The sequence below is a fragment of the Salvelinus fontinalis genome, unplaced genomic scaffold (assembly GCF_029448725.1).
Source record: "Salvelinus fontinalis isolate EN_2023a unplaced genomic scaffold, ASM2944872v1 scaffold_0424, whole genome shotgun sequence".
Lineage (NCBI taxonomy): Eukaryota > Metazoa > Chordata > Actinopteri > Salmoniformes > Salmonidae > Salvelinus > Salvelinus fontinalis.
This window is the reverse complement of record NW_026600633.1, coordinates 90,188-161,492: the sequence shown is the minus strand read 5'-3', so window position 1 is coordinate 161,492 and position 71,305 is coordinate 90,188. Positions and strand designations below refer to the sequence as shown.

Genomic DNA, 71,305 nt, shown 5'->3' with positions numbered 1-71,305 from the left:
GGGAAAAACACGCAACGAACACTATTACAAAACGAAACAGCACACGATCGTGAAGCTAGACATAAGTGAAAACACCAGCTACAAACGTACAACATAGACAACTACCCACAAAAGCCTACTGCATATGGCTGCCTTAAATATGGCACCCAATCAGAGACAATGAATGACAGCTGTCTCTGATAGAGAACCAATCTAGGCAGCCATAGACATAACTAGACAACTACACTCTAATCTGCCCCATACACATACAACACCCCTAGACACTACAAAACACATACATTCCCCATGTCACACCCTGACCTAACTAAAAAACATAAAGAAAACAAAGAATACTAAGGCCAGGGCGTGACAGTACCCCCCCCCCCCCAAAGGTGCGGACTCCGACCGCACAACCTGAAATAGAAAGGGGAGGGTCCGGGGTGGGCCCCATCATGGTGGCGGCTCGGGTGCGGGACGTGGCCCCCACTCCACCATTGTCAATACCCGCTTTGGTAGCCTCCTCCAAATGGCCACCCTCCAAATGAACCCTACCGGACTAAGGGGCAGCACCGGACTGAGGGGCAGCACCTGGCTGGCTCTGGCGGATCCTGGCTGGCTGGCTCTGGCGGATCCTGGTTGGCTGGCTCTGGCGGATCCTGGCTGGATGACGGCTCTGGCTGGTCATGGCTCGCTGACGGCTCTGGCTGGTCATGGCTCGCTGACGGCTCTGGCTGGTCATGGCTCGCTGACGGCTCTGGCTGGTCATGGCTCGCTGACGGCTCTGGCTGGTCATGGCTCGCTGACGGCTCTGGCTGGTCATGGCTCGCTGACGGCTCTGGCTGGTCATGGCTCGCTGACGGCTCTGGCTGGTCATGGCTCGCTGACGGCTCTGGCTGGTCATGGCTGGCTGACGGCTCTGGCTGGTCATGGCTGGCGGAAGGCTCTGGCTGGTCATGGCTGGCGGAAGGCTCTGGCTGCTCCTGTCTGGCGGAAGGCTCTGGCTGATCCTGTCTGGCGGAAGGCTCTGGCTGATCCTGTCTGGCGGAAGGCTCTGGCTGCTCCTGTCTGGCGGAAGGCTCTGGCTGCTCCTGTCTGGCGGAAGGCTCTGGCTGCTCCTGTCTGGCGGAAGGCTCTGGCTGCTCCTGTCTGGCGGAAGGCTCTGGCTGCTCCTGTCTGGCGGAAGGCTCTGGCTGCTCCTGTCTGGTGGAAGGCTATAGCGGCTCCTGTCTGGCGGAAGGCTCTAGCGGCTCCTGTCTGGCGGACGGCTCTGAAGGCTCATGGCAGACGGGCGGCTTTGCAGGCTCATGGCATACGGGCATCTTTGAAGGCTCAGTACAGACGGGCAGTTCATGCGGCGCTTGGCAGACGGACAGTTCAGACGGCGTTGGGCAGACGGGCAGTTCAGGCGCCGTTGGGCAGACAGGCAGTTCCGGCGCCGTTTGGAAGATGGGCAGTTCAGGCGCCGTTGGGCAGACGGGCAGTTCAGGCACCGTTGGGCAGATGGGCAGTTCAGGCGCCGTTGGGCAGACGGCAGACTCTGGCCGGCTGAGACGCACTGTAGGCCTGGTGCGTGGTACCGGAACGGGAGGTACTGGGCTAAAGACACGCACCTTCAGGCTAGTGCGGGGAGCAGCAACAGGGCACACTGGACTCTCAAGGTGTACTATAGGCCTGGTGCGTGGTACCGGCACTGGTGGTACCGGGTTGAGGGCACGCACATCAGGGCGAGTACGGGGAGAAGAAACAGTGCGTACAGGGCTCTGGAGACGCACAGGAGGCTTGATGCGTGGTGCCGGAACTGGAGGCACTGGGCTGGATACACGCACCACAGGGAGAGTGCGTGGAGGAGGAACAGGGCTCTGGAGACACACTGGAAGCCTGGTGCGTGGTGTAGGCACTGGTGGTACTGGGCTGGAGCGGGGAGATGGCGCCGGAAATACCGGACCGTGCAGGCGTACTGGCTCCCTTGAGCACTGAGCCTGCCCAACCTTACCTGGTTGTATACTCCCCGTCGCCCGACCAGTGCGGGGAGGTGGAATAACCCGCACCGGGCTATGTAGGCGAACCGGGGACACCATGCCTAAGGCTGGTGCCATATAAGCCGGCCCGAGGAGACGCACTGGTGGCCAGATGCGTTGGGCCGGCTTCATGACATCCGGCTCAACGCTCAATCTAGCCCGGCCGATACGTGGAGCTGGAATGTACCGAACCGGGCTATGCACGAGTACAGGAGACACCATGCGCTCTACTGCGTAACACGGTGTCTGCCCGTACTCTCGCTCTCCACGGTAAGTACAGGGAGTAGGCGCAGGTCTCCTACTTGACTTCGCCACTCTCCCTTTTATCCCCCCCCAAGAAATGTTTGGGGTTTACTCACAGGCTTCCTACCGCGTCGTCGTGCTGCCTCCATTCGCCGGTATCCCTCCTTGCACTGCGCCACAGAATCCCAGGCGGGCTCCGGCATTCGCCCTGGGTCGATCGCCCACCTGTCGATCTCCTCCCACGTAGTGTAGCCCAGATCCTTCTCCTGCTTCCGAGCTAGCTCCTCATATCGCCGCCTCTCTGCTTTCGCTGCCTCCAGCTCAGCTTTGGGGCGGCGATATTCTCCTGGTTGAGCCCAAGGTCCCTTACCATCCAATTCGTCCTCCCATGTCCAGAAATCCTGTGTAGGTGGGTCCTGTTGCTGTTTCACACGCCGCTTGATCCGATTCTGGTGGGTAGTTCTGTCACGATCGTCTATGGGTGAGAGAGAGGACCAAGGCGCAGCGTGTGCAAAATACATCTTTTATTTTAGAGAAGGGAAAAACACGCAACGAACACTATTACAAAACGAAACAAAACAACAAACGATCGTGAAGCTAGACGTAAGTGCAAATACCAGCTACAAACGTACAACATAGACAACTACCCACAAAAGCCTATGGCTGCCTTAAATATGGCTCCCAATCAGAGACAATGAATGACAGCTGTCTCTGATTGAGAACCATTCCAGGCAGCCATAGACATAACTAGACAACCTTACTCTACTCTGCCCCATACACATACAACACCCCTAGACACTACAAAACACATACATTCCCCATGTCACACCCTGACCTAACTAAAAAACATAAAGAAAACAAAGAATACTAAGGCCAGGGCGTGACAGTTTGTTTATAATAACATTGTTTACATGTTCCAAAATATACATGTGGGGCCTGTCTTTGCATCCGTAGCTCCATGTATGGATTTGAGAGTGGTTACATTTGTCTAGCTACATTCCTCAGCTGTTTACCAAAACTAGTGGTGGGAAGTACATGTAGTTGTTTTTAACACAAACATTAGCTTTACAGGACATCCCACTTTACATATTTTACACTGTCTACACATTTCTTTGTAAGTCTATTATAAGTTTAGATCTGATTTCTTTTTCCAGATATTATTTATGTATCTATTTAAGTGTTTCTGTAAAAAGCTTCACAAAGCATGTACAGTGAGGATAAGATGTATACATAAAGAATAATAATTATAAGTTATTATCACAAGTTAAGTGGGAAAAGGGTGGAACCATACACATAGTTCAGTAGCAACCCTACCTGGTATAAACATAACCTGCAGAGTTGACCCCAAAGACACTACCATCAGTTGCCACCTCAATCATGGAGAGCTTGCCATCAATTTGACTCCACCCCTTGTTTTGGCAGTCTAGATTCAGCTGGAAAAACAGATTCAATCAGGGTTTTAGAACAATTTCAACAGTTATAATATGAAACAGTTTTAGAATAACTGACACTCTCCATCCTCTACTACTCTGCTCCAGCTCTCACACTCTCTCCCAGATCTTACACTCATTAAGAAGATATCATCATTCTTGTTGACTGCCCAGCACCCAAAGGGTCCACAACTGTAGTACTTCACACTTCCTGGCAATCTTGTCCATGGAAGGGGTGAGCCTGGACCCTTGTAGCCAACTGTGGCACTACGTGTCAGACAGAATGGAGTATCGTTCATGTTGGCCCCCACAATAAACTGTTCACCTCCAGCATCCAACTGTTTCAGAAGGCCTGAAGACCACAAAGACAGACAGACGGACAGACAAGCAAACAAGTAACACTTATGTGTGAGTACTGCAAAACTACTTACAATAACAATGTTAAACTTGTAAAACATGAATAATTTTTCCAAGAACAGCCTGATGGTGTCAGGAAAGCTAAGAAGCATGTGCCCTCTGGATAAATATTGAGTAATGCTCTCCACTTACCTGCAGCTTGCACCCAGTTACCGGCCACATACTTGTAGATTGAGTCTGCCTTGTTGATACCCCAGATCCCTGCTGGTCTTACAGTGATATGCCTCAGGGAACCAGGCAGGCGGATCCATTTATCACCTACCAGGTAGTAGGGGACTTGACTTGTGTCCGTAGCAACCACTTGCCCCAGTCCTGCATCGATCTGCATCAGATTCTTGATGTCCACTACAATCTGACAGTCCCATGCTATGGAGACACCAGATCAAAGACACATCAGTAGAGTACAGCAGCAAAATGGAGGATGAAATTATGGAGCCAACTTGATGATCAATTCCAAGTTTAATGTACTGTAGAGCTGCCTGTAAAATCATTTTCCAGATGATGGTAACTTACTGACTGATGGCCAAGAGACAGGGACCAATAGGACGGCTGCAGTGGCTCTCATGATGTCTCTGTAAATCTACAGTACAAGTCTGGTTGCAGTTTGGTTGAACACAGACTTTTCCCCTTATATGCAGTAGCCCTGCAAACAGCTTTCAACCCCCATAAAACTTTTAATGAGCTATTTATATTTTACAAACAACCTGTTCCAAGGAAAAGTTAATGGGAGGATGATATAACCCCACCCTTCACACACACACAAAGCCTTTAATAATATACACTGAACAAAAATATAAACACAAGTGTTGTTGTTTCATGAGCTGAAGTAAAAAGATCGCTGACATTTTCCATATGAACAAAAATCTTATTTCTCTCAAATTTAATCCACAAATTTGCTTACGTCCTTGTTAATGAGCATTTTTCCTTTGCCAAGATAATCCATCCACCTGACAGGTGTGGTACTAAATTTAATTAAACAGCATGATCCTTACATAAGTGCTGGGGACAATACAAGGTCAGTTTTGTCACACAACACAATGTCACAGATATCTCAAGTTTTGAGGGAGCGTACACTTGGCAAGCTGACTGTAGGAATGTCCACCAGAGCTGTTGCCAGATCATTTTATGTTAATTCCTCTACCATAAGCCGCCTCCAATGTCTTTTTAGAGAATTTGTCAGTATGTCCATCTGGCCTAATACAGTCCATCTCTATGGCATTTTGTGGGCGAGTGTTACGTTCCCCAGTTTCTGTGTTGTAGCTTGTGCATTTGAGTGTGTGCGTTTCAGGAGATGGCTTCCTGAAATTCTCCCCAAGCAGCTGATTGGTCGGCCCCAATTGATGATTGGAGAGCTGACCCCGCCCCCTCGTCAAGACGCAGCTGTCTCTAATTACCAATGCCTTTGGAAGCTATAAAAGCCAGTGTTCTGTTGTTCAGAAGAGAGAGATCATAGGCAGCCTTAGATCATTGTAGGCTGAGATCATTGCTGGAGAGATTGAATGTGATATAGATCATTGCTGAGAGAGGAGGTTGATGGCTGAGGGTTATAGCATGTTGGTCATTGGTATGTACTGTGTTAGTTGTTGCTGGGAGCAGTTGGTATGTTCTGTGTGAGATTGTTACTCAGATAGAGCTTATTTGATGTCCTTTTTGTTTCTTAGTTTGTTTGAGTGTTGTTTGATATTCTGTTTCATTTGTTCCCAGGGGGGAAGGGGAAGGCACCTAGGGAGTGTTGAGGCAAGAGGCCCGCAGGCATACATGTACCCGTAGTATATTCACTGTCTAGGCACACTAGGTAAGACCTGGGCCGCACACCCACTGTATTTTGGTTAGTGCACCAGGCGGTGCTAAATTAGGTAAGTAGTGGGTAGGCAGGTTAGATAGGAGAGGGGGAACTTTGATATTTACTTTCTTTGCTTTGGTTCCATCCAGCCCCTTTTCCCCATATTACTGTGTAAAGGAATACATCCTAGTAAACGGTCAATTCTGCCTTTTGTTGTCCTTTGTCACACCTAAAGTCCATACTTCTTTCACTTCACGGGGAGTTGAGTTGTAGCAGGGTGTTGCGTTCCCTCTTCACAGAGGCGTGCGTACCATAATGGGGGCTCATCCGGGATTCCATTAAACCCACCGGACCTTGCTGCACTGAGCTCTCTGTGGTTAGTGATTGAGGTGTGATGGTAGGTTGTGAGTTTGGATGACTTGCTTAGTTTGTGTGTTCAGTAGAATGTTGTGTACAAGATGTCTGCCTCAGCCATCTCCAAGTTCATTGAAGCGCCCTCTATTGATTGTTTGTTGAGGTTTCGTAAAGTAGACCTTTTAGCTATAGCTGACCATTATGGATTCATTATCCCTGAGAAAGCCCTGAAGGCTGAGCTTTTGGTGCTAGTCAGGAAGGGTTTAATGAGAGAACGTATTCTCTCATTGCAAGGAGAGGAGACGGGTAGACTTTCCGATGCCGAGGCGGAGGAAGGGGTTGCTCGTACCCCCTTTACATTGCCTCGATGTGATCCTTTATCTTCTGCTTCAGGTCGTTCAGACGGGGTCGCTAGGCTGAAGGTGAGGCTGGCCCGGTTAGAAATGCAGTAAAAAGATAAAGAGAGACAGATGAATTTTGATCTTGAAATTAGGAAAATAGAAGCCGACAAGGAGGTGAGGATCCGACAACTGGCGCTAGATGCTGGCTCCAGTGTGAATCCACAAGCTGCTCATCAAGCCCACTTCGATGTGAGTAAAAATATAGCTTTAGTCCCACCATTCCGAGAGTCGGAAGTTGATTCCTATTTCTCTGCGTTTGAGCATGTGGCCGCTGCGCTGCATTGGCCACTCGAATTTTGGCCGCTCCTGTTACAATGTAAATTGTCTGGGAAAGCCCAGGAAGTAGTAGCTGCTATCTCCCTGGAAGACAGTTTACACTACGAAACAGTTAAAACTACCGTGTTGCGGGCTTATGAGTTGGTGCCTGAAGCTTATTGACAGCGCTTCAGGAACCACAAGAAACCCTCTCACCGTACTTTTGTTGAGTTTGCAAGGGACAAAGAGTCTCTTTAATTGATGGTGTTCAGCTAGCAAAGCTAACACATTTGCTGATATTCAGGAGTTGATGCTGTTGGAGGATTTTAAAAGCAACCTCCCTGATAGAATTGTAGTTCATTTAAATGAACAAAAAGTGGCGACATTGGCCCAGGCAGCAGTGTTGGCAGATAAGTACGCTTTGACACACAAGACTGTCTTTGGTGCGCCTCGTTTTGAAGGCCGAACGATTACGTCATCAGTGCCTCGTTCAGGTCGCTTTTCCTCTGAGAAGCCTTTTCATGAAATCCGTGAATGTTTTTACTGTCACCAAAAGGGTCACGTGATTGTGGACTGCCCGGTTTTGAAAAATAAACCGAAACATTCCCAGTCACTGTCCCCAAAAAGGAAAAGTTTGGGTTTAGTCAAGTCTTTGGCTCGTCCATTGAATCGAGTTCTTGATTCAGCATTTGAGAAACCGGATCCTGTCTCTCTAACGGTTGTGTTTCCTTAACTGGAGAACAAGCTGATCAAAAGCCCATTCAAATCTTACGAGACACCGGGGCGGCGCAGTCAGTAATCATTACTGATGCGTTACCCTGGTCTCCTGAAACATATAGTGGCTCGCATGTCATATTACAGGGGTTAGAGACAAAAACAGTACCTGTACCATTACACTGGGTCCACTTAGTGTCAGACTTGGTTTCCGTGTTGGAGTAGTGTCTACACTTCAGTAAAAAGAGTCACATTGCTACTAGGGAATGATATTGCTGGTGGTAACGTCACTCCTGTGTTAGAGGTAGTAGAAAACCCAGAAATCAGAACTACAGATGAGAAATTGGTTCAAGCATTTCCACATGTTTTTCCTGCTTGTGTGTTAACGAGGGCACAATCTCGCAAGCTTGGAGATGTGGTGGATTTAGCTAGTTCCATTTTTGAGAATGTTGAGTAGAAGACAATGCACTGAGTATTCCTTCTGCAAGGCCGACAGTTTTTACTCCTGTAAAAACTAAGGAAGGGGACTGCGAAATCGCGCCCCAATTACATGACATTCATGCCTGTCACCCCTGAGAAGGTGATTGAATGTCAAAAAGATGACACCAATCTTGGAACATGACGTGGATGTAGGGAACGCTGCTCCTATACGTCAGCATCCGTACCGGGTTAATGTAATGAAAAGTGAGGTAGCTTATTTATTACAGAATGACATGGCAAAACCCAGTAACAGCTCCTGGAGTTCCCCATGTATTCTTGTTCCTAAGCCTGATGGTACGTCCCACTTATGCACGGACTATCGTCGTGTAAATGCAGTTACAAAGTCTGATTATTTTCCTCTACCTCGATTAGATGACTGCATTGATAGAATTGGCTCTGCTGCTTACGTTAGTAAGTTAGATTTGTTAAAAGGTTATTGGCAGGTGCCTCTGCTCTCTCGAGCTTCGGACATATCAGCTTTCGTTACGCCTGATAACTTCATACAATACACTGTGATGCCCTTTAGCATGTGTAATGCACCTGCTACTTTTCAGCGTCTAGTTAACATTGTGTTTGCAGATGTGCCAAATTGTACTGCATACCTTGACGATGTGGTGATACATTCTTCTACTTGGTCTGATCATCTCTCCACTTTGTAAAATGTGTTTCAGCGGTTGGAGAATGCTGCTTTAACCCTCAATTTGGCCAAGTGTGAATTTGGGAAGGCTACGGTGACTTACTTAGGGAAACAAGTGGGACGAGGTCAAGTGCGCCCAGTATTTGGCAAGGTGGAGGCAATTGTTGCTTTTCCTGCTCCCACGACTCGCCGCCAGTTGCACAGATTCCTGGGGATGGTAGGGTACTATTGTACATTCTGTAAGAATTTCTCGACGGTAGTAGCTCCCCTTTCATCTCTGCTTAGTCCCAAGGTACCATTTAAGTGGTCCAAGGACTGTAACTATGCTTTTGAGTCCGCTAAAGCGTTACTTTGTAGTGCCCCAGTGCTTGCCGCCCCCAACTTTGACAAACCTTTCAAGTTGGAGGTTGACGCTAGTATAGTGGGGGTGGGTGCGGTTCTCTTACAGGAAGATGAAGACAGAGTAGATCGACCCGTCAGTTTCTTCTCCCGTAAGTTCAACTCGTGTCAGTCGAGGTACTCTACAATTGAACAAGAGACGCTGGCTTTATTGCTAGCCTTATGGGTCTTTGAGGTATATGTGGGCTCCAGTGCCTTGCCTGTTATGGTCTTCACGGACCATAATCCATTGGTGTTCTTGAAACAAATGTACAATCAGAACCGCTGCCTTGTGCGGTGGGCTCTGATTGTACAAGGATATAATGTACAGATAGCCTATGTGAAGGGCTCGGCGAATGTGGTTGCTGACGCTCTATCACGGGTTAACTAACTGGGGATGCGTTGGTTTTTGTTATTACAAACTGTATGTTTGCAATTTTTGTGGTGTTACGTTTGTTCCCAGGGGGGAAGGGGCCATTATGTTACGCACGCCTCTGTGAAGAGGGAACGCAACACCCTGCTACAACTCAACTCCCTGTGAAGTGAAAGAAGTATGGACTGTAGGTGTGACAAAGGACAACAAAAGGCAGAATTGACCGATTACTAGGATTTTATTCATTTACACAGTAATATGGGGAAAAGGGGCTGGACGGAACCAAAGCAAAGAAAGTAAATATCAAAGCTCCCCCTCTCCTATCTAACCTGTCTACCCACTACTTAGGTAATTTAGTACCGCCTGGTGCACTAACCAAAATACAGTGGGTGGGCGGCCCAGGACTTACCTAGTGTGCCTAGACAGTGAATATACTACGGGTATATGTATGCCCACGGGCTTCTTGCCTCAGCACTCCCTAGGTGCCTTCCCCCCTGGGAACAAATGAAAAATGAAAAACAATATCTCAAACAAACTAAGAAACAAAGGATATCATATAAGCTCTATCTGAGTAACAATCTCACACAGAACATACCAACTGCTCCCAGCAACAACTAACACAGTACATACCAATGACCAACATGCTATAACCCTCAGCCATCAACCTCCTCTCTCAGCAATGATCTATATCACATTCAATCTCTCCAGCAATGATCTCAGCTTACAATGATCTAAGGCTGCCTATGATCTCTCTCTTCTGAACAACAGAACACTGGCTTTTATAGCTTCCAAAGGCATTGGTAATTAGAGACAGCTGCGTCTTGACGAGGGGGCAGGGTCAGCTCTCCAATCATCAATTGGGGCCGACCAATCAGCTGCTGCGGGGACAGCAATCTCCTGAACCGCACACACTCAAATGCACAAGCTACAACACAGAAACTGGGGAACGTAACAGCGAGCGGTTTGCAGTGAAAAGAGTGCAGGTAGGGTTATGGTATGCCCAGGCATAAGCTACAGACAACGAACACAAGTGCAGTTTAATGATGGCAATTTCAATGTAAAGAAATACCATGACGACATCCTGAGGCCCATTGTGAGGCCCACTTTTTTTAAGGCATCTGTGCCCAACAATCTGTATTCGCAGTCATGTGAAATCCATAGATGAGGACCTAATGATTTCCTACAATGAACTGTAACTCAGTAAAATCTGTGAAATTGTTGCATGTTTTTGTTCAGTATAGATATCTACAATAGTTGGCGTGGTAACCAAGCAGAGACTTACCAATTTAGCTAACCAAACCATCAGTCGTGGCCTGCTATTATGATAATCAAATTCAACAATGCCAATAATGTTTTGAATTGAACTTTTGTAGGTTCAAAAGCAGCTCAAATGTAGAACATGTAAGAACGAACTTGCCATTGAATTCTAATGTTTTGATATACTGTTCGTTAGAGAGAAATAATGCACGCTCTAGAATGTCCTTCAAGACAATTAAAAACGAGTATTCAACAATGCCACAATATAAGTGATTTTAAAGCTTCCGTTGTTTCCCTTTGTGACCCACCTACTGTACTTGGTAGGTGGTATATTTGTAGAGTTGTTTTGATAAGGTTGCTAAGCACCAAAGTGTTATAGTCCGGCACATGAGTAACTAAAAAATTGTATGGTTGAGAGGGATGAGGCAAAAGAGATGGCAAATAGGTCTGGCTGTACAAACGATTGGCAAACATACTGTACTGTAAATTGAGAAATCTTGTGACTAAACTGAATAAAAAGAATAAGAAACTACACTGTGAAAGAAAGATAAATAGCATAAAGAATTATAATAAAAAGTTGAGCACCTTCAATGAAAATTTGGGCAAGAAGGCAAACTCCTCTCCATCATTCATTGAATCAGATTGCTCATTCATCACAAAACCCACTGGTATTGCCAACTACTTTAATGATTTTTTTCATTGGCAAGAATAGCAAACTTAGGCACGACATGTCAACAACAAACAGTGTTTTTTAAATTGTCAATCAACAATGACAAGCCACCGGGATCTGACAACTTGGATGGAAAATTACTGAGGATAATAGCGGATGATATTGCCACTCCTATTTGCCGTATCTTCAAGTTAAGTCTATTAGAACGTGTGCACCCTCAGGCCTGGAGGGAAGAAAAAGTTATTCCCCTACCTAAGAATAGTTAAGCCAACTAGCTAACGTTAGCCAACTAGCTAGAATGTGTAACATATTGTACGCTTTGCAAATTCTTAAAATATAATACCAATTGTAATTCGTAACATATCATACAAAATGGTAATGGACATCCACAACTGAATACATACCATACTAAATTGAGTGTTTTGGATTTACGTACAGAATAATACTAAATTCACTGAGACCAGGTTGCCAGGCTCCGCTGAGAGCTAGGTGTAGTGGTGGTCAGGATTCACTCAATGGTGCTGAAAGGAAAGCTCTGCTGTTGGGACAGCTTTATGTAGGATCTATCAGTTTGTGGGCAGTTTGTGTTGTGCAGTGGCTTTGCTGGCATGTATCTAAAAAAAATTGGTTGAGTTTGCCCCACCATGATTTCGATGCTAAAATCACCTTTGGCAGAGCAACCTAAAATCCCTCTGTTCAATATGATAACAAAAAAAAACAACACAGAAATTACAATAGTTTCAAAAGGAATGCTTTATTTTTGAAAGAAATTATTATATAATGAGATAATAAAAAATGACAAGGATTCCATCCAACCCTATTGATGACCTCTGAAGCACAGCAAAACCCATGTGGATTGTGAGCAACATGACAGTGCCCAAGTTTTACACTACAGTTAAATAGCCTCCATGGGAAAGATCTATTGAAGTGTTAATCAAAGAATGATCAAGAAAATATCAAATACATTTTTTTTAAATGTCAATAAGATCATTGAAAATAATAGGTAGAGCAGTAGGTTTTAAAATTTAAGGATTTTTATTAACTAATGTTGAAATTTCCAGAGAGATCAATGTATTAGCAAGTGAACTTTAGACAAATCCCGAATGGCCTTCAAAGGCAGAGGAGAGGCTAAGGTGTGCACACCATGGTGACGGCAGACTTGGAGACGACCCAAAGACGGCCCAGGTCATAGGTCACGTGGCCCATGCGCATACACATTGGGATATTGCTCCATCCGGTGCCCTCTGGTTTACTGGCTGTGATGCCGTCTCTGTGTTGAAGAAAAGTTTGGGGTTCATGTTTTAAAGATTATCAATTTTTTAAGTACATCCATTTTTGAACTTTAATAATTGATTATAGCCATTGATTTTTAAGAATATAACTTCTGCCTCTTGAGCTTTATTGAACCACGTCAGAAGCTAATATGTAAGCTTTTACTCAATTGTTTGTAAACAATGTTATCGTAACCAAACAATGTATAGCTTTAAGAAATGTAACATTTTTTTTTTAACAAATCATATATGTGTCTTTGCATCCGTAGCTCCATGTATGGATTTGAGAGAAGTTACATGTCTCTAACTACATTCCTCAGCTGTTTACCAAAACTAGTGGTGGGGTGTCTGGGAAGTTGTTGTTTTTATCACAAACTGTAGCTTTACAGGACATCCCACTTTACATATTTTACCTGAAACTGTCTACACATTTCTTTATAAGTCCTATACGTTTAGATCTGATTATATTTGACTGGTTTTATTTATATATCTACAGTATTTTAGTTGTTGTGTAAAGAGCTTCACTAAGCACGTACAGTAAGGATAAGAATTATAATTAAAGGTATACCATTATTATACACATAGTTTAGTAGCAACCTTACCTGGTAAAAACACTACCCTCAGAGTTGACCCCAAAAACACTACCATCAGTTGCCACCTCAATCATGGAAAGCTTGCCATCAATGTGACTCCACCCGTTGTTCTGGCAGTCTAGATTCAGCTGGAAACAAACAGATTCAATCAGGGTTTTAGGACAATTTCAACAGTTATAATATGAAACAGTGTTAAAATAACTGACACTCTCCATCCTCTACTACTCTGCTCCAGCTCTCACACTCTTTCCCAGATCTTACACTCATTAAGAAGATATCATCATTCTTGTTGACTGCCCAGCACCCAAAGGGTCCACAACTGTAGTACTTCACACTTCCTGGCAATCCTGTCCATGGAAGGGGTGAGCCTGTACCCTTGTAGCCAACTGTGGCACTACGTGTCAGACAGAATGGAGTATCGTTCATGTTGGCCCCCACAATAAACTGTTCACCTCCAGCATCCAACTGTTTCAGAAAGCCTGAAGACCACAAAGACAGACGGACGGACAAGCAAGCAAGGAGCACATATTTGTAAGTACTGCCAAATGACCTACAATTTACAATTTAAAAAAAAATCAACAGCCTGATGATATCAGGAATGCTAAAAAGAAGGTGTCGTCTGGATAAATATTGAGCAATGCTCTCCACTTACCTGCAGCTTGCACCCAGTTCCCGGCCACATACTTGTAGATTGAGTCTGCCTTGTTTACACCCCAGATCCCTGCTGGTCCTACAGTGATATGTTTCAGGGAACCAGGCAGGCGGATCCATTTATCACCTACAAGGTAGTAGGGGACTTGACTTGTGTCTGTAGCAACCACTTGCCCCAGTCCTGCATCGATCTGCATCAGATTCTTGATGTTTACTACCTCCTGACAGTCCCATGCTATGGAGACAAAGACATATGAGTAGAGTACACCAAGAGAAAGGAGGATGACATTATGGAGCAAACTTTGATGGTAACTTACCATGACTGATGGCCAGGAGACAGAGGACCAGTAGGACGGCTGCAGTGACTCTCATGATGTCTCTGTAGATCTACAGTATAAGTTTGGTTGTACACCAGACTTCCATTGTCCCCTTGCAAGACTGAGCTTTTATAGCCTTGCACATACCTTTCACCAATGATGGCTTCCTGTTCCACCTGTTAAACGAAGACTTGATGGTGTCCGGTGTCCGGGAGAGAGGAGAGTTGTGTTAATGTCACCTGATGACAAAGATCATTAATTTGTTCTTTTCATGTTTTCTGTGTTTACATTGTAATATGCATTTCCCATGTTTACATTTTGAAATACAGTGCCTATAGAAAGTCCACACCCACCTTGGATTTCTTCACATTTTTTATTACCAAGTGGGATTAAAACACATATAATAGCAATTTTTTGTCAACCATCTACACAAAATACTCTGTAGTGTCAAAGTGAAAGAAACTGATATACTTTTAAATTAACGCAAATGTACCTCGATTAAAAACCCCCACAAATGTACCTCGATTATATAACTTTTCACCCCCCCCAAGTCAATACATGGTAAAAACACTTTTGGCAGCGATTACAGTCTTCTTGGGTTAGTCTCATAAGGGCTTTGCACACCTATATTGTGCAATATTTGCCCATTTCTCTTTTAAAATCTTCAAGCTACACTCTATATACAAAGTATGTGGACACAACTACAAATTTGTGAATTCAGCTATTTCAGCAACTACCGTTGCTGACAGGTGTCTAAAATCAAGCCAACAGCCATGCAATCTACATAAACAAACATTGGCCTTACTGAAGAGCTCAACCCAGCTGCCCCGGTCAACTATAAGTGGTGTTATTGTGAAGTGGAAACATCTAGAAGCATCAACTGCTCAGCCGCGATGTGGTAGGCCAAACAAGCTCACAGAACTGGACTGCCAAGTGCTGAAGTGTGTAGCGGGTAAAAATAGTCTGTCCTCGGTTGCAACACTCACTACCGAGTTCCAAACTGCCTCTGAAAGCAATGTCATCACAAGAACTGTTCGTTGGGATCTTCATGAAATTGGTTCCATAGCCGACCAGCCGTACACAAGCCTAAGATCACTATGCGTAATGCCAAGTGTCGGCTGGAGTGGTGTAAATCTCGCCGCCATTGGACTCTGGAGCAGTGGAAACGCCTTCTCTTGAGTGATGAATCCCGCTTCACCATCTCAAATAAAATCAAATCAAATTGTGTTTGTCACATCTGCCGAATACATCAGGTGTAGACCTTACAGTGAAATGCTGTTAGGAGTGTGTATCGGAGGCGAAGTCATGTGCAGGAGAGCAGAGTGTAGTGAACAGGCACACTTTTTATTCCGGTCAAACAGTGAAATTCTTACTTACAAGCCCTTAACCAACACTGCAGTTGAAATAAATAAGTATTAAGTAAAAAATGGATAAGTATTTTTTTTTTTTTTAACTAGTAGTTAAAGAGCAGCAGTAAAATAACAGTAGCGAGGCTATATAGAGGGGGTACCGGTACAGAGTCAATGTGTGTGTGTGTGGGGGAAGGGCACAGCTTAGTCGAGGTAATTGAGGTGGCAGTCCGACGGATGAATCTGGGTTTGGCGGATGCCAGGAGATAGCTACCTGCCCGAATGCATATTGCCAACTGTAAAGTTTGGTGGTGGATAAATAATGGTCTTGGGATGGTTTAAGTGGTTCAGGCTAGGCCACACTAGGTCATATAGTGTCACGATCTTCATTGGGAGAAAGAGAGGACCAATATGCAGCATGGTAAGTGTTCATCTTGAATTTATTTAGAAAAGAGAACACTGAACGAACTAACAAAAATAACAAACAACAAACATGAAGCTATCGAATAAAGTGCTGACACAAAACACTACACATAGACAATCACCCACAACCCACAATGACAAAACAGGCTACCTAAATATGGTTCCCAATCAGAGACAACGACTAACACCTGCCTCTGATTGAGAACCATATCAGGCCAAACACAGAAACAGAAAAACTAGACACACAACATAGAATGCCCACTCAGATCACACCCTGACCAAACAAAACATAGAAACATACAAAGCAAACTATGGTCAGGGAGTGACATATAGTTTATGTAAAGATGTTGTGGACCGCAATTTGCAAGTGTTGCCATAGATTTTCAAGCAGACTTAACTCAAAAGTGTAACTTGGCCACTCAGGAACATTCACTGTCTTCTTGGTAACCAATCAGTGTAGATTTGTCTTAGTCCTGTTGAAAGGTGAATTCCTCTCCTGGTGTCTGGTGTGAAGCAGACTGATCAGGTTGTCCTCTAGGATTTTGCCTGTACTTAGCTTCATCCTGTTTCTTTTCATCCTGAAAAACTCCCCAGTGTTTGCCAATGTCAAGCATACCCATACCATGATGCAGCCACCACCATGCTTTAAAATAAGGAGGCAGTTACTCAGTGAGGTGTCGTGTTGGATTTGCCCCAAACATAAGGCTTTGCATTTAGGCCAAAACGTGTATTTGTTTGATGTGTTCATTGTGTTGCCTTGTTGTGCTGTTGTCTATGCTCAATAATGTTTGTACCATGCTTTGCGGTGCTACCATGCTGTGCTGCTACCATGCTGTGCTGCTGCCATGTTGTGTTGCTAACATGTTGTTGTCATGTTGTGTTGCTACCATGCTGTGTTTTCATGTGTTGCTGCCATGCTATGTTGTTGTCTTAGGTCTCTATATAGTGTTGTGGTGTCTCTCTTGTCGTGATGTGTGTTTTGTCCTATATTTTAATTACATTTTAGTTAAATAAATGTTAAATTAAAGAGATATTCAATATCTGATTTGTCATTGTTACCCAATTACCAATCACTGCCCTTCTTTATGAGTCTTTTGTAAAGCTCCTTGGTCTGTATAGTTGAATATGTGCTTGAAAATCAATACTTGACTGAGGGATCTTACAGATGTTGTATGTACGCAGTGGTGGTTCTAGCCTGCATGGCTCCCTTGGCGAACCTCCACTTCAATGCCCCCCCCCCCCCCCGCGCCAACAACAAAAACACCATTCTGCTCTAACTGCAATTTATATTCAGACATTTGGAACACAAATAAATAATCATAACATTTAAAACTATAAATATAAAAAATAAGTAACAAAGACAAATAGAAATTAGAAAGAAATTCTAGTATATAAATACAAATCAAAAAGAGAATCTAATTATTACACTATTACCCTATTGCTAACAAAAAACTCACAAATAAAACTAAATTGCACAAATCCTGTATCACACAAATACACATATAGAATAACACACTTATAAAGAAGAGAACCTGATTATTGCACTTCAAACAAGAAACACACAAACTAAATTTCACAACTAATTGCATTACTAATTGCATTAGTACTGTACAAAGTTAGAGGTGCGCTATTTGATAGATTCCCCAACTCCCCCTACCTCGGGCTTCCAGTGGGGAGACCGGAGGTCAACCCCTCCCCATCTCGTACTTCTGAGTGGTTGACCTTCCCAGGCAGTATCCTGCCTAGCTCACAAACTATAATCAGTGAACCCACTCCGACAAAGTTAATTGACCCACAGTGGTGTGGGGGCTGTGCTTGGCAAAGTGGGTGGGGTTATACCCTGCCTGTTTGGCCCTGTCCGGGGGTATCATCGGATAGCCCTGTCCGGGGGTATCATCGGATGGGGCCACAGTGTCTCCTGACCCCTCCTGTCTCAGCCTCCAGTATTGATGCTGCAGTAGTTTATGTGTCGGGGGGCTAGGGTTAGTCTGTTATATCTGGAGTATTTACCCTGTCTTATCCGGTGTCCTGTGTGTAAAGGGGTGCGTAACTGGTGGCAGTGAAGTCAGACGCAGGAGAGCAGAACTAGGTAATAGCCGGAGCAGTTTAATTTCAAAACCAACGGCATAAAGCAATAACAAACATGGGTACAAAACCCGACGCCCACCAGTAAACATGTGCACAAGCACTTACAACAAACAATTCCACACAAAGACATGGGGGGAACCGAGGGTTAAATACACAACACTTAATGAGGGAAATGAGAACTAGGTGTGTAGGAAGACAAGACAAAACAAATGGAAAATGAAAAGTGGATCGACGGTGGCTATGTTACGCACGCCTCTGAGAAGAGGGAACGCAACTCCCTGCTATAACTCAACTCTCTGAAGTGCAAGAGGTATAGACTGTAGGTGCGAGCAAGGATGACACAAAAGCAGATTTTACCGTTTACTTGGAATTATTTTCTTACACGGTAATATGGGGAAAAGGGGCTGGACGGAACCAAAGCAAAGAAAGTAAATATCAAAGTTCCCCCTCTCCTATCTAACCTGCCTACCCACTTAACTTACCTAACTTAGCACCGTCTGGTGCCCTAACCAAAATACAGGGGGTGGTCCGCCCAGGTCTTACCTAGTGTGCCTAGACAGTAAATATACTACGGGTATATGTATGCCCGCGGGCCTCTTGCCTAAGCACTCCCAAAGTGCCTTCTCCTTCCCCCCCTGGGAACAAATGAACCAGAGTATTTATTAATGATTTCACAAACACTCAAACACAGGACATAGAAAAACTGCTACCAACAACAACGGTACATACCACACTTTCTGATACACAACCCACACTATATCACAATATAATTTTTCTCTCTCTCAATCTCCAAATCTCTACTCCAAATCTCTACTCCTTATCTCCTCTCTCTCTACTCCCTCTTGGGCAGAACACTGGCTTTTATCTTCAGGTGGCAATGGTGATTAGAGTCAGCTGCTTCTTGACGAGGGGGCGGGGTCAGCTCCAATCACCAATTAGCCTGGGGTAGACCAATCAGCTGGTTGGGGAGTACTTCAGGAAGCCATCTCCTGAAACACACACTCAAATACAAACAGAACACAGAAACTGGGGAACGTAACACGCCCACCACAAAAATTGCAAACATACAGTTTGTAATAACAAAAACCAACGCTTCCCCAGTTAGTAAACCCGTGATAGAGCGTCAGCAACCACATTCGCTGAGCCCTTCACATAGGCTATCTGTACATTATATCCTTGTACAATCAGAGCCCACCGCATAAGGCGGCGGTTCTGATTGTACATTTTCTTTAAGAACACTAAAGGATTATGGTCCGTGAAGACCATTACAGGAAAGGCACTGGATCCCACATATACTTCAAAGAACTGTAAGGCTAGCAATAAAGCTAGCGTCTCTTGTTCAATTGTGGAGTACCTTGACTGACACGAGTTGAACTTACGGGAGAAGAAACTGACGGGCCGATCCACTCCGTCTTCATCTTCCTGTAAGAGAACCGCACCCACCCCCACTATACTAGCGTCAACCTCCAACTTAAAAGGTTTGTCAAAGTTGGGGGCGGCAAGCACTGGGGCACTACAAAGTAGCGCTTTAGCGGACTCAAAAGCATGGTTACAGTCCTTGGACCACTTAAATGGTACCTTGGGACTAAGCAGAGACGAAAGGGGAGCTACTACCATCGAGAAATTCTTACAGAATGTACGATAGTACCCTACCATCCCTAGGAATCTGCGCAACTGGCGTCGAGTCGTGGGAGCAGGAAAAGCAACAATTGCCTCCACCTTGCCAGATACTGGGCGCACTTGACCCCGTCCCACTTGTTTCCCTAAGTAAGTCACCGTAGCCTTCCCAAATTCACACTTGGCCAAATTGAGGGTTAAAGAAGCATTCTCCAACCGCTGAAACACACTTTTCAAAGTGGAGAGATGATCAGACCAAGTAGACGAATGGATCACCACATCATCAAGGTATGCAGTACAATTTGGCACATCTGCAAACACAATGTTAACTAGACGCTGAAAAGTAGCAGGTGCATTACACATGCCAAAGGGCATCACAGTGTATTGTACAAAGTTATCAGGCGTAACAAAAGCCGATATGTCAGAAGCTCTAGAGGTCAGAGGCACCTGCCAATAACCTTTTAACAAATCTAACTTACTAACGTAAGCAGCAGAGCCAATTCTATCAATGCAGTCATCTAATCGAGGTAGAGGAAAAGAATCAGACTTTGTAACTGCATTTACTCGACGATAGTCCGTGCATAAGCGGGACGTACCGTCAGGCTTAGGAACAAGAATACATGGGGAACTCCAGGAGCTGTTACTGGGTTTTGCCATGTCATTCTGTAATAAATAAGCTACCTCACTTTTCATTACCTCCCTTTTCTTTGCAATAACCCGGTACGGATGCTGACGTATAGGAGCAGCGTTCCCTACATCCACGTCATGTTCCAAGATGGATGTGCGACTCGGAACGTCCTGAAACACTGAGAAAACTGTTTATCAATAGGATAAGGTCCTTAGTTTGATCGTTATCCAAATGTTCCATTTGAGAGGGTAACTTTTTCAGCATCTCTGAATTACATTGGCGTTCACACTGCTGTAACGTATGGCGTAACTCCAACCCATCCTCCTTATCCTCCTCTAGGTCCCAGCCAGGCTTCAGCACCACCGCAGCCACACTGGAGACGGCGGGCTGGACCGGCTTACTTGAGGAGCTGTCTGGAGAGTCACGTACATAATATTCTTTTAGCATGTTAACATGACACACACGGGAAGAACGCCTTCGATCTGGGGTCTTTATCACATAGTTTGTGTCACTGAGTTTCTTTTCCACCAGATATGGTCCAGAAAAACGTGCTGACAGAGATGAGCCAGGAATTGGCAACAAAACTAAAACTTGATCCCCTGGTGCAAAAGAACGACCAACAGCCTTTTTGTCATAATGCACCTTCATGCGTTTTTGCGAAGAGGAAAGAGACTTTTGGGCCAACGCACATGCAGCGTGCAGTCTCTCCCGCATCTTACTGACATAATCCAAAACATTTTTAGGGGCGCTGCTGGGTGTAGGAGATAAGATATGCTCCTTCAAAACTTTCAGCGGACCCCTTGGGGTATGTCCAAACACAAGGTCAGCAGGGCTAAACCCTAAGGACTCTTGTATCGTTTCCCTAATAGCAAATAGGACAAAGGGCACCCCCTCATCCCAATCGGTACTGGTATCCATACAATACTTGCGTAGCATTGCCTTCAGCGTCTGATGCCAGCGTTTGAGAGCCCCTTGACTCTCTGGATGATACGGACTTGAGACCTGATGGGAAATACACAGCGTCTTTAACACATTTGAAAACATTTTGGACATAAAGTTGGATCCCTGATCTGTTTGGATTACTTTAGGGAGTCCAAACGTAGAGAAGAACTTCACCAGTGCCTTCACCACAGTCTTAGCCGTAATAGTACGGAGAGGAATAGCCTCTGGGTATCGAGTAGCACTGCACATTATTGTTAGTAGGAACTGGTTACCTGACCTGGTTTTCGGCAATGGACCTACACAATCAACTATCACTCTTTCAAACGGTTCCCCCACCACAGGAATCGGGTAGAGCGGTGCTCTAGGAACTGTATGATTCGCTTTCCCAGTGAGTTGACATACGTGACATGTTTTACAAAATTGGACCACGTCAGACTTCAAACCTGGCCAAAAAAAATGACGAAGGACCCGGTTATAAGTCTTTGTGATCCCCAAATGTCCAGACCACGCCTGGTCATGGGCGAGTGACAGCACCTGCTGTCGGAACGGTGTAGGAACAACCACTTGACACACTTCACTCCAGTCATTAACGGTGTCATGAGCTGCCCATTTACGCATCAAAACTCCTGCTTCCATAAAGTAGGCAGTCTCTCTAGTTTTAGCTTCTTCAATGGAAATTACCGAAGCAAAACACTTACGAAGACTGGTGTCTCCTTTTTGACATTCAATCACCTTCTCAGGGGTGACAGACAAAAGAATGTCATGTAATTGGGGTGCGATTTCGCAGTCCCCTGCCTTAGTTTTTACAGGAGTAAAAACTGTCGGACTTGCAGAAGGAATACTCGGTGCATTGTCTTCTACTTCAACATTCTCAAAAATGGAACTAGCCAAATCCACCACATCTCCAAGCTTGCGAGATTGTGCCCTCGTTAACACACAAGCAGGAAAAACATGTGGAAATGCTTGAACCAATTTCTCATCTGCATTTTTGATTTCTGGGTTGTCTACTACCTCTAACACAGGAGTAACGTTACCACCAGCAATATCATTCCCTAATAGCAATGTGACTCCTTTTACTGGCAGTGTAGACACTACACCAACACGGAAACGTCCTGATACCAAGTCTGACACTAAGTGGACCCAGTGTAATGGTACAGGTACTGTTTTTGTCTCTATCCCCTGTAATATAACATGCGAGCCACAATACGTTTCAGGAGACCAGGGTAAAGCATCAGTAATAATTACTGACTGCGCCGCCCCTGTGTCTCGTAAGATTTTAATTGGCTTTTGATCAGCTTGTTCTCCAGTTAAGGAAACACAACCGGTAGAGATAAACGGAGCATAGACAGGATCCGGTTTCTCAAATGCTGAATCAATACCTCGGACCAACGGACGAGCCAAAGACTTGACTAAACCCAAACTTTTCCTTTTTGGGGACGGTGACTGGGACTGTTTCGGTTTATTTTTCAAAACTGGGCAGTCCGCAATCACGTGACCCTTTTGGTGACAGTAAAAACATTCACGGATCTCATGAAAAGGCTTGTCAGAGGAAAAGCGACCTGAATGAGGCACTGATGACGTAATCAGTCTACCTTCAAAACGAGGTGCACCAAAGACAGTCTTGTGTGTCAAAGCGTACTCATCTGCCAACACTGCTGCCTGGGCCAATGTCACCACTTTCTGTTCATTTAAATGAACTACAATTCTATCAGGGAGGTTGCTTTTAAAATCCTCCAACAGCATCAACTCCCGAATATCAGCAAAGGTGTTAGCTTTGCTGGCTGAACACTTTCGATTAAACAGAGACTCTTTGTCCCTAGCAAACTCAACAAAAGTACGGTGAGAGGGTTTCTTGTGGTTCCTGAAGCGCTGTCTATAAGCTTCAGGCACCAACTCATAAGCCCGCAATACGGTAGTTTAAACTGTTTCGTAATGTAAACTGTCTTCCAGCGAGAGAGCAGCTACTACTTCCTGGGCTTTCCCAGACAATTTACATTGCAACAGGAGCGGCCAAACCTCGAGTGGCCAATGCAGCGCAGCGGCCACACGCTCAAACGCAGAGAAATAGGAATCAACTTCCGACTCTCGGAATGGTGGGACTAAAGCGATATTTTTACTTACATCAAAGTGGGCTTGATGATGAGCAGCTTTTGGAGTCGTACCGGAGCCAGCATCTAGCTCTAGCTGTCGGATCCTCACCTCCTTGTCGGCTTCTATTTTCCTAATTTCAAGGTCAAAATGCATTTGTCTCTCTTTATCTTTTTGCTCCATTTCTAACCGGGCCAGCCTCACCTTCAGCCTAGCGGTCCCGTCTGAACGACCTGAAGCAGAAGATAAAGGATCGAATCGAGGCAATGTAAAGGGGGTACGAGCAACCCCTTCCTCTGCCCTGTCCTCCGACTTGGCATTGGAAAGTCTACCCGTCTCCTCTCCTTTCAATGAGAGAATTCTTTCTCTTACTAAACCCTCCCTGACTAGCACCAAAAGCTCAGCCTTTAGGGCTTTCTCAGGGATAACAAATCCATAATGGTCAGCTATAGCTATAAGGTCTACTTTTCGAAACCTCACCAAACAATCAATAGAGGGCGCATCAATGAACTTGGAGATGGCTGAGGCAGCCATCTTGTACACAACAATATACTGAACACACAAACTAAACAAGTCATCCAAACTCACAACCTACCATCACACCTCAATCACTAACCACAGAGAGCTCAGTGCAGCAGGGTCCGGTGGGTTTAATGGTATCCCGGATGAGCCCCCATTATGTTACGCACGCCTCTGAGAAGAGGGAACGCAACTCCCTGCTATAACTCAACTCTCTGAAGTGCAAGAGGTATGGACTGTAGGTGCGAGCAAGGATGACACAAAAGCAGATTTTACCGTTTACTTGGAATTATTTTCTTACACGGTAATATGGGGAAAAGGGGCTGGACGGAACCAAAGCAAAGAAAGTAAATATCAAAGTTCCCCCTCTCCTATCTAACCTGCCTACCCACTTAACTAACTTAGCACCGTCTGGTGCCCTAACCAAAATACAGGGGGTGGTCCGCCCAGGTCTTACCTAGTGTGCCTAGACAGTAAATATACTACGGGTATATGTATGCCCGCGGGCCTCTTGCCTAAGCACTCCCAAAGTGCCTTCTCCTTCCCCCCCTGGGAACAAATGAACCAGAGTATTTATTAATGATTTCACAAACACTCAAACACAGGACATAGAAAAACTGCTACCAACAACAACAGTACATACCACACTTTCTGATACACAACCCACACTATATCACAATCTAATTTTTCTCTCTCTCAATCTCCAAATCTCTACTCCAAATCTCTACTCCAAATCTCTACTCCAAATCTCCTCTCTCTCTACTCCCTCTTGGGCAGAACACTGGCTTTTATCTTCAGGTGGCAATGGTGATTAGAGTCAGCTGCTTCTTGACGAGGGGGCGGGGTCAGCTCCAATCACCAATTAGCCTGGGGTAGACCAATCAGCTGGTTGGGGAGTACTTCAGGAAGCCATCTCCTGAAACACACACTCAAATACAAACAGAACACAGAAACTGGGGAACGTAACAGGCTAGAAGACCGGTGACGCCGACCGCCGAACGCCGCCTAAACAAGGAGAGGAACCGACTTCAGTGGAAGACGTGACACTGTGTGAATTTAAGTATGCTCTCTCTAATTCTCTCTTTCGCTCTTTCTTTCTTTCTCTCTCTCGGAGGACCTGAGCCCTAGGACCATGCCTCAGGACTACCTAGCATAATGACTCCTTGCTGTCCCCAGTCCACCTGGCCGTGCTGCTGCTCCAGTTTCAACTTTTCTGCCTGCGGCTATGGAACCCTGGCCTTTTCACCGGACATGCTACCTGTCCCAGACCCAATGTTTTCAACTCTCTAGAGACAGCAGGAGTGGTAGAGATACTCTCAATGATCGGCTATGAAAAGCCAACTGACATTTACTCCTGAGGTGCTGACCTGTTGCACCCTCGACAACTACTGTGATTATTATTATTTGACCATGCTTATCATTTATGAACATTTGAACATCTTGGCCATGTTCTGTTATAATCTCCAGCCGGCACAGCCAGAAGAGGACTGGCCACCCCTCATAGCCTGGTTCCTCTCTAGGTTTCTTCCTAGGTTTTAGCCTTTCTAGGGAGTTTTTCCTAGCCACCGTGCTGCTACACCTGCATTGCTTGCTGTTTGGGGTTTTAGGCTGGGTTTCTGTACAGCACTTTGAGATATCAGCTGATGTAAGAAGGGCTATATAAATACATATAATCTGGTCGTCTATTGCGTTGGGGACAGAGAATAAAAGGAGCAGATTTCTGGGCATGGTAGAAAAGATTCAGGGCATAATGAACAGACACGGGTATGGTAGAGTGGATGTAAACCTAGGCATTGAGTGACAATAAAAGAGGTTGCATCTCTGGAGGTGCTAGTTATGCTAGTTGAGGTCACCCCGTTTGTGGGAGAAGGGGGAAAAGTGGTATCTGAGGCATGTTGTGTGGGGCTAGGGGCTCCGCAGTAAAATAAAACAATGATAACTACCCTAAACAACAGTATACAAGCCATATTGACATTAGAGAGACATTAAGCGTGGCATAAAGCAATCACAGGTGTTGATTGGGAGAGCTAGCTAAGACAACAACGGGTAAGACAGCAACAGCTAATCAGCCAAGACAACAACAACAGGTAAAATGGCGATGAATGGGCAGAGAGGGTCAGTTAACTACACACAGGGCCTGAGTTCGAAGTCTGGGGCGGACAGATAAACAAAATAAACAATATGGAGTACCGTGATTAATGAACAGTCCAGCAGGCATCAGCTATGGAGCCAGGTATCATAGGGTCCAGTGAACAGAAATAAATGAAACAGGGAAGTCGTTACTACGCTAGCAAGCGGGAGACACGGCGTTCATAAAGGTTAGCAGGCCGGGGCTAGCAGAAGCATCTTCACCGATGTCCGACAAAGGCCGGTTGAGGGAACATCGGACGAAATTACGTCGGCAGACCAGACGTGATGGATCGGCGGGGCTCTGTGTCGACAAAGGGTCCAGGCCAATTGGCAAAAGAGGTATTGTAGCTGGAGTAAATTTGTTTGCTAGCTGGGAGATGCGCCTGGCTCGGGGCTAACTGGTGCTAGCTTCGGGACAAGGGCGTTAGCCACTATAGCCACTCGGTAGCAGCTAGCTAGTTGCGATGATCCGATGCAAAGGTCCAGAGCTTACGGCAGGAATCCGGCGATGTAATGGTTTCTAGTCGTGCTAGTGAAGAGTCCGGCGGGCATCAGCTTTGTAGCCGAGTGATCATAGGGTCCACTGAGCAGGCCGGGAGATGGGCCTGGCTCAAAGGCTAGCTTTGGGGCTGGGCCACTCGGTAGAAGCTAGCTAGCTGTGGTGATCTGGAATAATGGTCCAGTAATGGAGTAATCTGGAGTAATGGTGGAGAAAAGCAGTCCAATATTCTCAGGGTTAATATCGCACTGAGCAGACTGGCGGGTATTATCCAGGGTGAAAGCGGCTGGTGTCTGAGCTAGAGGTAAAGGCCGCTAGCAGTGGCTAACAATGACTAACTAGCTAGTAGCTAATTAGCTGATTAGCATCTGATGGCTAGCTTCTGATGGAGGTTCTAGCTGTAAGGTCTAAAAAAGAATTGCGGATCCGTATCACATTGGGTGAGGTGGGTTGCCATCTTGGATCACTATGTGATACTACTTTGAAGAATCTAAAATATTAAATATGTTTTGATTTGTTTAACACTTTTTTGGTAACTACACAATTCCATATGTGTTATTTCACAGTTTTGATGTCTTCACTATTATTCTACAATGTAGAAAATAGTAAAACAGAAGAAAAATCCTTGAATGAATAGTTGTGTCCTAACTTTTGACTGGTACTGTAGGTGTATGGAAAGTTGTTGACTGAGACATGGGAATGAAGAAAGTTTACATTCTGTCAAACATGTTACTGTTGAATCTCATGGATCCTAAGGGGGGAAGCACAGGGCAAATGTCTGGTTTCAGTCACAGATAAGGGAGGACAGGCGTGGATTAAGGAGGAGAGAGGAATTCGGCCAAGGTCACAGGTCAGATGGAGTGAGAAGGAACAGATGTCACGTTCCTGACCGGTTTTCTGTTGTTAAGGGTGACCTGATATGGCTCTCAATTAGAGGCAGGTGGTTTTCATTTCCTCTGATTGAGGGCCATATTAAGGTAGGTGTTTTTACACTGTTTGTTTGTGGGTGGTTGTATCCTGTGTCAGTGTCTGTGTATGTTAAGCCACACGGGACTGTTTCGGTTTGTTTGTTCGTTCGGTTTTTGTGTAGTCTGTTTTTCCTGTTCCTGCGTTCTTCATTACATGTAAGTTCCTACGTTCAGGTCAGTCTATGTCGTTTGTTGTTTTTGTATCTATTCAAGTGTTCTTCGTGTTTTCGGTTTTGTTTAATAAATATCATGTCATATAACCACGCTGCGTTTTGGTCGAATCCCTGCTCCCCCTCTTTGGATGAAGAGGAGGAGGAAAGCCATTACAACAGACCACAAAGGTTTTAGTGTCAGGTGGGGCCATGACTAAACCAGTGAGAGGAACTAAACAAGTTCTTGACTAGCAACAGAGATGTATTGGCTGTCTAGATGTGCAAGGAGTTGATTCTGGCTAGTGGGAGGACAAAAAAATATGTGTGTTTGTGTAATCATGTTTTTGTATTTTGCAGTTTAACCCAGTGGGTGAATGAACTTAGTTTGAGCTTTTTGTGAGTTTTTACTCTGTTTGTTCAGAACCTAACACAACCTTACCTAGTATAAACATCACCCAAAAAGTTGACCCCACTACCATCAGTTTCCACCTCAATCATAAAAAGCTTCCCGTCAATGTGACTCCACCTGTTGTTTAGGCAGTCTTGATTCAGCTGGAAACAAACAGATTCAATCAGGGTTTAATGACAATTTCAACAGTTATAATATGAAACAGTTTTATAAACTGACACTCTCCATCCTCTACTACCCTGCTCCAGCTCTCACACTCTTTCCCAGATCCTACATTCATTAAGAAGATATCATCATTCTTGTTGACTGCCCAGCACCCAAAGGGTCCACAACTGTAGTACTTCACAGCTCCTGGCAATCCTGTCCATGGAAGGGGTGTCTGGTGCCTTGTGTGTCCGACAGTATGGAGTATCGTCCAACAATAAACTGAACACCTGCAGCATCCACCTGTTTCAGAAAGCCTGAAGACAACAAAGACAGACGGACAGACAAGCAAACGGGAGCACGTATCTGTGAATTCTGCCAAATGACTTACATGTTAAAACTGGGAAACATGAATAACTTTTCAACACCCTGATGGTATCAGGAAAGCTAAGAAGCATGTGCCCTCTGGATAAATATTGAGTAATGCTCTCCACTTACCTGCAGCTTGCACCCAGTTACCGGCCACACACTTGTGAATTGAGTCTGCCTTGTTGATACTCCAGATCCCTGCTGGTCCTACAGTGATATGATTCAGGGAACCAGGCAGGTAGACCCATTTATCACCTACCGGGTAGTAGGACATTTTAATTGTGTCCGTTGCAACCACTTGCCCAGTCCTACATCAGTCTGCATCAGATTCTTGATGTCCACTAGCTCCTGACAGTCCCATGCTATAGAGACAAAGACATATGAGTAGATTGCACCAATAAAATCTTGATCAATTCCAAGTTGATCAAGCATGTTTCAGATGATGGTAACTTACTGTGACTGATGACCAGGAGACAGAGGACCAATAGGACGGCTACAGTGGCTCTCATGATGTCTCTGTAGATCTACAGTATAAATTGAGATTTTACACCAGACTTCAATCATCCCCTTGCAGGGCTTTGCGCTTTAATAGCCCTGCACATAGCTTTAAAAGCAATGATGGCTTCCTGTTCCACCTGTATAACAAAGAGTTGATGGGAGGCTTAACCCAGACAGGCTTTTCTGGTTCTTCTGTAATGGTTAGGGTAAATACAGACAATTTATGGATAAGTGAAAGAACCCGCTACCAAACTGCTACTGCCCCGCTACCTAACTGCTACTGCCCTGCTATCTAACTGCTACTGCCCTGCTACCAAACTGCTACTTCCCCGCTACTGCCCCACTACCTAACTGCTACTGCCCCACTACCTAACTGTTACTGCCCTGCTACCTAACTACTACTGCCCCACTACCTAACTGCTACTGTCTCGCTACCTAACTACTACTGCCCCACTACCTAACTGCTACTGCCTAGCTACCTAACTGCTACTGCCTAGCTACCTAACTGCTACTGCCCTGCTACCAAACTGCTACTTCCCCGCTACTGCCCCACTACCTAACTGCTACTGCCCCACTACCTAACTGTTACTGCCCTGCTACCTAACTGCTACTGCCCTGCTACCTAACTACTACTGCCCCACTACCTAACTGCTACTGTCTCGCTACCTAACTACTACTGCCCCACTACCTAACTGCTACTGCACTGCTACCTAACTACTACTGCTCTGCTACTTAACTGTTACTTCCCTGTTACCTAACTGCTACTGCCCCGCTACCTAACTGCTACTGCCCCGCTACCTAACTGCTACTGCCCTGCTACCTTACTACTACTGCCCCACTACCTAACTGTTACTGCCCTGCTACCTAACTACTACTGCCCCACTACCTAACTGCTACTGCCCCACTACTTAACTACTACTGCCCCACTAACTAACTGTTACTGCCCCACTAACTAACTGTTACTGCCCTGCTACCTAACTGCTACTGCCTCGCTACCTAACTGCTACTGCCTCGCTACCTAACTGCTACTGCCTCGCTACCTAACTGCTACTGCCTCGCTACCTAACTGCTACTGCCTCGCTCCCTAACTGCTACTGCCCCGCTCCCTAACTGCTACTGCCCCGCTCCCTAACTGCTACTGCCCCGCTCCCTAACTGCTACTTCCCTGCTACCTAACTGCTACTGCCCTGCTACCTTACTACTACTGCCCCACTACCTAACTGCTACTGCCCCGCTACCTAACTGCTACTTCCCTGCTACCTAACGGCTACTGCCTCGCTACCTAACTGCTACTGCCCCGCTACCTAACTGCTACTGCCCCGCTACCTAACTGCTACTGCCTCGCTCCCTAACTGCTACTGCCCCGCTCCCTAACTGCTACTTCCCCGCTACCTAACTGCTACTGCCCCGCTACCTAACTGCTACTGCCCCGCTACCTAACTGCTACTGCCCCGCTACCTAACTGCTACTGCCCCGCTACCTAACTGCTACTGCCCCGCTACCTAACTGCTACTGCCCCGCTACCTAACTGCTACTGCCTCGCTACCTAACTGCTACTGCCCCGCTACCTAACTGCTACTGCCTCGCTACCTAACTGCTACTGCCTCGCTACCTAACTGCTACTGCCTCGCTACCTAACTGCTACTGCCTCGCTACCTAACTGCTACTGCCCCGCTACCTAACTGCTACTGCCCCGCTACCTAACTGCTACTGCCCCGCTACCTAACTGCTACTGCCCCGCTACCTAACTGCTACTGCCCCGCTACCTAACTGCTACTGCCCCGCTACCTAACTGCTACTGCCCCGCTACCTAACTGCTACTGCCCCGCTACCTAACTGCTACTGCCCCGCTACCTAACTGCTACTGCCCCGCTACCTAACTGCTACTGCCCCGCTACCTAACTGCTACTGCCCCGCTACCTAACTGCTACTGCCCCGCTACCTAACTGCTACTGCCCCGCTACCTAACTGCTACTGCCCCGCTACCTAACTGCTACTGCCCCGCTACCTAACTGCTACTGCCCCGCTACCTAACTGCTACTGCCCCGCTACCTAACTGCTACTGCCCCGCTACCTAACTGCTACTGCCCCGCTACCTAACTGCTACTGCCCTGCTACCTATCCGCTGTATGGTTGTGATTCATTGTGGTTAAATAAAAAGCCACAGATTTGGTTTCCTTCCCTGTTTCGGCAGCCTCCCTGAATCTCCATCCGACACTCTAAAATGTAGATGACTGTCTTTAGCAAATTCTCTTCTTACCAGTGATAAACAAATGATTCACCAGATGTGTCAATTGTGTTAGATCTGATCAGATGCCACTTGTTAAAACAAAAGGGTTCTTGGCGCATATGCAGTTGTTAATGTGTTAGTTAAAAAATACTAGTAATCTGAGTACATTAGCTTTTCAACGGATCACAAACTGTTTCTGCATATTGATTATTGATTTTTTTTCTTTTTTTGTAATATAAATGGAACTAACAGAAATCGTGAAAACGGGTTTGCCCTGTCTACACTAGTAAGATTGTTGTATCTGTTTATCTGGTCTGTGGTTACTCGGGACAGGTTTCATAGAAGCCACAGTCTTGTTGTGCCTGGAGAAATAGTTACAACATTCCATTCCATTTCTACATGATAATGATATGAGAGATTGACAAAACAGTGTTGCATTTCCCTTTAAGTTGCAGCAATATCAGTTAGGTAGCAGGGCAGTAGTAGTTAGGTAGCAGGGCAGTAGTAGTTAGGTAGCAGGGCAGTAGTAGTTAGGTAGCAGGGCAGTAACAGTTAGGTAGCAGGGCAGTAACAGTTAGGTAGCAGGGCAGTAACAGTTAGGTAGCAGGGCAGTAACAGTTAGGTAGCAGGGCAGTAACAGTTAGGTAGCAGGGCAGTAGTAGTTAGGTAGCCAGTAACAGTTAGGTAGCAGGGCAGTAGTAGTTAGGTAGCCAGTAACAGTTAGGTAGCAGGGCAGTAGTAGTTAGGTAGCAGGGCAGTAACAGTTAGGTAGCAGGGCAGTAACAGTTAGGTAGCAGGGCAGTAGTAGTTAGGTAGCAGGGCAGTAGTAGTTAGGTAGCAGGGCAGTAACAGTTTGGTAGCAGGGAGGTAACAGTTAGGTAGCAGGGCAGTAACAGTTAGGTAGCAGGGCAGTAACAGTTAGGTAGCAGGGCAGTAACAGTTAGGTAGCAGGGCAGTAACAGTTAGGTAGCAGGGCAGTAACAGTTAGGTAGCAGGGCAGTAACAGTTAGGCAGCAGGGCAGTAACAGTTAGGTAGCAGGGCAGTAACAGTTAGGTAGCAGGGCAGTAACAGTTAGGTAGCAGGGCAGTAACAGTTAGGTAGCAGGGCAGTAACAGTTAGGTAGCAGGGCAGTAACAGTTAGGTAGCAGGGCAGTAACGGTTAGGTAGCAGGGCAGTAACAGTTATGTAGCAGGGCAGTAGCAGTTAGGTAGCAGGGCAGTAACAGTTTGGTAGCAGGGAGGTAACAGTTAGGTAGCAGGGCAGTAACAGTTAGGTAGCAGGGCAGTAACAGTTAGGTAGCAGGGCAGTAACAGTTAGGTAGCAGGGCAGTAACAGTTAGGTAGCAGGGCAGTAACAGTTAGGTAGCAGGGCAGTAACAGTTAGGTATCAGGGCAGTAACAGTTAGGCAGCAGGGCAGTAACAGTTAGGTAGCAGGGCAGTAACAGTTAGGTAGCAGGGCAGTAACAGTTAGGTAGCAGGGCAGTAGTGGTTAGGTAGCAGGGCAGTAGTGGTTAGGTAGCAGGGCAGTAACCGTTAGGTAGCAGGGCAGTAACAGTTTGGTAGCAGGGCAGTAACAGTTTGGTAGCAGGGAGGTAACAGTTTGGTAGCAGGGCAGTAACAGTTAGGTAGCAGGGCAGTAACAGTTAGGTAGCAGGGCAGTAACAGTTAGGTAGCAGGGCAGTAACAGTTAGGTAGCAGGGCAGTAACAGTTAGGTAGCAGGGCAGTAACAGTTAGGTAGCAGGGCAGTAACAGTTAGGTAGCAGGGCAGTAACAGTTAGGTAGCAGGGCAGTAACAGTTAGGTAGCAGGGCAGTAACAGTTAGGTAGCAGGGCAGTAACAGTTAGGTAGCAGGGCAGTAACAGTTAGGTAGCAGGGCAGTAACAGTTAGGTAGCAGGGCAGTAACGGTTAGGTAGCAGGGCAGTAGTGGTTAGGTAGCAGGGCAGTAACAGTTATGTAGCAGGGCAGTAGCAGTTAGGTAGCAGGGCAGTAACAGTTAGGTAGCAGGGCAGTAACAGTTAAGTAGTACAGCAGTAGCAGTTAAGTAGCACAGCAGTAGCAGTTAGGTAGCAGGGTAGTAACAGTTAGGTAGCAGGGCAGTAACAATTAGGTAGCAGGGCAGTAACAATTAGGTAGCAGGGCAGTAGTAGTTAGGTAGCAGGGCAGTAACAGTTAGGTAGCAGGGCAGTAACAGTTAGGTAGCAGGGCAGTAGTAGTTAGGTAGCAGGGCAGTAACAGTTAGGTAGCAGGGCAGTAACAGTTAGGTAGCAGGGCAGTAACAGTTAGGTAGCAGGGCAGTAACAGTTAGGTAGCAGGGCAGTAACAGTTAGGTAGCAGGGCAGTAACAGTTAGGTAGCAGGGCAGTAACAGTTAGGTAGCAGGGCAGTAACAGTTAGGTAGCAGGGCAGTAACAGTTAGGTAGCAGGGCAGTAACAGTTAGGTAGCAGGGCAGTAACAGTTAGGTAGCAGGGCAGTAACAGTTAGGTAGCAGGGCAGTAACAGTTAGGTAGCAGGGCAGTAACAGTTAGGTAGCAGGGCAGTAACAGTTAGGTAGCAGGGCAGTAACAGTTAGGTAGCAGGGCAGTAACAGTTAGGTAGCAGGGCAGTAACAGTTAGGTAGCAGGGCAGTAACGGTTAGGTAGCAGGGCAGTAGTGGTTAGGTAGCAGGGCAGTAACAGTTATGTAGCAGGGCAGTAGCAGTTAGGTAGCAGGGCAGTAACAGTTAGGTAGCAGGGCAGTAACAGTTAAGTAGTACAGCAGTAGCAGTTAAGTAGCACAGCAGTAGCAGTTAGGTAGCAGGGTAGTAACAGTTAGGTAGCAGGGCAGTAACAATTAGGTAGCAGGGCAGTAACAATTAGGTAGCAGGGCAGTAGTAGTTAGGTAGCAGGGCAGTAACAGTTAGGTAGCAGGGCAGTAACAGTTAGGTAGCAGGGCAGTAGTAGTTAGGTAGCAGGGCAGTAACAGTTAGGTAGCAGGGCAGTAACAGTTAGGTAGCAGGGCAGTAACAGTTAGGTAGCAGGGCAGTAACAGTTAGGTAGCAGGGCAGTAACAGTTAGGTAGCAGGGCAGTAACAGTTAGGTAGCAGGGCAGTAACAGTTAGGTAGCAGGGCAGTAACAGTTAGGTAGCAGGGCAGTAACAGTTAGGTAGCAGGGCAGTAACAGTTAGGTAGCAGGGCAGTAACAGTTAGGTAGCAGGGCAGTAACAGTTAGGTAGCAGGGCAGTAACAGTTAGGTAGCAGGGCAGTAGCAGTTAGGTAGCAGGGCAGTAGCAATTAGGTAGCAGGGCAGTAACAGTTAGGTAGCAGGGCAGTAGCAGTTAGGTAGCAGGGCAGTAGCAGTTAGGTAGCAGGGCAGTAGCAGTTAGGTAGCAGGGCAGTAGCAGTTAGGTAGCAGGGCAGTAGCAGTTAGGTAGCAGGGCAGTAGCAGTTAGGTGGCAGAGCAGTAGCAGTTAGGTAGCAGGGCAGTAGCAGTTAGGTGGCAGAGCAGTAGCAGTTAGGTAGCAGGGCAGTAGCAGTTAGGTAGCAGGGCAGTAGCAGTTAGGTAGCGAGGCAGTAGCAGTTAGGTAGCGGGGCAGTAGCAGTTAGGTAGCAGGACAGTTGCAGTTAGGTGGTGGGGCAGTTGCAGTTAGGTGGTGGGGCAGTAGCAGTTAGGTAGCAGGACAGTAGCAGCTAGGTAGTGGGGCAGTAGCATTTAGGTAGCGGGGCAGTAGCAGTTAGGTAGCGGGGCAGTAGCAGCTAGGTAGCAGGGCAGTAGCAGCTAGGTGGTTGGGCAGTAGCAGTTAGGTAGCAGGACAGTAGCATTTAGGTAGCAGGGCAGTAGCATTTAGGTAGCGGGGCAGTAGCAGTTAGGTAGTGGCGCAGCAGCAGTTAACGGGGTTTTTCACTTATCCATAAGTGTCTGTATTTACCCTAACCATTACAGAAGAACCAGAAAAGCCTGTCTGGGTCAAGCCTCCCATCAACTCTTTGTTATACAGGTGGAACAGGAAGTAATCATTGCTTTTAAAGCTTTGTGCAGGGCTATTAAAGCGCAAAGCCCTGCAAGGGGATGATTGAAGTCTAGGGTAAAATCTCAATTTATACTGTAGATCTACAGAGACATCATGAGAGCCACTGCAGCCATCCTATTGGTCCTCTGTCTCCTGGTCATCAGTCACAGTAAGTTACCATCATCTGAAACATGCTTGATCAACTTGGAATTGATCAAGATTTTATTGGTGCAATCTACTCATATGTCTTTGTCTCTATAGCATGGGACTGTCAGGAGCTAGTGGACATCGAAAATCTGATGCAGACTGATGTAGGACTGGGCAAGTGGTTGCAACGGACACAATTAAAATGTCCTACTACCAGGTAGGTGATAAATTAATCTGCCTGTCTGGTTCCCTGAATCATATCACTGTAGGACCAGCAGGGATCTGGGGTATCAACAAGGCAGACTCAATTCACAAGTGTGTGGCCAGTAATTGGGTGCAAGCTGCAGGTAAGTGGAGAGCATTACTCAATATTTATCCAGAGGACACATGCTTCTTAGCTTTCCTGATACCATCAGGGTGTTGAAAAGATATTAATGTTTTACAGTTTTAACATGTAAGTCATTTGGCAGAATTCACAGATACGTGCTCCCGTTTGCTTGTCTGTCCGTCTGTCTTTGTTGTCTTCAGGCTTTCTGAAACAGGTGGATGCTGGAGGTGTTCAGTTTATTGTTGGACGATACTCCATACTGTCGGACACACACAAGGCACCAGACACCCCTTCCATGGGCAGTCAACAAGAATGATGATATCTTCTTAATGAGTGTAAGATCTGGGAAAGAGTGTGAGAGCTGGAGTAGAGTAGTAGAGGATGGAAAACCTCAGTTATTTTACAACTGTTTCATATGTAAATGTTTCATATTATAACTGTTGAAATTGTTCTAAAACCCTAATTGAATCTGTTTGTTTCCAGCTGAATCAAGACTGCCACAACGGGTGGATTGATGGCAAGCTTTCATGATTGAAGTGGCAACTGATGGTGGTGGGATCAACTTTTTGGTTGATGTTTATACTAGGTAAGGTTGTGTTAGGTTCTGAACAAACAGAGTAAAAACTCACGAAAAGCTCAAACTAAGTTCATTCACCCACTGGGTTAAACAACTGCAAAATACAAAAACATGATTACACAAACACACATATTTTTGTCCTCCAACTAGCCGGAATCAACTCCTTGCACATCTAGACAGCCAATACATCTAGGTTGCTAGTCAATAACTTGTTTGGTTCCTCTCACTGGTGTACTCATGGCCCCGCCTGACGCTAAAACCTTTGTGGTCTTTTCCTTCTCACTCCATCTGACCTGTGACCTGGGCCGAATTCCTCTCTCCTCCTTAATCCACGCCTGTCCTCCCTTATCTGTGACTGAAAACAGACATTTGCCTTGTGCTTCCCCCCTGAGATTCAACAATAACATATTTGGACAGAATGTTAACTTTCTTCATTCCCATGTCTCAGTCAACAACTTTCCATCCAACAACAGTACCAATCAAAAGTTAGGACACAACTACTCATTCAAGGGTTTTTCTTTAGTTTTACTATTTTCTACATTGTAGAATAATAGTGAAGACATCAAAACTGTGAATGAACATATATGGAATCGTGTAGTTACCAAAAAAGTGTTAAACAAATCAAAACATATTTAATATTTTAGATTCTTCAAAGTAGTATCACATAGTGATCCAAGATGGCAACCCACCTCACCCAATGTGATACGGATCCGCTATTTTTTTTAGAACTTACAGCTAGAACCTCCATCAGATGCTAATCAGCTAATTAGCTACTAGCTAGTTAGTTATTGTTAGCCACTGCTAGCGGCCTTTACCTCTAGCTCAGACACCAGACGCTTTTACCCTGGATAATACCCGCCAGTCTGCTCAGTGCGATATCAACCCTGAGAATATCGGACTGCTTTTCTCCACCATTTCTCCAGATTACCCCATTTGTCACGTTCCTGACCTTTTTTTCTGTTAGTTTTGTATGTGTTAGTTGGTCAGGACGTGAGTTTGGGTGGGCAGTCTATGTTTTCTGTTTATATGTTTGTTTAAGGGTTGCCTGGTATGGCTCTCAATTAGAGGCAGGTGTTTGGCGTTTCCTCTAATTGAGAGTCATATTAAGGTAGGTTGTTTCACAGTGTTTTTTGTGGGTGGTTGTCTCCTGTGTCAGTGTTTGTCGCGCCACACGGGACTGTATCGGTTTATGTAGTCTGTTCCTGTTCGTGAGTTCTTCGTGTTTTATGTAAGTTCCATGTCCAGGTCTGTCTACTCCTTTTTGTTATTTTGTTAATTATTCAAGTGTTTTCGTTTCGTGTTTTTTCCGTCTTGTTTAAATAAATTATGTCTAAGTATCACGCTGCGTCTTGGTTCAATCCATGCTCCTCCTCTTCGGATGAAGAGGAAGAGGAGAACCGTACCCACCGATCCAGAACCAAGCAGCATAAGTTCGAGCAGTGGACATGGGAGGACGTGTTAAATGGAAAAGGTTGCAACACATGGGAGGAGATCCGAGCTGGAAGAGATCGCCTTCCATGGGAACAGCTGGAGGCGATTAGGAGAGCGGAGGCAACGGGAGAGAGAGACCGGATTTATGAAGGTACCCGGCTAGCACGGAAGCCAGTGAAGAAACCCAAAAAAATTATTGGGGGGGGGGGGGCTAAGAGGTAGTGGGCCAAGGGCAGGTAGGAGACCTGCGCCCACTTCTCAGGCTAACCGTGGAGAGTGGGAGTACGGGCAGACGCCGTGTTACGCAGTAGAGCGCACGGTGTCTCCTGTACGTGTGCATAGCCCGGTGCGGGTTATTCCACCTCCCCGCACTGGTAGAGCTGGATTGAGCATTGAGCCAAGTGCCATGAAGCCGGCTCTACATATCTGGCCACCAGTACGTCTCCTTGGGCCGGCTTACATGGCACCAGCCTTAGGCATGGTGTCCCCGGTTCGCCTACATAGCCCGGTGCGGGTTATTCCACCTCCCCGCACTGGTCGGGCGACGGGGAGCATTCAGCCAGGTAAGGTTGGGCAGGCTCAGTGTTCAAGGGAGCCAATACGCCTGCACGGTCCTGTATTTCCGGCGCTACCTCCCCGCCCCAGCCCAGTACCACCAGTGCCTACACCACGCACCAGGCTTCCAGTGCGTTTTCAGAGCACTGTTCCTCCTCCACGCACTCTTCCTATGGTGCGTGTCTCCAGCCCAGTGCCTCCAGTTCCGGCTCCACGCACTAAGCCACCTGTGCGTCTCCAGAGCCCTGTTCACACTGTTCCTTCTCTCCGTACTCGTCCTGATGTGCGTGCCCTCAGCCCGGTGCCACCAGTGCCGGTACCACGCACCAGGCAAATAGTACGCTTTGAGAGTCCAGTGTGCCCTGTCCCTGCTCCCCGCACTAGCATGAAGGTGCGTGTCCTTAGCCCGGTGCCTCCAGTTCCGGCACCACGCACCAGGTCTACAGTGCGTCTCATCCGGCCAGAGCCATCCGTCTCCCCAGCGCCGTCTGAGCCATTCATCTCCCCAGCGCCGTCTGAGCCATCCGTCTCCCCAGCACCGTCTGAGCCATCCGTCTGCCCAGCGCCGTCTGAGCCATCTGTCTGTCCCGAGCCATACGAGCCGCCCGTCTGTCCCGAGCCGTTAGAGCCGTTAGTCAGTCAGGAGCCGCTAGAGCCATTGGTCAGACAGGATCTGCCAGAGCCGCCAACCAGACAGGATCTGCCAGAGCCGCCAACCAGACAGGATCTGCCAGAGCCGCCAACCAGACAGGATCTGCCAGAGCCGCCAACCAGACAGGATCTGCCAGAGCCGCCAACCAGACAGGATCTGCCAGAGCCGCCAACCAGACAGGATCTGCCAGAGCCGTCAGCCAGCCATGAGCGTCCAGAGCCGTCAGCCAGCCATGAGCGTCCAGAGCCGTCAGCCAGTCATGAGCTGTCCCTCAGCCCAGAGCGGCTATTTATCCAGAACTGCCCCTCAGTCCAGAGCTGTCTCTCTGTCTGGAGCTGCCCTTCAGTCCGGAGTTGCCCCTCTATCCTAAGCTACCTCTCTATCTTGACCTACCTCTCTGTCTTGAGCTATCTCTTTGTATTGAGCTACCTTATCCTGGTGCTGCCCCTTATTTTGAAGTTACCTATTAAGTTAAGTGGGTGTAATGGGAGGGTGGTCATTTTAAGGGGGCGTAAGCTGGGATTGACTATGGTGGGGTGGGGACCTCGCCCAGAGCCTGAGCCACCACCGTGGTCAGACGCCCACCCAGACCCTCCCCTGGACTTTTGGTGGTGCGTTCGGAGTACGCACCTTGAGGGGGGGGTTATGTCACGTTCCTGACCTGTTTTCTGTTTGTTGTATGTGTTAGTTGGTCAGGACGTGAGTTTGGGTGGGCAGTCTATGTTTTCTGTTTCTATGTTTGTTTAAAGGTTGCCTGGTATGGCTCTCAATTAGAGGCAGGTGTTTGGCGTTTCCTCTAATTGAGAGTCATATTAAGGTAGGTTGTTTCACAGTGTTTGTTGTGGGCGGTTGTCTCCTGTGTCAGTGTTTGTCGCGCCACACAGGACTGTATCGGTTTATGTAGTCTGTTCCTGTTCGTGAGTTCTTCGTGTTTTATGTAAGTTCCATGTCCAGGTCTGTCTACTCCGTTTTGTTATTTTGTTAATTATTCAAGTGTTTTCGTTTCGTGTTTTTTCCGTCTTGTTAAAATAAATTATGTCTAAGTATCACGCTGCGTCTTGGTTCAATCCATGCTCCTCCTCTTCGGATGAAGAGGAAGAGGAGAACCGTTACACCATTACTGGACCATTACTCCAGATCACTACAGCTAGCTAGCTGCTACCGAGTGGCCCAGCCCCGAAGCTCACCTTTGAGCCAGGTCCATCTCCCGGCCTGTTCAGTGGACCCTATGATCACTCGGCTACACAGCTGATGCCCCCCGGACTCTTCACTAGCACGACTAGAAACCATTACATCGCCTGATTCCTGTCGTAAGCTCTGGACCTTTGCATCGGATCATCGCAAATAGCTAGCTGATACCGAGTGGCTATATTGGCTAACGCCCTTGTCCCGAAGCTAGCACCAGTTAGCCCCGAGCCAGGCGCATCTCCCGGCTAGCAAACAAAATTACTCCAGCTACAATACCTCTTTTGCCAATTGGCCTGGACCCTTTGTCGACACGGAACCCCGCCGATCCATCATGTCTGGTCTGCCGACGTAATTTCGTCCGAAGTTCCCTCAACCGGCCTTTGTCGGACATCGGTGAAGACGCTTCTGCTATCCCCGGCATGCAAACCTTCCTGAGCGGTATGATGGCCGCGTGGTCCCAAGGTGTTTATACTTGCGTACTATTGTTTGTACAGATGAACGTGGTACCTTCAGGCGTTTGGAAATTGCTCCGAAGGATGAACCAGACGTGTGGTGGTCAGCAACACAATAACACTGAATTCTTGGCTGATTTCTTTTGATTTTCCCATGATGTCAAGCAAAGAGGCACTGAGTTTGAAGGTAGGCCTTGAATATATCCACAGGTACACCTCCAATTGACTCAAATTATGTTAATTAACCTATCAGACGCTTCTAAAGCCATGACATAATTTTCTGGAATTTTCCAAGCTGTTTAAAGGCACAGTCAACTTAGCGTATGTAAACTTCCGACCCACTGGAATTGTGGTACAGTGAATTATAAGTGAAATAATCTGTCTGTAAACAATTGTTGGAAAAATTACTTGTGTTATGCACAAAGTAGATGTCCTAACCGACTTGCCAAAACTATAGAGCAGAGCGCGAAATTCCCAAAATATTTTTGAGAAATATTTAACTTTCACACATTAACAAGTCCAATACAGCAAATGAAAGATACACATCTTGTGAATCCAGCCAACATGTCCGATTTTTAAAATGTTTTACAGCGAAAACACCACGTATATTTATGTTAGCTCACCACCAAATACAAAAAAGGACAGACATTTTTCACAGCACAGGTAGCATGCACAAAACCAACATAACTAACCAAGATCCAACCAAACTAACCAAGAAACAACTTAATCAGATGACAGTCCTATAACATGTTATACAATCAATCTATGTTTTGTTCGAAAAATGTGCATATTTGAGGTATAAATCAGTTTTACATTGCAGCTACCATCACAGCTACCATAAAAAATAGCACCGAAGCAGCCAGAGTAATTATAGAGACCAACGTGAAATACCTAAATACTCGTCATAAAACATTTCTGAAAAATCGATGGTGTACAGCAAATTAAAGACAAGCATCTTGTGAATCCAGACAATATTTCCGATTTTTTAGGTGTTTTACAGTGAAAACACAATTTAGCATTATATTAGCTTACTACAATAGCCTACCACACTACCGCATTCATTCATCAAGGTACGTTAGCGATAGCAATAGGCACGTTAGCGATAGCGAATAAACCAGCAAAAGATATTAATTTTCACTAACCTTCATAAACCTTCATCAGATGACAGTCCTATAACATCAGGTTATACATACACTTATGTTTTGTTCAAAAATGTGCATATTTAGAGCTGAAATCAGTGGTTATACATTGTGCTAACGTAGCATCTTTTTCCCAGAATGTGCGGATATTTTTATGACACTTAACTATTCTGAACAAATAACTATTCATAAACGTTACTAGAAAATACATGTTGTATAGGAAATGATAGATACACTAGTTCTTAATGCAATCGCCGTGTTAGAATTCTAAAAATAACTTCATTACGACATCCAGCTTAGTTATAGCGAGAGAGTGCCCAAAATCTGGGCGCAAACTACTAGTTCACATGTTTGACAGATATATGAAATAGCATCATAAAATGGGTCCTACTTTTGATGATCTTCCATCAGAATGTTGTACAAGGGGTCCTTTGTCCAGAACAATCGTTGTTTGGTTTTAGAATATCCTTTTCTCCAGTCAATTAGCACGGAAAGCTAGCAAAGTAGCGCAAAGCTCTCCTTCCTGAACAAAGGCACACAACGCAACACGCCTAACGTCCCGAATAAATTTCAATAATCTAATAAAACTATATTGAAAAAACATACTTTACGATGATATTGTCACATTTATCAAATAAAATCAAAGCCGGAGATATTAGTCGTCTATAACGACAGCTTTACAGAAGGCAATACCAGGTCCCTTCTCGCGCGTTCCAGGAAACAGGAAATGGGTCTCACGTCATGCCAAGAGCTTTTTTTCCACCTCAGATCATGTTATACACTCCATTTCTTCTCTCATTGCCTGTTGACATCTAGTGGAAGGCGTATGAAGTGCATGTATACTAATATATATCAAGGACATTTATAGGCAGGCCCTAGATTTCAGATTTTCCACTTCCTGTCAGGAAGTTTGCTGCAAAATGTTCTGTTTTACTCACAGATATAATTCAAACGGTTTTAGAAACTAGAGAGTGTTTTCTATCCAATAGTAATAATAATATCTATATTGTACGAGCAAGAATTGAGTACGGGGCCGTTTAAATTGGGCACGATTTTCCCCCAAAGTGAAAATAGCGCCCTCTGTCCTTAACAGGTTTTAACAAGAAATTTGTGGAGTGGTTGAAAACAAGTTTTAATGACTCCACCCTAAGTGTATGTAAACTTCCAACTTCAACTGTACATTTTTACTTAGTAAATACAAAGTAATACAATGTAATTATTTAGTAGTCATCTTTAGTACTAAAGATTAGTATTGAGGACCTTATAAGTACAAGATACTTATTATGTAAATACATAGAAACAACTTCTGTGATGTTTTATTTATCTTTTACCATGCACTTACTACATGAATAACTTCAAATCAATCATCCAGACATTGGTATTCTCACATGTTGTTTCTACAGTATGTACAGTATGTTGTCTGAGAGGTTGTAATGCTTGTTGACCCTCTCCTGTACAGCTGTCTGAGGGGTTGTAATGCTAGTCCACCCTCTCCTGTATAGCTGTCTGAGGAGTTAATAAGTTAATAATTATACCTCCTTTTTGCTGGTTAACTCTACTGATGTGTCTTTGATCTGGTGTCTCCATAGCCTGGGACTGCCAGGAAGTAGTGAAAATCAAGAATCTGATGCAGATCGATGCAGGACTGGGGCAAGTGGTTGCTACGAACACAAGTCAAATCCCCTACTACCTGGTAGGTGATAAATGGATCCGCCTGCCTGATTCCCTGAAGCATATCACTGTAGGACCAGCAGGGATCTGGAGTATCAACAGCGAAACCAAAATCTCCAAGTATGTGGCCGGTAACTGGGTAACTTACCTTTAGAAGTAAGTGGAGAGCATTACCCAATGATGAATCCAGAGAACACCTTCTTCTTATCTTTCCTGATTACCATCAGGGTAAATTATTAATGTTCAACATTATGCCATTGTAAATAATTTGGCAGTACTAACACATGTACAGTATGTGCTTCATGTTTGCTTGTCTGTCTCTGTCTTTGTGGTCTACAGCCGCTACAGAGCAGGTGGTTGCTGGGGGGGACCAGTTTATTGTGGGGGCAACCAAGGATGATATTCCATTCTGTCTGAAAATAAGTTTCACACTTGACTTCATGGGTCGAAGCTTAAGCTATTCAGGGTCAATGTTGCCAGGAAGAGGGAGGTTGTTGACCTTTTGGGTGCTGGGCAGTCAACAAGAATGATGATATCTTCTTAATGAGTGTAAGATCTGGGAAAGAGTGTGAGAGCTGGAGCAGAGTAGTAGAGGATTGAGAGTGTCAGTTATTCTAAAACTGTTTCATATTATAACTGTTGAAATGGTCCTAAAACCCTGATTGAATCTGTTTTTCCAGCTGAATCTAAACTGCCAAAACAAGGGGTGGAGTCACATTGACGGCAAGCTCTCCATGATTGAGGTGGCAACTGATGGTAGTGTCTTTGGGGTCAACTCTGCGGGTGATGTTTTTACCAGGTAAGGTTGCTACTGAACTATGTGTATGGTTCCACCCTTTTCCCCTCAACATGATTAACTCATTTGAAAATGACTTGTAACAATAACTTATAATAATAATAATGATATACCTTTATTAATAACTCTGGTTCTTACTGTACATGCTTTGTGAAGCGCTTTACACAAAAATTAAAAACAGATAAATAAATACAATTTACAGTTCATGGTAAAATTAGTAAAGGTTGGATATCCTTTAAAGCTACAGTTTGACCCCCCACCACTAGTTTTGGTAAACAACTGAGGTACGCAGCTAGACAAATGTAACCACTCTCAAATTCATACATGGAGCTATGAATGCAAAGACAGGCCCACATAGTTGTTGTTGTTGTTTCAAACATGTTTTTTAAAGCTATACATTGTTTGTTTACAATAACATTGTTTTCAAACAATTGGGAAAAAACTTACATTTTGTCTTCTGATGTGGTTGAATGAAGCTCAAGAGGCAGAAGTTATATTCTTAAAAATCAATGGCTATAATCAATTATTAAAGTCCAAAAATGTACTGTATGTACTTTAAAAAATGCATAATCTTTCAAACATGATCCCCAACCCTTTCTTCAACACAGAGACGGCATCACAGCCAGTAAACCAGAGGGCACCGGATGGAGCAATGTCCCAATGTACATGCCAAAGAAACACGAGACCTACGACCTAGGCCGTCTTTGGGTCGTCTCCAAGACTGGCGTCACCATGGTGTGCACACATTAGCCTCTCCTCTGCATCTGAAGGCCGTTCGGGATCTGTCAAAAGTTCACTTGCTAACTCATTGATCTCTCTTTTCCTGGAACAGCCTTCTGCTTGAGAATTGAGGACATGAATTCATTAGAATCCTTCATTCAAAAAAAAACAACGTTTGCTTCATTCGAAAAACTATATACTTTTAGTACTTTATCTCTATCAATAGTAATCACTGACTGTACTGAAGTTTAATTTCTTTTTTATCAATGTAGATGTTTTCTCCCACAAAACTAACCACCAACAGCCTTATAAAAGATGTATTATTTTCTTGATGACTCCTTGATTAACACTTAAATAGAGGTTTGCTGTGGCTGCTTTTGATCGTAGTGTAAAAACATGTACCTTCCAATGTCATCAATAGAGTTGATGTAATCCTTGGCATTGCTTATTACCTCATATTATATCATCATGTCCCACAAATAAATCTAGCATTCATTTTTAAACTAATGTCTGTTTTGAACAGAGGAATAAGGTTACTCTACAAAGACCAACTGAAACTTGAGAGATGTGTTTTGTGATTATGTTTTTTTCCTAGCACCACATGGATGATTCAAATAATCCAAGCTTGATGAGGAGTTGTTTATTTAAATCAGCTGTGTAGTGCTAGGGGGAAAAACAAATGTTCACCCCTTGGTGTCATCAGGACCTAGTTTGGGAAATGCTGCCATAGGAAGTCCCACTTTTAGGGATAGCTGTATGGAAGTGTCTGGGCCACAGTTCAACAGTCCATTTCCACTATTCCTATCACACCCATAGGGAGCAGCAGCAACCAGGCCAGGTGCTTTGAGTGCCGACAGGGTTGAAGGCTCACAGGTGACAGTGATGGATGGGGAGTCTCAGGAAGGAAGCTGGAGGAGGAAATGATGACTGTGATTGAAGAAGCGTGCACTGGATCTGGTCAAACTGTCCACGTCAGAAGTAACATGTACTAATCTTCTGAGCAGGGCTCCTGCCAAGGAGTTACAGCTGGAGCCTCATTGGATAAAGAAGACGAGTACCTTAGTCAGTAAATCCTAGGAGTGGTCAGTGCACGTTGCCTGACCCGTATGGTAAATGGAAGGAAGGAGAAAAGTCTGTTGATATTATTGTTGGAAACTACGTGAGTATGTGAAGGTTGGATATGGGAGGAATGTGGTGAGAGCATTTGTGTCCAAACCATTACAGTGTGGGAATTGTAAAGGATATGGTCACGTGTCAAATGTTTGCAGACGAAAGAAGTAGCTAGTGCGCTAGCACTAGCTACTTATCATGCCACGCTACATGCTAAAATCCTAGTGAAAATCAAGAGAAGAGACAGGAATTTGATAATGCAGGAAAGTGAAATTCTCTGCCGAGTCCCCAACAAGCAGATGTTCTGGTATTCAGGGGAAATGGAAAGAGCCTGTGATATGATTGTTGGTTGGAGTTTAACAACGTGACACTTAATGTAGCCGGTGTAAACGAAACACCTGAAACTACTATTGATCCCCTACATCAAAGGTGTCAAACTCATTCCATGGAGGGCAGTGTGTCTGCAGATTTTTGCCCCTCCCTTGTACTTGATTGATGAATTAAGGTCACTAATTAGTAAGAAACGCCCCTCACCTAGTTGTGTAGGTCTTAACTGAAAGAAAATAACAAAAAAAACATAGACACTTGGCCGTCCATGGAATGAGTTTGACCCCCTTGATTTAGGGGATCTATACTGCCCTACCAAGCAAAAGAGCAGTAATCGCTCATAGTGAAACTGAGAAGAATTACTTCAAAGTTGTTTTATTGTCCAGCCAAGTGAATTGTAGGCAGATCATTGGAGATGTGATTATATGTTCTCTTACGATGAGATTATTTTTTATTCATATTGACCCTGACCTCTGACATGACCTATGATCCCCTACGGCAGTTACTGATCATAGATAATATGACCTATGATCCCCTACGGCAGTTACTGTTAGTATATTTATTTGTATGTGGCTGTCAATGTCATATAGTTTGATACTTGAATCAGCAAAGAATAGTACATAATACCAAGGTTTACCATAGACACTACAGTCCAAAGCTCAGTGAAACCAAGGTAAATGGAACTAACTGACATGAGTGATTTTTCCCTAGGTTTCCCTTTAACTTTATGCAGTTACTGTAAACATGAACCCCAACTTTCTCCATAATACAACATAATTGAGGCGGGATATTTGTCCACATGATAAAGCATGTATTTGATGTTTAAAAAATGTCTAACAAATTTTGGACCAAATATGTCGATACCGCTCTTTTGCTTGGTAGGACAGTATAGTAGTTTCAGGTGTTTAGTTAACTCCTGCTACGTTAGGTTACCGTATATGAGAGATAGCGTGGTGGTGCCTGTTAACATTGCTTCACATTCCCTGATTCACACCATGTCATCAATAAAGTCTCCAAGAGGATATTATCATAGTGTCAAAACTTAGGCACCGTCATGTTGCTCACAATGCACATTGGTTTAGTTATTTTTCAGTGAATCCAATCCTTGTCATAGCTCATCATCTCTCATATTTCATCACGATTTTCCACAAATAAAACATTGAGTTTGAAACAAATATTGTGTTATTCAAATATTGACATTATTTCCTCTTCATGCTGTAGAACTCCAGTAACTTCTGGTTTGGCCATTTGAAACCCCTCTGGTTACTGGTCTGCCTCTCTAATGTCAAGGCTACCGCCAACACTAATGTGCCCCAGGTATTTGTTATGTTGATCACAAGAAGCCTTTGACATCTTACGGTTTATGTGCTTTCCACTTCCTCATGAAATAGTTTTGCTTTTACTGGCAGGTGATTCAATGTGTAATTTGAATGTCATGACATTTGTTTTAACTTTATGGTGAAACTGTTCTTTACAATGGGTATCACTATTCAAGATGTTTTATACTCTTTTAAGGAGGGAAGGACAAAATACAGAGAAACGAGGATGGAGAGGGGGATAAAAATTACTTTTATATACAGTTTATGTGGACACTGTCAGGACCCGGTGTGACAAACAGTCACGAATAAATCGGCAGAACCCAGAAGATGAGGCGGACACAGCAGTACTAGAGACGGTGGTTTAATCAAAGGAAAGATCTACCGGCAAAAATATAAATCCACAACGTCAAAAGAAAGGCCAAGAGACAAAAATAGATATCTTCCAAAATACAAAGAAAATCCACAAAGTGGTAAGAACAGCAAGGGAAAAAACAAACCTCGAAAGACTAATCCAAAATAAACAAGAACAAAACCAGAGAACCTCTGGAAAATCCAATAAGAGAAAAAGTTAACTGCATGGCTGGGTGCTAATGTACAAACACTGAGCAAAGAACTGAGGAACACACAGGGTTTAAATACCAACGAGGGAACAACCTACAGGTGCAAACAATAAGAGCAAGGAAAAAACAAAAGGTTCAAAAAAGGTGCAATGGGGACATCTAGTGACCAAAACCTGAACAGTCCTGGCCAAAACCTGACAGACACCCCTTCAAAAGAGTGGATTTGGCTATTACAGCTATTGTTGCTGACAGTTGCATAAAATTGAGCACACAGCCATGCAATCTCCATAGACAAACATTTGCAGTAGAATGGCTTTACTGAAGAGCTCAGTGACTTTTGATGTGGCACCATCACAGGATGCCACCTTACCAACAAGTCAGTTCATCAAATTTGTGCACTGCTAAAGCTTCCCCGGTCAACTGTAAGTGCTGTTATTGTGAAGTGGAAAAGTTTAGGAGCAGCAACGGCTCAGCCATGTTGTGGTAGGCCACACCACACTGAAGTGCTTAACGTACAAAAATCATCTGTCCTCGGTTGCAACACTCACTACATGAGTTCCAAACTGCCTCTGGAAGCAGTGTCAGCACAAGAACTGTTCGTCGGGAGCTTTATGAAATGGGTTTCCATGGCCGAGCAGCCGCACACAAGCCTAAGATCACCATGCGCAATTCCAAGTATCGTCTGGAGTAGTCGAAACACGTTCTTTGGAGTGATGAATCACGCTTCACCATCTGGCAGTCCGACGGGCAAATCTGGGTTTGGCGGATGCCAGGAGAACGCTACCTGTCCGAATGCATAGTGCCAACTATAAAGTTTGTTGGAGGAGGAATAATAGTCTGGGTCTGTTTTTCATGGTTCGGGCTAGACCCCATTCCAGTGAAGGGAAATCTTAACACTACAGCAAACAATGACATTCTAGACAAGTCTGGGCTTCCAACTTTGTGGCAACAGTTTGGGGAAGGCCCTTTCCTGTTTCATCATGGCAATGCCCCCGTACACAGAGCGAGGCCCATACAGAAATGGTTTGTTGAGATTGGTGAGGAAGACCTTGACTGGCCTTGTCGCCCAACATCAATGCCCAACCTCACTAATGCTCTTGTGGCTGAATGGAAGCAAGTCCTCTCAGCAATGTTCCAACATCTAGTGGAAAGCCTTCCCAGAAGAGTAGAGGCTGTTATAGCAGCAAAGAGGGGACCAACTCCATATTAATGCCCATGATTTTGGAATGAGACGAGCAATGTTTGACGAGCAAGGTGTCCACATACTTTAGGTCATGTAGTGTAAGTGTTTAAAGATTATAACAAATGAAATAAAAAATACCATAAATAAAAATGAAAATACATTTGTTCTCCAATGAGGGGGATGGTAGGGGTATAAATGTGTTACACTCAGTCTGTACAGTATAAACATTACATCGGTCCTCCTATAACACTTAGCAACCTTATCAAACAGCTCTACAAATATGCCACCTGCCAAATACAGTAGGTGAGAGAAATAAGCTTTTGTGCGTATGGATCATTTCTGTGATCTTTTTATTTCCACTCATAAAACATAGGACCAACACTTTACATGTTGTGTTTTTTATTTTAGTTCAGTATATATTATTATTGTGTGTCTGTGTGTGAAGGGGGGGGTTATATCCTCCTCTCGTTAATGTTTCCTCTGAACAGGTTGTTTGTCCTCCTCTCGTTAATGTTTCCTCTGAACAGGTTGTTTGTTCTCCTCTCGTTAATGTTTCCTCTGAACAGGTTTTGTCAAATATAAATAGCTCATTAATAATTATTTGATGGGGGTTGAAAGGTGTTTGCAGGGCTGCAATATATAAGGGGACAAAGTATGTGTTCAGCAAAACTTATACTGTAGATCTACAGAGACATCATGAGAGCCACTGCAGCCGTCCTATTGGTCCTCTGTCTTCTGACCATCAGTCATGGTAAGTTACCATCATCTGAAACATGCTTGATCAAATTGAAATTAATCATCAAGTTGGCTCCATAATTTCATCCCCCTTTTCGCTGCTGTACTTTACTCATGTGTCTTTGCTCTGGTTTCTCCATAGCCTGGGACTGTCAGATTGTAGTGGATATCAAGAATCTAATGCAGATCGATGCAGGACTGGGGCAAGTGGTTGCTACGGACACAAGTCAAGTCCCCTACTACCTGGTAGGTGATGAATGGATCCGCCTGCCTGGTTCCCTGAGGCATATCACTGTAGGACCAGCAGGGATCTGGGGTGTCAGCAACGGAAACCTCATGTTCAAGTATGTGGCCGGTAACTGGGTTCAATTTGCAAGTAAGTGGAGAACATTACTCAATGATGAACCCAGAGAACACCTGCTTCTTATCTTTCCTGATTACCATCAGGGTAAATGATACATGTTAACATTATGCCATTGTAAGTCATTTGGCAGTACTCACAGATGCATACTCCTTGTTTGCTTGTCTGTCTCTGTCTTTGTGGTCTTCAGTCGGTGTAAAGCAGCTGGATGCTGGGGGGGACGAGTTTGTTGTGGTGGCCAACATAGACTATGTTCCAGGGTGTCTTTCAAGAAGTGCCTCACTTGACTTCATGGGTGCCGACTCACCCCTTCGAGGGATAAGGTTGCCAGGAGCTGTGAAGTATTCTAGTTGTGGACCCTTTGGGTGTTGGGCAGTCAACAAGAATGATGATATCTACTTAATGAGTGTAAGATCTGGGAAAGAGTGTGAGAGCTGGAGCAGAGTAGTGTTGGATCGAGAGTGTCAGTTATTCTAAAACGGTTTCATATTATAACTGTTGAAATTGTCCTTAAACCCTGATTGAATCTGTTTGTTTCCAGCTGAATCAAGACTGCCAAAACAAGGGGTGGAGTCACATTGGCGGCAAGCTTTCCATGATTGAGGTGGCAACTGATGGTAGTGTCTTTGGGGTCAACTCTGCGGGTGATGTTTATACCAGGTAGGGTTGCTACTGAACTATGTGTATGGTTCCACCCTTTCCCCCTCAACATTATTAACTTGAAAATGACTTGTAATGATAACTTATAATAATAATGATATACCTTTATTAATAACTCTGGTCCTTACAGTACATGCTTTGTGAAGCGCTTTACACAAAAATTAAAAACAGATGCATAAGATGATAAACAGATGCATACATTTTGGCTTCTGATGCGGTTGTGTTAAGCTCAAGAGTCATATGTTTTTTAAAGTTTTTTTTTTAAGGGGTGGATCAGCTTAATATTGAGAAAAGAATGTTGCTTCCATCAAAGTAATTGTCTGCATCATTTCCAATCCCCCATATATTTTTGGGGTAAATATATATATCCATACACGCATGCATACATATACACATATATACATACACATACCTATATATACATACATACTTTTAAAAAGAATATACCTTTATTATTATTCCCCGCAAACCCTACCACCGATCCCCCAATTGGAGTAAACTAATATTTATACATCTTATACACATTTTACAGACACAGTCTATTTTACAATAGTTATTTTTTGTTTGTTTTTAGTCCTTCCTCTATTTCTGATGTCCATCCAGTTTGATTTCTATTCTATTTGTAACTGTGCTATTTCACAAAAGTTCTGAACCTATATACATTTAAAAGACCCCAAAGGTTTTACATGGTTTATCTTGTCCCACCCTTCAGCTCCATTCAACCTCTCCCATCTATCTCTCAACATCATCCATTTTGGATTTCTATTTGCAATATATTTTAACTATGCTGTGATGCTTCACAAAAGAATTGAACCTTTCTATTCTCATAGCTTCTACAGATTGTAAATTAAAAATAAACATTTTTGCTAAAATAATTATTATATAATTGATTAATTGACTATGGCTTTTCAAATCACCCAGTATTGCTATCTGCATCGTTAGTTCTAGGCAAATGTTGCAATTCTTCAGCCATTCCTGGACCTGTGACCAAAAGCGAGCTACATATGGACAATACCAAAATAAATTACCTAATGACTCTGCCTCCTCACAGCAGAATCTGCAGAGCTGGGAAGATTGTATCCCCCATATATATAACATTCTATTTTTTGCAAGAATTTTGTATAGTAATTTGAATTGAAAAATTTGAAGTTTTGAATCCGGCGTTGTTTTGCGTATCAATTCATAAACCATGTGCTATGGAATGTTTTTTGGTCCTTAAATGAAATTGGTATATGTTTTTATTTATCACACTTTTCTTTAACCATTTATGTTCTTTAATACAGGGCCGACATACAAGTTCCTTGCTTTTTTCCCCTTCTACTTGCCTCTTCCATTTTTGTGGTAATGCTGCAATTAATTGGTTGTAATTTTGGGTAGAGCAGACATTTCCATATGTCTGTGTTAGCTGCATGTGTGACATAACTCCACCAGTCCTATTTATGATATCATTCACAAAAATTATACCTTTTTAAAAAAGTTATTCGAAAATACAGTTTTTTTAATCAATTAGTATATTTGAAATTAACCACAATATTTGTTGTATTATTTGTTCTGTCTTTTCAGGTGGATTAAACTGAAATTGCAACCAACTTTCTAAGGCTTGTTTAAAAAAATAAAGATATTTTGGAGATAATTTCCCTTTCAAGCAATCGAAAGTGAGCAGGTGTAATCTGAATAAAGGGAAAAAGGCCCTTCTTGAACATAGGATGAGACATTCGTACCAATCTACTAGAGAACCCGTTTGGATTTAAGTATAACTTTTGTATGACTGATGCCTTTAGTGAGAGGTCTAATGCTTTAATATTTAATCATTTCTGCCCTCCAAATTCATATTCTTTATATAAATAGGCCCTTTTAATTTTATCTGGCTTGCTGTTCCAAATATAATTGGATATTTTATGTTCATATCATTTAAAAAGCAGGTCACTAGGTGTAGGCAAAACCATAAGCAAATAGGTAAACTGTGATATGACTAAAGAGTTAAACAGCCGGATTTTTCCACAAATAGACAGGTATTTTCCTTTCCATGGTAGCAAGATCTTATCTATTTTTGCTTACTTTCTATAAAAATGATTGGAGTGAGATCATTTCTTTCTTTTGGAATTTGTATACCAAGTATGTCCACATCTCTGTCAGACCATTTTATTGGTAAACTACATGGAAATGTAAAATTTGCATTTTTTTAGTGATCCAATACGTAATATAGTACACTTATCATAGGGGTGCTAACCCCGGTGTCCTGGCTAAATTCCCAATCTGGCCCTCAAACCATCATGGTCACCTAATAATCCCCAGTTTACAATTGGCTCATTCATCCCCCTCCTCTCCCCTGTAACTATTCCCCAGGTCGTTGCTGCAAATGAGAACGTGTTCTCAGTCAACTTACCTGGTAAAACAACGGTAAAATTAAATAAATAAATAAAATCATAATTTGGTTTTAATCCAGAGAGAATAGCAAAAGTATCTAGATCCTCTATGAGGCCGTGGAGAGACTCTAATTGTGGTTTTAAAAGAAAACATGAATCATCAGCGTACAATGACACCTTAGTTTTTAAGCCACGGATTTCCAATCCCTTAATTATTGTTTGATCTAAACTTAACAGCTAACATTTCGATGGCAATAATAAATAGATATGCCGATAGTGGACAACCTTGTTTTACTCCTCTAGATAGTTTAAAACTTTCTGAGATGTAGCCATTATTTACCATTTTTCACCTAGGGTTACTATACATAACTTTAACCCATTTTATAAGAGATTCCCCAAAATTGAAATATTCTAGGCATTTATATATAAACTCCAGTCGTACTTTATCAAAAGCCTTCTCAAAATCAGCTATGAAAACCAGGCCTGGTGTCCCCGATATTTCATAGTATCTATTGTTTCCAGTACTTGTTTTATACACTGCTCAAAAAAAATAAAGGGAACACTTAAACAACACAATGTAACTCCAAGTCAATCACACTTCTGTGAAATCAAACTGTCCACTTAGGAAGCAACACGGATTGACAATAAATGTCACATGCTGTTGTACAAATGGAATAGACAAAAGGTGGAAATTATAGGCAATTAGCAAGACACCCCCAATAAAGGAATGGTTCTGCAGGTGGTGACCACAGACCACTTCTCAGTTCCTATGCTTCCTGGCTGATGTTTTGGTCACTTTTGAATGCTGGCGGTGCTCTCACTCTAGTGGTAGCATGAGACGGAGTCTACAACCCACACAAGTGGCTCAGGTAGTGCAGTTCATCCAGGATGGCACATCAATGCGAGCTGTGGAAAAAAGGTTTGCTGTGTCTGTCAGCGTGGAGTCCAGAGCATGGAGGCGCTACCAGGAGACAGGCCAGTACATCAGGAGACGTGGAGGAGGCCGTAGGAGGGCAACAACCCAGCAGCAGGACCGCTACCTCCGCCTTTGTGCAAGGAGGTGCACTGCCAGAGCCCTGCAAAATAACCTCCAGCAGGCCATAAATGTGCATGTGTCAGCATATGGTCTCACAAGGGGTCTGAGGATCTCATCTCGGTACCTAATGGCAGTCAGGCTACCTCTGGCGAGCACATGGAGGGCTGTGCGGCCCCCCAAAGAAATGCCACCCCACACCATGACTGACCCACCGCCAAACCGGTCATGCTGGAGGATGTTGCAGGCAGCAGAACGTTCGCCACGGCGTCTCCAGACTCTGTCACGTCTGTCACAAGTGCTCATGTGCTCAGTGTGAACCTGCTTTCATCTGTGAAGAGCACAGGGCGTCAGTGGCGAATTTGCCAATCTTGGTGTTCTCTGGCAAATGCCAAACGTCCTGCACGGTGTTGGGCTGTAAGCACAACCCCCCACCTGTGGATGTCGGGCCCTCATACCACCCTCATGGAGTCTGTTTCTGACCGTTTGAGCAGACACATGCACATGTGTGGCCTGCTGGAGGTCATTTTGCAGGGCTCTGGCAGTGCACCTCCTTGCACAAAGGCGGAGGTAGCGGTCCTGCTGCTGGGTTGTTGCCCTCCTATGGCCTCCTCCACGTCTCCTGATGTACTGGCCTGTCTCCTGGTAGCGCCTCCATGCTCTGGACACTACGCTGACAGACACAGCAAACATTTTTTCCACAGCTCGCATTGATGTGCCATCCTGGATGAACTGCACTACCTGAGCCACTTGTGTGGGTTGTAGACTCCGTCTCATGCTACCACTAGAGTGAGAGCACCGCCAGCATTCAAAAGTGACCAAAACATCAGCCAGGAAGCATAGGAACTGAGAAGTGGTCTGTGGTCACCACCTGCAGAACCATTCCTTTATTGGGGGTGTCTTGCTAATTGCCTATAATTTCCACCTTTTGTCTATTCCATTTGCACAACAGCATGTGACATTTATTGTCAATCAGTGTTGCTTCCTAAGTGGACAGTTTGATTTCACAGAAGTGTGATTGACTTGGAGTTACATTGTGTTGTTTAAGTGTTCCCTTTATTTTTTTGAGCAGTGTATTATCTCCAATGTATCGTCCATGTAAAAAAAACTATCTGATTAGGATGAATAATATCTGGCAATACTTTTTTAATTCTATGCGCCAAGCATTTTGCTAGGATTTTGCATCACAACACTGAAGTGTAAGACGTCTCCAATTTTTTAAATGGACTGGATCTTTATATATACCACTTGGGTCCTGTTTCAGTAATAATGATATCAGACCTTCTTGTTGCGAGTCTGATAATCTACCATTTATATAGGAGTGGTTAAAACATGCTAATAATGGTCCTTTGAGTATATAAAAGAAAATGGTATACTTCCACTGGTATGCCATCCAGCCCTGGAGTTTTCCCATCCTTAAAGACCCCAATTGCATCAAGCAGTTCCTCCTCTGTAATTTGGCATTTACATGAGTCTTTCTGAATAGATGTTAATTTTACATTATTATTAGGAAAAAAATCCATACAATTAATTTCAGTTAGTGGAGATGGAGGAGCCTGAAACGAAAACATATTCTTAAAGTACCTTACTTCCTCCTTCAAAATATAATTTGGTGAATCATGCGTGACTCCATCATTTGTAACAAGTTTTAATAAAACATTTTCGTAGCATTTCTATATTGAAGATTGAAAAAGAATTTGGTGCATTTTTCCCCATATTCCATCCAGTTCGCTTTATTTTTATAATATATTACACTGGATCTTTCTTGAAGAGTCATAAGGTATATTCTTAAAAAATCAATAGCTATATTCAATTATTGAAGTCCAAAAATGTTTTATAAACTTTGAAAGCAAACCCCACCCCTTTCTTCAACACAGAGACGGCATCACAGCCAGTAAACCAGAGGGCACTGGATGGAGCAATGTCCCAATGTACATGCCAATGAAGCACGTGACCTACGATCTGGGCCGTCTTTGGGTCATCTCCAATTCTGGCTTCACCATGGTGTGCACACCTTAGCCTCTCCTCTGCATCTGAAGGCCGTTCAGAATCTGACAAGCTCACTTGCTAACTCATTGATCTCTCTGTCTGGAACAATCTCAATTCTCAACATTAATTCACAAGAATCCTTCATTCTAAAACCTATTGCTCTAACTATATTTTCAGTACTTTATCTCTATCAATAATAAACACTGATCGTAATGATATTATAAAGAATGTATCAATTATGTTTTCTTACACAATTTGACAAGCAACAGCGTTATAAAAGTGTATTATTGATTAACACTTCAATAGAGCTTTGCCATGGCTGCTATTTGATCGTAGTGTAAACTTGGGCACGGTCACGATCCACATGGGTTTTGCTGTGGTTCAGAGGTCATCAATAGGATTGAATGGAATCCTTGTCATTATCTCATTATATAATAATTTCCTGCAAATAAAGCATTAATTTTGAAACTCATTTCAGTGTGTTTTAAATCATATTGAACATGGAGGATTTAAGGTAGCTCTGCAAAGATCCAGTGAAAGATCTGTTTTGTGAATCTTCTTACTTAGAAAGTGAAATAAGACTAGAGTGCTACAGTACTACAGTGCTACAGTGTGCAGGAACTGGTGAACCTTTAGTTCCCTGATGCATAGTTTGATTGACAGGTGCCTTATTGATGTAGTGTCAGGTACATATTTGACAACACCTTTTACAGTGTGCTCTATTAAAGATGTGTAACTCCTCACTAATCATTACACTACTCTTTGAGGCAAATGTGTAATTTATTATTAAAAAATGACTAGATTCCTAGAATGTAAACATATTGTGGAACTCTTTGCAGACCATATTGCTCTGTAAATAGCCTGACTATTACTACTAGCCTTAAAAGTGTTCTTCGGCTGTCCCCATAGGAGAACCCGTTGAATAACCCTTTTCCAGGTAGAACCCTTTCCTTGTAGGTTTCTACATGGAACCCAAAAGATTTCTACTCTTTCTAAGCATTTAGAGCGCACACATCCTATCATTTTCATGGACTGTTTCAGTGACAGCATGGACATCTACATGGACTGTTTCAGTGACAGCATGGACATCTACATGGACTGTTTCAGTGACAGCATGGACAGCTACATGGACTGTTTCAGTGACAGCATGGACAGCTACATGGACTGTTTCAGTGACAGCATGGACATCTACATGGACTGTTTCAGTGACAGCATGGACAGCTACATGGACTGTTTCAGTGACAGCATGGACAGCTACATGGACTGTTTCAGTGACAGCATGGACATCTACATGGAGTGTTTCAGTGACAGCATGGACAGCTACATGGAGTGCTATCTCCATATAGGTCATTTTCTTCTTTTGACACCAAAGCCTAATGAGTAGAGCTCACAGACACAAAGACACATAAACAAAGCACAAAGAGAATAATACATGAGTAGAGTACACCAACAACAAGGAGGATGAAATTATGGAGCCAAACTCATGATCAATTCCAAGTTGATCAAGCATGTTTCAGATGATGGTAACTTACCATGACTGATGACCAGGAGACAGAGGACCAATAGGACGGCTGCAGTGGCTCTCATGATGTCTCTGTAGATCTACAGTATAAGTCTGGTTGTACACTAGACTTCAATTATCCCCTTGAAGGACTTTGCACTTTATAGACCTGAACACAGCTTTGACTAGTGATGGCTTCCTGTTCCACCTGTTCAATGAAGACTTGGTATCCGGGAGAGAGGAGGGTTGTGTAATGTCACCTGGTGATGAAGCGCTTTTTTCTTTTCACGTTTGCTGTGTTTACATGTTCTGAATACGTTTGCTGTGTTTACATGTTCTGAATACGTTTGCTGTGTTTACATGTTCTGAACACGTTTGCTGTGTTTACATGTTCTGAATACGTTTGCTGTGTTTACATGTTCTGAATACGTTTGCTGTGTTTACATGTTCTGAATACGTTTGCTGTGTTTACATGTTCTGAATACGTTTGCTGTGTTTACATGTTCTGAATACGTTTGCTGTGTTTACATGTTCTGAATACGTTTGCTGTGTTTACATGTTCTGAATACGTTTGCTGTGTTTACATGTTCTGAATACGTTTGCTGTGTTTACATGTTCTGAATACGTTTGCTGTGTTTACATGTTCTGAATACGTTTGCTGTGTTTACATGTTCTGAATACGTTTGCTGTGTTTACATGTTCTGAATACGTTTGCTGTGTTTACATGTTCTGAATACGTTTGCTGTGTTTACATGTTCTGAATACGTTTGCTGTGTTTACATGTTGAAATACAGTGTCTATAGAAAGTCTACACCCCTTGCATTTCTTCACATTTTATTGTTTTACAAAGTGGGATTAAAATATATATATTTTTAATTATATTTTTGTAATTTCAAAAAAATAAGAAGATGAATGTAAATGAATGTGTCACGTTCTGACCATAGTTCTTGTGTGTTTTAGTGTTGGTCAGGACGTGAGCTGGGTGGGCATTCTATGTTGTGTGTCTAGTTTGTCTGTTTCTATGTTTGACCTAATATGGTTCTCAATCAGAGGCAGATGTTTTGTGTTGTGTCTGATTGGGAATCATATATAGGTGGCTTGTTTTGTGTTGGGGTTTGTGGGTGGTTGTTTCCTGTCTTTGTGTTTTCTCTGCACCAGATAGGGCTGTATCGGTTTGCCACATTTGTGTTATTTTGTATTGTTGTAAGTGTTCACTGTTTTCGTCTATTAAACATGTTGAGCACTGGCTACGCTGCGTGTTGGTCCGATACCTGCTACACCTTCTCTTCTCTTGAAGAGGAGGAAGGCTGCCGTTACAGAATGAAAAATAAAACACAAATGACCTTGATTAGATAAGTATTCAACCTTCTTAGTCAATATATGTTAGAAGCACCTTTGTCAGTGATTACAGATGTGAGTCTTTCTGGGTAAGTCTCATAAGAGCTTTATACACCTGGATTGTGCAATATTTGCCCATATTTGTGAAAAAAAAGGTGCTGTCAAGGTGTTGGGGATCATGGCTAGACAGCAATTTTCAACAGATTTAAGTCAACCTCTAGCTTGGCCACTCAGGAACATTAACTGTCTTCTTGGTAAGCAACTCCAGTGTAGATGTGGCTTTGTGTTGTAGGTTATTGTCCTGCTGAAAGGTGAATTCCTCTTCTGTTGACTGGTGTAAAGCAGACTGAAACAGATTTTGCCTGTGATTAGCTCCATCCCATTTCTTTTCATCCTGAAAAACTTCCCAGTCTTTGCCAATGTCAAGCATACCCATACCATGATGCAGCCACAACCATGCTTTAAAATAAGGAGGCAGTTCCTCAGTGATGTGTTGTTTTGCCCCAAACATAAGGATTTGCATTTAGGCCACAACGTGTATTCCTTTGCCGTGTTTTTTGCAATTTTACTTTAGTGCCTTGTTGCATATATTCTGTATATTTGTATTCTTCTTTTCACTGTCATTTAGGTTAATATTGTAGAGTCACTACAATGTTGTTGAGCCATCCTCAGTCTTGAGTATTTTCTTGCTTTCTCTGAAAAAATAAAAATGACTAAAATAGTCAAATAAGAAAACTCTGGCTGACTAAATTATGCTACCCACTCTCAAACGCATTCCATACAACCATGAGAGATTCAAAACATACAGAAACAAACAAAATCTAAATATTAAAACAACCAAAAAGTATACTATGTTAGTGAACTATCAAAGCACAAGACCAATGTGGGGCACTATCAATGAAATCCTTAATAAAAGGATACAATTCAAATCCCTCCCCAATGAATACCTAGTTGACGAATCATTGACTTCTGATGCAAAAGAGGACAGCGCACAAGTTCAATCTGTTCTTCACAGAAATTGGGCTTACTTTAGCAGACAGAATTCCATTCAATAGAGAATTCCATCAGAAAAACAATATTCCAGAAGCCATGTTTCTACCATATATGGTTTAAGCATTACAGACGATTTACTCTTGAGAATTTAACATGTTTAGAGGGAATGAAACGTTATCACAGGCATGATCAAAAATTGGTCACTTAAGCAGTAATACCCGAGGTGGTGTGGTATATGGTGTTGCATCCTGCATAAGAACAGCCCTTAACCGTGTGTCACGTTCCTGACCTTATTTTCCTTTGTTTAGCTTTGTTTAGTTGGTCAGGACGTGAGCTGGGTGGGCAGTCTATGTTATGTGTTTCTATGTTTAGGTGCATTGGTAATTAGCCTTATATGGTTCTCAATCAGGGACAGGTGTTTGACGTTTCCTCTGATTGAGAACCATATAAAGGTAGGCCGTTCACACCGTTTGTTTGTGGGTGATTGTCTTCCGTGTCAGTGTTTGTACCACACGGGACTGTTTCGTTTTGTTTAGTCTGTACCTGTTCGTGCGTTCTTCGTTATATGTAAGTTCACATGTTCAGGTCTGCTGATGTCGTTTTTTGTTTTGTATAGTTTGTCAGTATTCTCCGTTTCGTCTTCTTTAAAATAAAGCATACATGTATTCTCCACAAGCTGCGTTTTGGTCCGATCCATGCTCCTCCTCAGACGAGGAGGAGAACAACCGTTACACCGTGGTATAATGGCCATATACACTATAAACCCCTAAGGTGCCTTATTGTTATTATAAACTGGTTACCAGTGTATTTCGAGCAGTAAAAATATAGGTTTTGTCATACCTGTGGTATACTGTCTGATATACCACGGCTGTCACCACTCAGTTTATAAGATGAATTAATCAATCAATGTACATGCAAAAACACAGCAAGAAAAAAAAATATTAAAACAAACAATTCAAAAAATTAACTGCAATAGAGAATGCTGGGAAATATGATAATGATGGTGAACAGCCTGGTGAACAGCCTCCGATGTTCAGCGAAGGCTGGTCACCAGGGTCCAAAACATAGCGGAGGCTGGTCACCAGGGTCCAAAACACAGCGAAGGCTGGTCACCAGGGTCCAAAACACAGCGAAGGCTGGTCACCAGGGTCCAAAACATAGCGGAGGATGTTGGTCAGACCAGCTTGACCAACGTGGACGAGCATGGACCAGCTTGGTCCTCAGCATACCAGCATCACCATTATTATGCGTGTCCAAAACACAGCGAAGGCTGGTCACCAGGGTCCAAAACATAGCGGAGGCTGGTCACCAGGGTCCAAAACACAGCGAAGGCTGGTCACCAGGGTCCAAAACATAGCGGAGGCTGGTCACCAGGGTCCAAAACACAGTGAAGGCTGTTCACCAGGGTCCAAAACACAGTGAAGGCTGTTCACCAGGGTCCAAAACACAGTGAAGGCTGTTCACCAGGGTCCAAAACACAGTGAAGGCTGTTCACCAGGGTCCAAAACATAGCGGAGGCTGTTCACCAGGGTCCAAAACACAGCGAAGGCTGTTCACCAGGGTCCAAAACACAGCGAAGGCTGGTCACCAGGGTCCAAAACACAGCGATGGCTGTTCACCAGGGTCCAAAACATAGCGGAGGCTGGTCACCAGGGTCCAAAACACAGCGAAGGCTGGTCACCAGGGTCCAAAACACAGCGAAGGCTGGTCACCAGGGTCCAAAACACAGCGAAGGCTGGTCACCAGGGTCCAAAACACAGCGAAGGCTGGTCACCAGGGTCCAAAACATAGCGGAGGCTGGTCACCAGGGTCCAAAACACAGCGAAGGCTGGTCACCAGGGTCCAAAATACAGCGACGGCTGGTTCAGTTCTACGTGGATTCAAAAAGGGTTCTCTTATGGGGACAGCCGAAGAACCCTTTTGGAACCTTTTTTGTATGGATGAATTGATTAATGATTGAACCTATTTCAAGGCTGTAGTCATTAAGATCCTACCAGCATGCTGTTTGACAAAATCCATTAATGTGTAGAGAATCAAGATCACCAGTGGGCTGGAGTTCCTTATGTATTAAATTTAGTATACAGTTTTTCTCCATTAACCTGGTATTATGAACAGTGTGAGCTTTACACTTTCTTCAATTGGCAGACACACTTTCCCAGGATTTGGAAAAAGTGGATTTGTACAGAACTCTAATCATGAAAAAAAACAGTCAGCCAAGATAAATAAGGAAACACTTGAAGACAGCCTTGGAACGCCTTTGTTTTCTCAAGGTGTTGTTTCATCTGACCATGCACGGTAGGGGCACTCTTGGCAGCCATGTTAACTTTAACCTGTCTAGGATCAGCGTGGCGCTAGCGGCACCCCCCCCCCCCCCCACTGAAAAACCAGTGCCGCGAAATTCAAAAAAAATATTTTTTTAAAATATTTAACTTTCACACATTAAAGTCCAATACAGCTAATGAAAGACACAGATCTTATGAATCCAGTCAACATTTCCGATTTTTAAAATGTTTTACAGGGAAGACACAATATGTAAAGATGTACATCTATTACCTAAAAACACATTAGCATAATCCACCATCTTTTATTTGTCCACCAACACCAGTAGCCATCACCAATTCGGCTAAACTAAGATATTTATAGCCCCTAACCAACAAAAAAACTCATTAGATGACAGTCTGATAACATATTTATGGTATGGGATAGGTTTTGTTAGAAAAAAGTGCATATTTCAGGTATATGGCATAGTTTACAATTGCACCCACCATCACAAATGGACTAGAATAATTACAATGAGCAACGTGTTTACCTAACTACTAATCATCAAACATTTCGTAAAAATACACAGCATACACGAATCGAAAGACACAGATCCTGTGAATACAGACAATATTTCAGATTTTCTAAGTGTCTTACAGCGAAAACACAATAAATCGTTATATTAGCATAGCACATAGCACATAGCAGCCCAGCATTGATTCTAGCCAAAGTGGGCGATAACGTCAACATCGCCAAAAATATATTAATTTTTTCACTAACCTTCTCAGAATTCTTCAGATGACACTCCTGTAACATCATATTACACAATCCATATAGAGTTTGATCGAAAATGTTTATATTTAGCCACCAAAATCATGGTTAGACAATGTGAAATGTAGACAAGCTGGTAAAGAAAATGTCCTTGCGCCACTTAGACAGTGATCTACTCTTATACATAAATACTCATAAACGTGACTAAAAAATATAGGGTGGACAGGGATTGATAGACAATTTAATTCTTAATACAATTGCGTTATTACATTTTTTAATTTATCCTTACTTTTCAATACAGTTTGCGCCAAGCGAAGCTACGTCAAAAAACATGGCGTCCTAAGCCACTAAAATGTTTCGACAGAAACACGATTTATCATAATAAAAATGTCCTACCTTGAGCTGTTCTTCCATCAGTATCTTGGGCAAAGGATCCTTTCTTGGGAGAAATCGTCTTTTGGTGGAAAGCTGTCCTCTTGCCATGTGGAAAAGTCAACTGCGTTCGGGATGAATTGAAAAGCGTGCCCAACTTTTCACATCGTTGCAAAAATAAATGTCCCAAAATCGCACTAAACGGATATAAATTGCTATAAAACGCTTTAAATTAACTACCTTATGATGTTTTTAACTCCTATAACGAGTGAAAAGATGACCGGAGAAATATAACAGGCTAAACTAACGCTTGGAACAGGTGCGCGCCGGTGTCCACTTTGCTCATGACGCAGCTCCCAAAGAATGACTAGCTTCAGGGTTTTTTCATTTGTAGGGCCTGTGAACGTGCAATCGACCCCGTTGGAATCGTCATCACGTAAAGGCATCCAGGGGAAGACGTAAGAAGTGTCCGTATAGTCATAGCAACGACAGTGCCCTTTTAAATGACTTCAGAAGAGTGGCCAACATTTCTCAAATCTGACTCCATGTCAGGGAAATTGCTGTAGAATGGGCTCTGTTCCACTTAGAGACAAAATTTCAACTCCTATAGAAACTATAGACTGTTTTCTATCCAATAATAATAATAATATGCATATTGTACGATCAAGGATTTTGTGGGAAGCCGTTTAAAAAATTAGCCACATTAGCATAAGTAGTCTAAACAGCGCCCCCATCCCCAACAGGTTTTAAGAAGAAAATTCAAATAGGAACAATCCTTGCCACCACACCCTTCTAGACGACCTGTGACTAAAGCAGCGTTTCCCAAACTCGGTCCTGGGGATGCAAGGGGTGCACGTTTTGGTTTTTGCCCTAGCACTACACAGCTAATTCAAATAATCAAAGCTTGATGATAAGTTCATTATTTGAATCAGCTGTGTATTGGTAGGGTAGGGCAAAAACCAAAACATGCACCCCTTGGGGTCCCCAAGACCGGGTTTGGGAAACGCTGGACTAAAGACTATAATGCAGGGGTAGGCAACCCAGGTCCTGGAATGCTGCAGGGGACTCATTTATCAACCGTGCTTAGGCACAAATCTGTGCGTAAACCATGAATTTCCACGCAGAAAATGTGTGTAAACTTACTAACAACCATGACCATGCCTATGCGCGGTGCCAAGTGGTGGGACAAGGGAGATGCTTGTCAAACATATATTTTCCCATTCTATGCTGAAAATTTGTAGAATGTACTGTATCCATAGAAAGTACTGTAATTTGTTAAATTAGAGGCAGGTGTGAAAGTGAAACCATTGTGTAAATACTATAAAAGACTGAGATAATGGGAGATCCAATGAGACTAAGATAATGGGAGATCCAATGAGACTAAGATAATGGGAGATCCAATGAGAGACTGAGATAATGGGCGATCTAATGAGAGACTGAGATAGGCTCACTCCCTCAATACTCCATGGCAGCTAAGAGACTTTCTCCCAAGAATTTATGACTGTTGTAAAACCTGTGGTGGGAGAGAGAGTGAGAGAGGGGGTGAGCTACGATATACACCCAAAAGGGCCACGTCGTGACAATGTCATGTTTTATGTTTTGTGTGGACCTCAGGAAGAGTAGTTGCTGCTTTCGCAACAGCTATGGGATCCTAATAAATTATATATATTTTTTAATGATTTTTGAATAAAAAAATGTAAGGGCTTGAAGGGCATTCTAAAGTGTGCATTATTTCTCTATAGCGCACAGTATATCAGCATGGTAGAATTCAATGGCAAATTCATGCTTACATGTTCTACGTTTGAGCTGCTTTTGAGCCTGCAAAAGTCAAATTGAAAACGTTATTGGCATTGTTGAATTCGATTTTCATAATAGCAAGCTAGGACTGATGGTTTGTTTAGCTAAACTGGCAAGTCTCTGTTTGGTTACCAAGACAACTACGGTAGCTATCTAGTAAACTACTTCAGGGGATGTTGAACACATTTCTACCTATAAATGAACACATTACTAGCAGCAAAATGTGTTAATTTACAGCAATGGTATTACATGGATAATCAACTATAGGCTCTATGCATTCTCTGTAAAATAATGCAACTCCGTGGAAGGTCAGTTCCACGCCGCTAGTTCCTTCCACGTTGTTCATTATTTTCCATAGAACGCATATCCCCTCGTTGATTATCCCTTACATAACGCCACCAAAAGTCTGTGGTGGTTATGGTGTTAATATCACCATGTCATCAATAGAGCCTTCTGGGAGGCTTTTTCATCAGGGTGTAAAAACGTTTGGGCATGGTCATGTTGCTCACAACACAGATTGGTTTTGCTGTGCTTCAGAGGTCATCTTTTATAACCTATTCCAGCTCTGGGGCTGTTATTCCCTCCACCACATATGAGAGATGGTCTGGTGGTGTCTGTACGAACAATAACTGTAACCTTAGCATGCTTTTACTGATCACAAGATGAATTGTTGACAGTATGACCATCTATATGGGACTATCTAAATAATCATTCATCTTTATTCCTTGATTAAATCAAATCAAATGTTTTGTGTCACATGTGTTAGGTGTCACAAAGTAACAAATAACTAAAGAGCAGCAGTAAAATAACAATAGTGAGTTCGATATACAGGGGGTACCGGTACAGAGTCAATGTGCGGGTGCACCGGTTAGTCTAGGTAATTGAAGTAATATGTACATGTAGGTAGAGTTATTAAAGTTACTATGCATAGATAATAACAGAGAGTAGCAGCAGCATAGAAGATGTGTGGGGGGGGGGGGGGGGAATGCAAAAAGTCTGGGTAGCAATTTGATTAGATGTTTAGGAGTCTTATGGCTTGGGGGTAGAAGCGGTTTAGAAGCCTATTGGACCTAGACTTGGTGCTCGAAAAAAAAAAAAAAAAATTCAGCCTACAACTGTTTCCAATGGCTGTCATTTTTATTATGAGGTTAAATCCTCCCAGATTGCAGTTCCTAGGGCTTCCACTAGATGTCAACGGTCGTTAGAAAGAGTTTCAGGCTTGTTTTTGGAAAAATTAGCTAGAATTTGTAGTTTTTCAAATTGGTTCCCATTGGCTGTAGTGTTTTCATGTGTGTGGATGAGAGCACTTTCTTTGTTGTTTATCTCCAATAAAGACAAAATTTAAAACAGAGAATCGTTATTATCATTTATTTACGTATTAGGGTACCTGGTTTGGAGAAGTTTATTGGTAACGTTTGGGATTCATTTTGTATGCATTTTGAAGGAGGGAAACCGGTGGTTTATTGAATGAAGCGCGCCAGTTAAACTGAGTTTTTTTGGATATAAAGAAGGACATTATCGAACAAAAGGACCATTTGTGATGTAGCTGGGACCTTTTGGAGTGCCAACAGAAGAAGATCTTCAAAGGTAAGGCATTTATTATATCGCTATTTCGGACTTTTGTGGCGCACCTGCCTGGTTGAATTTAGCCCCGCATTTTGTATGCGGGGCACTGTCCTCAGATAATTGCATGGTGTGCTTTTGCCGTAAAGCCTTTTTGAAATCTGACACCGCGGCTGGATTAACAAGCAGTTCAGCTTTATTTTGATGTATGACACTTGTATGTTCATGAATGTTAAATATTTCTATATCTGTAATTTGAATTTGGCGCTCTGCAATTTCACCGGATGTTGTCGAGGTGGGTCGCTTGAGGCACGCCTAGCCATAACAGGTTTTAAGGCTTTTATATTATTATTGTGTCTTTGTGTGGGAGAGGGTGGGGTTATATCCTCCTGTCAACTTTTCAACGGAACAGGTTGTTTGTCCTCCTCCTGTTAACTTTTCCTTGGAATAGGATGTTTGTCAAATATAGATAGCTCATTAATAATTATTTTATGGGGGTTGAAAGCTGTTTGCAGGGCTGTATATATGAGGGGACAAAGTATGTGTTCAACCAAACTGCAACCAGATTTATACTGTAGATCAACAGAGACATCATGAGAGCCACTGCAGCCGTCCTATTGGTCCTTTGTCTCCTGGTCATCAGTCATGGTAAGTTACCATCATCTGAAAAATGATTTTACAGTCAGCTAAATTAAACTTGGAATTGATCATCAAGTTGGCTCCATAATTTCATCCTCCTTTTTGCTGCTGTACTCTACTGATGTGTCTTTGATCTGGTGTCTCCATAGCCTGGGACTGTCAGGAGGTAGTAAACATCAAGAATCTGATGCAGATTGATGCAGGACTGGGGCAAGTGCTTGCTACGGACACAAGTCAAATCCCCTACTACCTGGTAGGTGATAAATGGATCCCCCTGCCTGGTTCCCTGAAGCATATCACTGTAGGACCAGCAGGGATCTGGGGTATTATCAAGGCAGACTCAATTCACAAGTATGTGGCCGGTAACTGGGTGCAAGCTGCAGGTAAGTGGAGAGAATTACTCAATATTTTTCCAGACGACACCTTTTTAGCTTTCCTGATATCATCAGGCTGCTGATTTTTTTTTTTTATTGTAATTTGTAGGTCATTTGGCAGTACTCACAGATATGTGCCTCCCGGGTGGCGCAGTGGTCTAGGGCACTGCATCGCAGTGCTAGCTGCGCCACCAGAGTCTCTGGGTTCGCGCCCAGGCTGGGCTGGGTTCGCGCCCAGGCTCTGTCGCAGCCGGCCGCAACTGGGAGGTCCGTGGGGCGACGCACAATTGGCATAGCGTCGTCCGATTTAGGGAGGGTTTGGCCGGTAGAGATATCCTTATCTCAGTATGTAATAAAATGTATGCACTCTACTGTAAGTCGCTCTGGATAAGAGCGTCTGCTAAATGACTAAAATGTAAATGTAAATGTGCTCCTTGTCTGTCTTTGTGGTCTTCAGGCCTTCTGAAACAGTTGGATGCTGGAGGTGAACAGTTTATTGTGGGGGCCAACATGAGGGGCCATTCTGTCTGACACGTAGTGCCACAGTTGGCTACAAGGGTCCAGGCTCACCCCTTCCATGGACCGGATTGCCAGGAAGTGTGAAGTACTACAGTTGTGGACCCTTTGGGTGCTGGGCAGTCAACAAGAATGATGATATCTTCTTAATGAGTGTAAGATCTGGGAAAGAGTGTGAGAGCTGGAGTAGAGTAGTAGAGGATGGAGAGTGTCAGTTATTCTATAACTGTTTCATATTATAACTGTTGAAATTGTCCTAAAACCCTGATTGAATCTGTTTGTTTCCAGCTGAATCTAGACTGCCAGAACAAGGGGTGGAGTCACATTGGCGGCAAGCTTTCCGTGATTGAGGTGGCAGCTGATGGTAGTGTCTTTGGGGTCAACTCTGCGGGTGATGTTTATACCAGGTAGGGTTGCTACTGAACTATGTGGTTCCACCCTTTTCCACCACAACATTATTAACTCATTTGAAAATGACTTGTAATAATAACTTAGAATGATAACTCTTATCCTTACTGTACATGCTTTGTGAAGCTCTTTACACAAAAAAATGTAAATACATAATAAATAATTGTTTTTTATTTAAAATCTAAACTTATAAAGAAATGTGTAGACAGTGTAAGGTAAAATGTGTAAAAGTTGGATCTCCTTTAAAGCTACAGTTTGGGTTGCAAAAATCTATGGCTATATAGAATTAATAAAGTCTAACAATGTATGCACTTTATAAAACATTTATGAGCTTTAAATGTGAAACGCCATTTTCAAATAGTGTATGTTGATGTTGGGGTGGTGCTGGAGAATATTAATATGAAGTAGCAACATTTAGAGATGTCCCTTTAAGCTCATGAGGCATGTGAACCCACCTCCTTCTTCAACACAGAGACGGCATCACAGCCAGTAAACCAGAGGGCACTGGATGGAGCAATGTCCCAATGTGCATGATTATGAAGCATGGTCACATTATAAAAGTTGTGTACTATTTTCTTGATCAGTCCTTGATTAACACCTAAATAGATCTTTGCCATGGCTGCTATTTAACTGTAGTGTAAAACTTGGGCACGGTCATGTTGCTCACAATCCACATGGGTTTTCCTGTGCTTCAGAGGTCATCAATAGGGTTGGATGGAATCCTTGTTATTGCTCATTATCTCCTATAATTTCCCTCAAATAAAGCATTCAGTAATTTCAGTGGTTTTAAATAATATTGAACAGGGGGATTTAAGGTGGCTCTGCAAAGATCCAGTTAACGATCTGTTTTGTGAATCTTCTTACTCAGAAAGTTAAATATGACTAGAGTACTATAGTTCTACAGTGTGCAGGAACTGGTGAACCTTTAGTTCCCTGATGCATAGTTTGATTTACAGGTTCCCTATTAATGTAGTGTCAGGGACATACAATGGTGTAAGAATACTTGAAAGTACTACTTAATTCGTTTTTGTGCTTTACTATTTATATATAGACTACCAATCAAAAGTTTGGACACACCTACTCATTCAATGGTTTTTCTTTATTTTTGTTATATTCTAGATTGTGGAATAATAGTGAAGACATCAAAACTATGATATAACACATATGGAATCATGTAGTAACCAAAAAAAGTGTTCAATAAATCAAAATATATTTTATATTTGAGATTCTTCAAAGTAGCCACCCTTTGCCTTGATGACAGCTTTGCACACTCTTGGCATTCTCTCAACCAGCTTCATGAGGTAGTCACCTGGAATGCATTTCAATTAACAGGTGTGCCTTGTTCAAAGTTAATTTGTGGAATTTCTTTCCTTCTTAATGCGTTTGAGTCAATCAGTTGTGTTGTGACATGGTAGAGGTGGTATACAGAAGATAGCCCTATTTAGTAAAAGACCAAGTGTCACGTCTGCTCCCGCTGTCCTTCCGCCAGGCTGCACAGCATTACGCACTCCTGCCACCACCATTATGCACACCTGCTTACCCTCGTCACACGCTACAGCGATTCATTGGACTCAATCACCTGTGTTATTACCTCCCCTATATATGTCTGTTCCCCAGCTCTGCTCCCCGCTTCTGCGTTAATTGTCGTATGTCATTGTGTTACCAGGTTCAGACGCTGTTCCTGTCCTGTTCCATGTCTGTGCAAAATTAAATGTTCACTCTCTATTCCTGCTTCTCCTTATCAGCCTCAGTTCTTACACCAAGTCCATATTATGGCAAGAACAGCTCAAATAAGCAAAGAGAAACGACATTCCATCATTACTTTAAAACTTCTTCAGGTTCGGTGGGTCCCCCACGAAACGGTTGAGCTAATGTAGCCTAATGCGATTAGCATGAGGTTGTAAGTAACAAGAACATTTCCCAGGACATAGACATATCTGATATTGGCAGAAAGATCACATTCTTGTTAATCTAACTTTCCACTTCACAGTAGCTATTACAGTGAAAGAATACCATGCTATTGTTTGAGGACAGTGCACAGTTTTGAACTTGAAACGCTATTAATAAACAAATTAGGCAGATTTGGGCAGTGTTGATACACAAGTTTGAACAGAAATACAATGGTTCATTGGATCAGTCTAAAACTATGCACATACACTGCTGTCATCTAGTGGCCACAATCTTTACATCCCCTTGGCAACATAGATATCAAC

At 43.7% G+C, this 71,305-nt stretch overlaps 4 protein-coding genes and 3 pseudogenes across 4 annotated transcripts; 4 read left to right on the top strand and 3 right to left on the bottom strand.

Moving 5' to 3' along the window:
• Positions 1 to 3,550: 3,550 nt before the first annotated feature.
• Positions 3,551 to 4,463, bottom strand: LOC129846002 (fish-egg lectin-like; the record flags this gene model as incomplete). The annotated part of the gene is made up of 3 exons (XM_055913994.1): positions 3,551 to 3,673; positions 3,805 to 4,022; positions 4,220 to 4,463. Coding segments are annotated over 3 exons (585 nt in total), but the record flags the coding sequence as incomplete, so codon positions are not given.
• Positions 4,464 to 12,124: 7,661 nt separating this feature from the next.
• Positions 12,125 to 14,352, bottom strand: LOC129845999 (fish-egg lectin-like). The gene is made up of 5 exons (XM_055913992.1): positions 14,222 to 14,352; positions 13,906 to 14,139; positions 13,515 to 13,732; positions 13,263 to 13,381; positions 12,125 to 12,659 (listed from the first exon to the last, which is right to left on the bottom strand). The coding sequence occupies exons 1-5, from the start codon at positions 14,274 to 14,276 to the stop codon at positions 12,518 to 12,520; spliced, it is 768 nt and encodes a 255-aa protein (XP_055769967.1). The 5' UTR covers positions 14,277 to 14,352; the 3' UTR covers positions 12,125 to 12,517.
• Positions 14,353 to 28,026: 13,674 nt separating this feature from the next.
• On the bottom strand, positions 28,027 to 29,055 carry LOC129845998 (fish-egg lectin-like; annotated as a pseudogene).
• Positions 29,056 to 35,376: 6,321 nt separating this feature from the next.
• On the top strand, positions 35,377 to 36,327 carry LOC129845997 (fish-egg lectin-like; annotated as a pseudogene).
• A 6,939-nt stretch (positions 36,328 to 43,266) lies between these two features.
• LOC129845996 (fish-egg lectin-like) lies at positions 43,267 to 45,558 on the top strand. The gene is made up of 3 exons (XM_055913991.1): positions 43,267 to 43,554; positions 44,075 to 44,201; positions 44,807 to 45,558. The coding sequence occupies exons 1-3, from the start codon at positions 43,359 to 43,361 to the stop codon at positions 44,946 to 44,948; spliced, it is 465 nt and encodes a 154-aa protein (XP_055769966.1). The 5' UTR covers positions 43,267 to 43,358; the 3' UTR covers positions 44,949 to 45,558.
• A 4,322-nt stretch (positions 45,559 to 49,880) lies between these two features.
• On the top strand, positions 49,881 to 56,731 carry LOC129846000 (fish-egg lectin-like). Its single transcript, XM_055913993.1, has 5 exons — positions 49,881 to 50,168; positions 50,295 to 50,528; positions 50,704 to 50,921; positions 51,055 to 51,173; positions 56,450 to 56,731. The coding sequence occupies exons 1-5, from the start codon at positions 50,114 to 50,116 to the stop codon at positions 56,589 to 56,591; spliced, it is 768 nt and encodes a 255-aa protein (XP_055769968.1). The 5' UTR covers positions 49,881 to 50,113; the 3' UTR covers positions 56,592 to 56,731.
• An 11,017-nt stretch (positions 56,732 to 67,748) lies between these two features.
• On the top strand, positions 67,749 to 69,700 carry LOC129846003 (fish-egg lectin-like; annotated as a pseudogene).
• The last annotated feature ends 1,605 nt before the right edge of the window (positions 69,701 to 71,305 follow it).

What these genes read in the sequence shown, in the direction of transcription:
- LOC129845996 (XM_055913991.1), top strand. Translation starts at nt 43,359, where the DNA reads ATGCAGATCGATGCAGGACTGGGGCAAGTGGTTGCTACGAACACAAGT. An exon ending in TAACTGGGTAACTTACCTTT is followed by an intron (nt 43,555 to 44,074) that starts AGAAGTAAGTGG and finishes GATTGAATCTGT; the next exon opens with TTTTCCAGCTGAATCTAAAC. An exon ending in GCGGGTGATGTTTTTACCAG is followed by an intron (nt 44,202 to 44,806) that starts GTAAGGTTGCTA and finishes TCTTCAACACAG; the next exon opens with AGACGGCATCACAGCCAGTA.
- LOC129846000 (XM_055913993.1), top strand. Translation starts at nt 50,114, where the DNA reads ATGAGAGCCACTGCAGCCGTCCTATTGGTCCTCTGTCTTCTGACCATC. An exon ending in TCTTCTGACCATCAGTCATG is followed by an intron (nt 50,169 to 50,294) that starts GTAAGTTACCAT and finishes GTTTCTCCATAG; the next exon opens with CCTGGGACTGTCAGATTGTA. An exon ending in TAACTGGGTTCAATTTGCAA is followed by an intron (nt 50,529 to 50,703) that starts GTAAGTGGAGAA and finishes TGTGGTCTTCAG; the next exon opens with TCGGTGTAAAGCAGCTGGAT.
- LOC129845999 (XM_055913992.1), bottom strand. Translation starts at nt 14,276, where the DNA reads ATGAGAGTCACTGCAGCCGTCCTACTGGTCCTCTGTCTCCTGGCCATC. An exon ending in TCTCCTGGCCATCAGTCATG is followed by an intron (nt 14,140 to 14,221) that starts GTAAGTTACCAT and finishes TTGTCTCCATAG; the next exon opens with CATGGGACTGTCAGGAGGTA. An exon ending in GAGGGTAGTGTTTTTACCAG is followed by an intron (nt 12,660 to 13,262) that starts GTAAGGTTGCTA and finishes TCTTCAACACAG; the next exon opens with AGACGGCATCACAGCCAGTA.